The following is a 60,768-nucleotide window of genomic DNA, read 5'->3' on the forward strand; positions in this document are numbered from 1 at the left end:
TAGATAATCAGTAAAATCAAGAATATGCATTCATGGTGTAATGTAGTTTGCCATTGGCAAACCTTAACTTAAAAATAAAACAATTGAGTAAAATCAAATGCAAAGATGGATTGGAATATGACTTGGTAGCAAAAAAAAAAAAAAAAAAAAAACTGACCTTGGGAAAATTAATTAAATTATATTATATGATTTAAGAATTGCCCTTTCAAAAGGAATCTGTTCATTGGCTAAACAATTATGAATTGTAAATTTGTACTGATTTATTATGAGTAGTGTATACTAATCATTACAATGCATGTTATAAAAATAAAAAATAACAATAAAAATTAATATTTTCTGTTGGTTGTATTGCAGATGATATACAAGTAGCTCAAATTTTAAAATAACAAAAGCAACAATAATTAATGAAATATAATATTGGTCCTTCATTTGTTGGTAAATTTTATATGTTGATGAAAAAATTAATATGCATGCAAAAAATATTAGCATTGAAAAAAGAACACCCAGGAAAATCTGAGTGATAGTCGGGCCATTCCAGCATATACTGTTTTTATTTTGCCACTTCTTCCCAGCACCAGACTATAATATATTCAATAATCAAATCTTCATATTTTCATTACATACGTGTTTGTGTGTGCACAGAAAAGGGGAAAACAGTCAAAACGAGACTGGGTTACTTAAGAATATAAGAACTCCAAACGAAGCTGATGTACGGATATTGCGAGAGCAATTTTTTGACGGCACTCGAGTGCGGTTTGAATCGAGACACTTTCAGCTGAACAAATGCCCCTTGACATGCTTACTATGGCAAAAAGCTGAATAAATTCCACACATTTTTTCGTAAATTCTAAAATCCGGAAAGACCTCTATAAGTACAAACATGGGCGTTAAAGTTGGACTTGCGTAATTGCTTTCACACATTTTTAATTTCAAACTCACTTTTTTACACAAAAGCGGCTCTGGATCAACTCAAGGCGCATCTCATCTTATTTGAAATTTATTTTTAAAAATGAAAATATACATAATGGTACATTGGGTACCTTAATAGATATTTCACCCTTTTTGATACCCTGTAAATACTCGAAATTTTGGTCAATTCAAAATACGTAGACTTCCGGTTTCTCTAAAGTCCCCCTAGCGGCAGCTCATTGGCTCCCGGGCTGACCCAGTCTTATACCGTATCATGTACGTGTTCTCGTACTGTGTGCTATCTGGGCTCCGTATCTCGAAAGCATCGCGTAAATTGCGAATAGCGATATAATATAGAGGCTACAATGTATATTATGGAATCGAAACACTTGCGCTCGGTCGCAATGCGCGATGCTTTCTGGTTTTAATTACGCTTATTCGGATTGCCAAATCGCATTTGGGACTGGAAACGTTTTTCTTCCTTAATTATAAGACTCAGTTCTTTATCCCGTTTTTTTACTGTAACATTCCAATGAGAAAGCGTTTTATTCCTTTCATGCTTGTTTGGTTTTCAGAAAATTCCTTGTTCTTGATAAAAAACACACAGTGCAAACTATTTAGCTCTCTCTCTCTTTTTTCTGTTAAAGCTGTGACCGATTTTCCACTTGTAAGCTCTTTAATCGCCAAAATTTGCACATAAATGGGCAAACAAGACAAGATATTACAAAGTTGCTATCGCATTTAGATATGTTTATTACAATGATTTTCAAACTCAACAGATGAGACTGGCCAAAGAAAAAAAAGGTATTTTCAAGAAGTCGACATTAAAACTGAGAATCTGACATACTGAAAAGACATATGGTACGCTACTTTATGATATTGATAAAGAAGTAGTACATACGGTATGCTACCTATTTTAGTTGAATTTTTCTCAATGAAATCCACCTTAACACATGCGAGATATTCATGTCTCGCCTATATATTTGTCAATCAGTATACCTATTCGTATGGTTTGAAATTTCGTATCATTGTCTATAAAACAAGTCACAATATAATAACCTCAAAATTAAATTTGCTAGCATGAAGCACAATAAATGAACTAATGATATTTGTTCTGCCCTTTTCCTTAAATGATCCCTAAAATTTTGTATTTGTATATTTTCTTATTTCAAATTTAAATAAAGCAGCAAATTAAGAATTTGATTATTTTCGTTTCATTTTGGCCAAAAAATTTAATTTTCCTGGGGTAAATTACAATTTTCCCATATTTGCCAATGGTTAATGAATCCATTTCTACATTCAAAGTTAGTCCTGTTTTTTTATTATTATTTTTCATTATTTTTTTTTTTGTAACTGGCGATACTCCGTAATAATAGTAAAGAGATTATGACAGAATATGGCCATCTTTGGAGGTCATGTGGTCCGATGACAAGCACATATTTTAATAGGAATAACTATAACTGCCGTTTTCGTGGTAAGATAGAATAATTTATATGGGTTGTTTATGCACAATGTATTTATTGTGATATTTATTGTGAAATATAGATCTCATGTAAGAAGAGGTGCTATCCCTTTAAGTCTTATCAATGATTGATCAAAACTTAATCCCTGTTGGCTGGCAAGTGAGAAAAATCCTGAAGATCACGCGTCTGAAGATAGAACGGTTCAGTCAGTGTTAAATGAACACGTGGTACCTGCTTCAAGTGCCCTGCGTCGTTTTCCATCAAGGCGTTCACGAGCTGACAGACCACATCAACGCTATGGACTTTCGGCATTTCGCTGACCAGATGTTTGGTGAAACTGCTCAAAGATGTTCGGTCGCCGGCAGAAGAGAGGGTATCGTCCGCGCATGAATACATCTTAACAAACCCATACCCCTGGTGGGATTCATTTAAGCGACGGAAATCTCTCCCATTCTCATCTCTGCTGGGCTCGACGCTCGGAGTTGCGGCGCGATTTTCGTTAGTACTCTCAGTACTGTTTTCTTCCTCGTCGTCACCATCTTCCACTTGTGTACCACGTGCACCGGCCTCGGTTATTGGTATACCAATGGGAGTCTCGTCTGCATCAGCGTTTGGGGGACATGCGTTGGACGGCATTTCCTGTATTGGACTAGTTTCTGGCGCGACTGCAAAGACCTCATCATCATCCAGATTACTGAGCGAAAGACCCTCCACGGCCTTCCTGCAATCTTTTGAAACTTGGTCATGGAACTGACCAGATCCTCTGCAGGCATCGATGATAGAAATCTTCACCCTAGCCCCAGTCTTCATCAACAGCGTTTCTATTTGGCGAATATTTATGTATGAGCTCGTCGTGGTTGCTTCTTCCCAGTGCTGTAAGTCGGGAATTATGAAGTGGAAACCTTTCTCGGCTGTTCCATGCCCAGAGAAGTAGAACAGCACAACTTGGTCTTTCTTTATCGGGATATTTTCTAGGGCTGAAATGATTTCATCTTTGGTGGCGTTCTTCAATTTGTACACCTCGAAGGGAAGACGAAGACTTTTGAGTGTCCGTTCCATGGCATCGGCGTCGTTGGCACAGCACATGAGTCTGTTCCGTGTATCGGGGTCGCTCTCGTAAGTGTTTCCCACAACAATAGCAATCCTGTTACTGACGTGACTATAAGGAAGAGAGCGGAGACCTGGAAACAGAATAAATATGGATACATATCACCAGTACTTTTCACTTTGCCGTTTTCTTTTCATTTTGCCATTTTCCTGTCGACACTGTATCGCCTACATTTTCACAACAAGTTCTATTACCCCAATCGGCATGCAGGCCTCTCTCTCTCTTTCCTAATTTAATTTTCTTCAGGTCGAAATGGGTCCATCAGTGAAATCAATGCAATGGTGCTGTCACTTTCGCTCTCACATATCGGTATATTTCAGTCCACTGACTTACGTATTATCATTGCTTCGATCACATCCGTCATTATATTTGTAATGATTTTTATATTTTTACCTGTAGGAATGGAAAACTGTCCACCAATTTTTTCCCAAAACACAACACCCAACGTGTCGTCGTTGCTGGCCGACTTATAGTCCCTGTGAAGAAAAAAATGTTTTGCTTCGTTTTCACTATAAAATACCCATCTAATAAGAGCAGAAATAAGTATTAACCGTCTTGGTTGTCGATACTGAAAAAAAATGTCACAATTTTTTCACTTTCACTTAATTTTAAAGAATAAATCAAAACATGACTGACATTTACGGACTACAATCAATTTATTATGTTAAAGACAAACGGTACATACCGCCCTATGGTTTTTTTACATACTGTACAACATACTGGACAAAACTCTATATAATCCTCAAACCAGCCGTCCTCTGCCTATTGAGAAAATTCATTTTTATCAGTAAAAATATAATCATTGCTTTCAAAATCTACATCATATTTTATTTATTACCTTCAATGGAACTCAAAATCCTAATGCGTAAATATCGATATTAATATTCCCACTCAGTCCCACCATGCTCGGTGTCAAGGTCACTCCATACCCATCCCAATTACAGAATTGACATTTAATATGGAATATTTTTTTCCAAATCGTTTTTCATCAGTTTTTTCCTCTTTTGCTGACTGATAAATGGAAATAAGGATTAAAATCGTGTTTTAGATTATCTCTTTGATGTCATATTGACATCAGTTCATTGATTGAATTCGAAAGTGAAGCAAACAGAAGTACATTGCCTGTTCTATGTCATACGACATCCATTAAAAGAGATATTTTGGATCTCCATATTTTCCAAATTATCGTCTGTAAAAGAGTTGCACGCTCCACAAAGGACCCTCATATCAGTGTGTAGACATGGTAACGGTCGCTGTTACGCCTGGCCTCTTCTGGCTGTAACCAGCGCTCTCAAGCGGCAAGGCATTCCTTGGGATAGGTTTTTAAAGTTCAATCTGGAAAAACATTCCAAGCAGCGGTCAAAAATTTTCCATCTTGGCCTAGTTTAATTGCAGAACATGTAAGTCGTTGATTCGGCGAGTAATTGCCTACCCACATATTGTCTATGCGGTTCAAATATGGCGATTTTGATGACCAAGGTAGATGCTCATTACCTTGGTTCTGTAAGTTATCTGCTATTAAAAGTGCTCTGTGTGAACTGGCAATCTCACCGTGCAACCTAAAATTGTTCCTACGGTGCCCCCCATAGGCGTAACTAGGCATACGCACGGATGCAACGTGCGTACAATTTTTGGCCAACCATGATATTATTTAATATAAATTTTGTGTATTTTTCACGAAATATAAAAGAAAATCCTCTGCTTATTAAAGTCACCTGTATGCACAAATCCTCTGTATCAATTGTATAGGCACAATTGTTCTGACCCCCCCTCCCCCGTCTTGCATACTTTTATTGAACTGAGGTAAACAATGCCTGTAACCTAAACAAGTCCTATCTTAATCGTCCATCTAACTGGAACTTCCTTTACCTCTTAATTGGAGGGTTCAGTGGCCATCAACTCTCCTGTAGCCTCTTTCTTGAGAATATCGAATGCATTCTAGCTGGCGATATTTATCTCAGGTAAAAATCTGCCTGAGTGTTATTTTCAAAGAGCAGCTCCCGCAACCCTGGGGGCACTAGATAAAATCTGGACACCAGGTTTAATAAGGAGGTAGAGAAACAAAGGAAGAATTTTTCCTGCAAAGCTTCAAAGAATTTTGACACGGACTTGACCCAGCTTACCCCTCCAAACTAACAGGGTGACATGGGCAATTTTTACAAACAAATAATTAAACTTAGATGTATCAGAGCTCTGTCGTGTCGTGCAATTGGTTGTTTTTGGGAGCCATGCATCCACATGTAAGGTGAATGAAACCGTATGTTAGTTCAACTCAGAGGTGGATCTAGGATTATTCGAAGGGGGTTCCACATTTGCGAAACTAGCCTCCGTTTAAATAAATATACCGTTCTGGGTAATAAGAATATTGAAACTTTTAATTGCGAGAATATTTCTGACTAAATGATGATTTTATTATTAATGGAAATTAAAGCTGCGATGTGTGGTACATGTGCTGTGATTACGCTGGCCTTCATCCATTGCGTTAGTCTACATTTTGCTGGGAATTTTTAAAATCTGTGCGTACAATTTTTAAAGGTCTGGTTACGCCCCTTCCCCCTATCAAATGATATTCAAGTGGTTCCCAGATTATTCCTTTATTTGATCTGGTTCAGGTTTGCGTCGATTATTACTATTGGTGTTTTGGTACCAATGTGGTATCCACTCCAAATACTGACGCTGCCAATGCCTCGTGTCACTTAAGACGCAGCACATGCTTCGTCGTAGGTCCCTTCTGGATGTCTGTAAACTCTGTTTTGACTAGTTGGGCGGTACAGGTGAAATCTGACCTCAATAAAGAAAACCACGCGGTTTCATTGTTTTACCCAGAAACGGTCATGGTCCCCAATTCATTAGAGAAACAGAAGACGATGTTTTGCTGTTTACAGTGGGTACTACGGAGGTTGTCTGATATTCTAACCTGCTAAAACCAGTTTGGTGTTTGCTAAGGACCTTGAAAACCGCATTTTTGTGGCAATTTACCCCTCGCTCTGAACGGACTATTTTTTTTTTGTTTAGTTGCAGCAGTGTATCCGGAAAGACAGTGGGTCCTGTACCCTGGAGGTAAGATTTCGGTACAATGGATGAGACCTCTGTGTAGGTACATCAGTCTGGGTATTACTCTATAAAACTGTGCGGACCGTTCCGTTTGGCACTATAATCTGTCTGGTAATGTCTGTCTTTTTCGCGTCATTCTGCAACAGATGAACAGATTTGTAAAGCACTACATAGGTCATTTTACGCACGGCAAAACTGACCGCTTGCATGCAAAACTTTCAAATTCTTCTATGCAGCAGTTGCCGACATATGGATACTTTTTTGAGAGAACCAACCTTTGCTGAAGCCAAGCTTTGACCAACCCTAAGGAACACTACCCAATTAAATCACTGCATATTACATAATGTAGCAGTGCAACAGACAAAGAACTCTTTTAATTGGAAGCGACACACCTGACTTCACACTTTTCCATTCACAAATCCTATATGAGATCGGTGTTTTTTGAAAAAAGAACGCATTTTTACCTAGGCATACCTTCGAAACTAAAATATTCCATATTAAATGTCAAGTCTGTATATCTCTTTTATACGTCAAAATGTTCCAGTGACTAAAGACAAAAAAAATGGTAAAAATGCGCTGTAGTGGCCAAATGCGCATTACACTTTTCTTATTGCAAAATGCAGCTCTACTTTTTTCATGATTTTGCAACCAACTTTCCAGCCTGTCAAGATTTGTCAAGCCCTCGATCTATGGATACGCCATTGTTTGGTTTTGTTGTCTGAATTCATTAGCTTCAATGTAGTTTCGTATAATTACCTTTGAAGGGTCTCCTCTGTTTCCCTTCAACTTATCACCTTTTACGGTTAGAATCTTCCTTGGGGTACCTGGAAATAGACGTTTTATTTGAGGGCCCAACACGGTTTACACCATGTCACACCTTACACAGCGGTCTTTTACGTTCATTCAAAACAAAGCTGGGATTTCATGATTCAACCAACACAATGTTCACCTAATACAGCTAGAGGATCAGAGAGGCGATATCGCCTCCAAATATTGTACCACCAGCTGGAGTAAGCGTATTCGTATGGAAAAAAGTGAAACCGCCTCCATTACTGTGCATGACAAACTCTACGAAATGCAATAAGCAAGACTTCTCAATTAACAAAAACAATAAATAACAAAATCTTGGGGATAAGTAGAAGGTCAAGTCCAAGGTTGCCGTAAGATTGTGAATATAAGACCGCCCATCCAAGTTTAAAAGTAATCATAAGAGCTTGAAAATTTGCGAAGTGCAGTTTATATTGAAAAGTAGGTCAAAGTTCATATCTAAAGTCACAGTAAGATTACCTATATGTCACAAACAAGAACAACATATTCAGACTGAGATTCCCCATATCTACTTAAAAATAGTGCTTTGAGTTCACTAAAAACTATCTGCAGTTGAATCTAACGACTTACAGGTATACCATAAACTGGCATTATTTTGCAGTAAAAACGGTAAATTGATCATTCTCTGCGTCAGAAAAATTTACATAGTTGCAATATTGTTCATATTTGTGTATCTAGTCTCTTGCATGTTCGCCTTTTTTCCCTTTTTCCTGTGAAGGGAATTGGGGTATATATTCACATGTAACCTTATACATAATTAATGTTCTCTAAGGACAAAGCCATTTCAGTACATCACACAATAGCATACATAATTAATGTTCTTTCGTCACAGCACATAGTAGCATACGTAATTAATGTCTATTGAGTTATGGTCAAGATAGTCACTTCATGTGCTGTGGTCATGCACAACTTTGGAACTTCCTTGTATAGAGTTAACACTATCAAAATTATATGCATGATAAGTATATGATTTACTGCTCAATGTCAGTAGTAACTATGGGGATATCTAAATTTGCAAATTTCAGTTCAATGGTAAAAAGAGGGTCAAAGCTAAGATTCAAGGTCATCGTAACACCGCCAATATATGACTTCATATTCAGGGTCAATAGTAAATATAGACATATCTTTGCCAGTTATAGAGATAGAAAGGATGGAAATTTAAGAAGTGCAGTTCATGGCGAAAAAATGTGAAAATGCACTGATTGACCCTAAAATCTCCAAGAAGAAAGGAGCCCCTTATCGTAACTCCTCACTATAATATGCCAGCTTTAAGTCTGTGTAGTTTCTGAAAATTGGCACAAACAAAAAAATTTTTTTTTGCAAAAAATTCCCATTTTAAAGAAAATTTTGGCCCGTTTGACCTTGATATAAAGGTCAAATCCAAAATCCAAGGGCACATTTGGAATCTCTTACTTCTAAAGTAATTTTTCCCATAATTCCTTTAGTTTGAAAGGTATTTTGCATTTAATTTTCAAAAGTTTTGACAAGGTTGCGTTTTGAACAACGTGCGTCTCGCCTTGGTCAATGCACCGACTGAAACAAAAAAAGCAGGGGGTTTAAGTTGAGATTTTATGTGACAAATATCCAAGAGGTTGGGACAGGCTGTCTAGGAGGACAAATGGTCTCAATGATTTGTTTCCGGCGCCAGAACGCGCAGCAGGCGGATCCGACGGATCAGGCGGAGCCGTACGTGACGGATCGGGACTAATACGGTATATATGCTGGCTGTACTAATTATCCTTCTACCAGCTAGAGCTGAGACTCGACTTCCAAATTTTGCCCAGCAATACGTATATTGTGGTAGGGCCTTTCTCAGTCCCCCCTCCCTCTTCACATTTTCACTTTTTCTAAATGGTTTCTCATTTTTAAAAATATTATGTCACATGAGTGAAATCTAACTGGCAATGCCCATGGTCTTCTTTTCGATTTTAATCGTAACATTTAATGCCACATATTACACACTAACCGAGTTCATCCTTCAGGAGTGGAACACGGACTCCAAACACACGCCCAACATTTGTGCTCTCGTTGTAGACTATCTTGGATGACACTGGATCCTTGGGAACGATATCTTCCAGTTGGAATAAATGGTTCCTACAGGACTCACACCACAACCATCCTGTTGTGGAATAAACAAATAAATTAATGAATAATGTGAATTTTGTCATGTTGTTAATAACAATGTACTTCATATTATCAACTTGGTGTTAGCCTATTCTTAAAATACAATGACTATGATTGTCGGCGACGGTTCACCCAACCCCCTCCTTTTTTATGAACTCTTCTGTAACAAAGAGGTCTTTGCCCCCAGCAAATATTTGCAAGCTGGGCAGTTTTTACTGCCCAGTCTGAATATTGCACGGTAGCATCTACCCCTCTGCGTTTTAGCGGCTCAGCAGCTCCTGACAGCGGCAGCACTGATTATCACGGCCCTCGGCTCAGTGGTTCCAGATAGCAATCTCACCAGCAGCAGTTTTCAATTTGTTTCTGTTTATAATCAGATTTTTGTACTATTTTTTCCGTCACAATTTATTATTTATTTTAATTATTTCTTCTTGTTGACTTTTAATCTTCGCTCCATCCTCAATAAGGATTTTAAACATGTTTATACAATAAAGATAATAAGAATAATGGCAAGATAATAGTTATTAATATTGCCACGATGAGAGTAAACAAACGGTGAAGATGTAGATATTAGTAAAAAGGTACATATATGGTAAAAGTAGTTTCCACCTTACCTTCCAGGTGGGGTCCATGTAGTTCCTTGAGAAGCAAGCCGTAGAAATGACGGTCAAAATTTTGGAAACGCCTGCAATTCAAAGTGCTTCTTATCTGGCATAATGTTACAATATTTTGATATCATAAGTAAAGCCTTTTTTACGTTTCTATAAAGGCAAACACCTTAACAATTTCACGACTCGAGCATTATGTTATGTTATGAAAGCTGTTGATGCTTTTTTCGGGGGGGGGGGGGGGGGGGGGGGCTGCGTTTCCCATTTCCACGGAAAAAAGGAGTAGAATCCGGTGTCCCATTATTTGTCTTAATATAGAGTATGTAAAAGAACAAACATACCAACCAATGAGCCGCTGGCACCCCTCCTGGGGGCATCTGCATTCAACTGCCGTAAGACCAACAAACCAATCACTCTTTACCTGTAAAAATACACCTGCTGATGATAATGTGTTTAATATCTTATGCCGATATACTTTTTCCAAAGAGTGGAAGGGTAGCAAATATATCTAATCCATGTAGTACATATTCCATACTTCATACATTATAATGATGCCTGTAGTTAATTAAAAATATAAAACGGTCCTGTAAGGAAATTACCCACACTTACTTCATTATTCTCACCCTGGCACCTAATGTCAGCATCTTCTACAGTTAGGAAAACGTGGAAATCATCTACAGTGAACAAAATGATACATGATACTACTTTAAAAAAGTAGTAATGACGGCGTGTTTTAGCAAAGACGAAAAATCACTTGCCTTCATTTCAGAAAGGTTAATACAATTTAAAAAATAAATTTCGGTACTTCGCAACACTTACCCACATCGTTGATAATAGATCACCCTAAGATACCTCAATCGCTACCAGCAGTTCTACTATAGTTGTTACAACACTGAACAAAGGACATGGTCCTTCTAATCGAATCTAATATCCAATATGAGTTCATAAAAACTTTCCCCTTTTTCCCTTTTGAAACAAAATAGCAAATTTCTTTTTTATCGCATTTCCTTGGTTTTCTTTAAATGTAAAAGAAAATGGCAGTTTTTATCAATATTTCAATATCCGACAAGATTGAAATCACTCCCCTCCCCCATCCCCCAGTTTCATACCACTTACTTGTTTGATCCTTGAAACTGTGAACTTGCGTATGAATTTTTTCATTGAAAAGATGAATGTCTTCCGATCCGTGAAAACCAGATCCAACTGACACATGGTTTCTCAGATTTACTATGCTGTTCCTCCATGACACTCTGTGTTGACATTGGCGGCATTTTAGATAAAACTCTTCGAGAGCATTAAAATAAATAAATAAATAAATGAACGAAATACACAAAGATAATGTTGATAAAATATAAACCATTTTATAATATAATAGTGTCATAATATTGGAGAAAGAAGTGTTATGTATTTTGACAATTCCTTATTCATTTATATTAATGAAAGGGACAAGTCCACTTGTTAATCATCTATATATATATATACACACACACTGGACAATAGAAGTGTCACCCCTACTGAACCAATACTTTGGGGGAGATAAATGACAGCGGAATGATATGCTCCTGGTATCATTTTATTAACATCAAATTTCCCAAAAAACCCAAAATGGGAACAAAATATACATTCTACCAGTTTATGCAGTTTCAAGTCCAAAATTAGTGCTTAGTGGCATAGTCACATGACCTAATAATAGCTGTCAGTTTGCGAGGCAAGGATTCATATAATTGTCTGATGCGTTCAGGGCTTATGCTGGCCCAAGCATGAAACACTGAATATAACAGAGTTTGTCTGCTGGTTGGACGGGCATTTGTAAAAAGTTTTTATTACGTTTGCATCCGGACTCTGGGCAGGTCACATCACCCTGCAAATGTCCAGTTGGTCAAACCAATCATCAGCTGCTCTGGGCCTGTGACAAGGAGCATTGTCATCCTCGTGAACAAATGGATAATTCCTGTTACCAAACATGTTAGTAATAGATGGTAGCAAGCCTGACTTCAAAACATCGATATATTTCCAGTACCTCTGGTTTAAAATATGTGCAAACGGTATCCATGGCAATATGCTCAGTGTTCTCAAGTCTACATGTATGTATGCACAATTGCAAGCTTGTATAAGGCTACCAAACACATCAAGCTGCACGTCAACGTTCTCATGTAGTATTGGTACCAGGCAAAGATGCATGGTCAACCCGTTTTTGTTTTGCTTATTCATAACTGATCTCATTCATCTTTGTGAAGAATTTTCCTGCCAAGGTATTTATTTAAATCAGGAGTTCATGAACATTACCTCGCTTTTATATGCAGATGACTTAGCAAACTGTGCTGATACTGTGCAAAATCTGCAAAGACTCTCATATCACTTAGCGTTGTTCTGTTAACGCTGGAAAATGAATGTGAATCTTGATAAAAACAAAGTAATAGTTTTCAGAAATGGTGGTTACCTTAGACATTACGAGAAGTGGTTTTTAGACAGCGTGGAGTTAGAGACTGTATCGCATTATATAAGTACATGTACTTGGGTATTATGTTTACTCCAAAGCTGTCTTGGTCCAAAGCAAAACAAACTTTAGTAACTCAAGCAAAGAAATCTATGCAAGATGTTTCAGGTTATTTAAAAATGTGGGATCTTTGCCCCACGTCTTATGTTTTAAGATATTTGATTCAATGATAAAACCCATACTTACATATGGAGCAGAAATATGGGGTTATGAAATATCCGAATCAATAGAGAATGTTCAAGTTAAGTTTTGTAAAAGATTATTGATGGTATCGGATAATGCAAGCACACGAGTAGATCTTGGGGAATGTGGTCGTTACCCTCTATTCATAGATTATCATGTAAAATGTATTAAGTATTGGTTCAAGCTTTTGTGGTTGGACGACGGTAGGCTACCGACATCATGCAACAAGTTACTGGTTGACTTAGATAGTAGTGGGAGGCAAACATGGGCGAGTGACATCAAGCATCTTTTATATTCATATGGATTTAGAGTAGTATGGGAAAACCAAGGATGTCGAAATGTGGAACTTTTTACAGAACAGTTTAAACAACGATTAATGATATAAGCAGGTAGAATTGGTACGCGAATCAGGCAAGCTAAGGACCTACAGCTCATTTAAACTAGATTTGGTATTTGAGGAATACTTATATTTTGTGCCCAAAGCAGAGCATAGAAGGGCCCACTGCAAGTTCAGAATATCAAACCAAAATTTACAGGTTGAGAAGGGTCGGTCTGCCATTGTAGATGGGGAAAATAGAGTATGTGCTGCATGCCTTTCTGATGGCATAACAATTACTGAGAATGAGGAACACGTGTTTATGTCATGTAGTTTATAAAACGGTCTGAGGGAACGCTATATTCCCGAGATTACATTATTGTCACTAGCGACTGCTCTGTCATCACATAATGTTGAGAAATTAAGAGATGTTTTTATAGATAAATGATTTATGTCGTTTATGACATATATCTATGTAGTCAGCTCAGTATTATTATAAATAGAACTCAACTGATGTACTCTTGGCCTGTAGGCCTGAAATACAGTGAAATAAACAAGGAATATATTTCTGGTGATTCATGTTTCAATCAACCACTACCAATTCACCCACGTCATGGATGCTGATGCAGCCCCACACCATGATGGATATGCTGCTCCAGGTTCGAAAATTCAGTGCATGTGGTGCAGATGCTTTAACAGCAGTTCGCCTGCATCGGACCCGTCTGTCATCAGAGGTCAGACCAAAGCGACACTCATCAGAAAAACTATATAGGACCAACTGTCATGGACTGTCCAGTTCCAGATCCTGTTGGCCCTAGCTCACTCTACGTTGCCGGTTTTGTAACGATATAAGAGGTTTCAGTTTTGCCATGCTGTACACTCTCTGAGCATGTAACCGACGCCTAGCAGTTTTCACAGACAGATTCTTATGTGTGAAATTGTTCCACTGTGTTTTCAACTGACAAGCAATGTCGAACCTTGACAACCTTGACATCAAAATCAGTCGTCGATCTTCACGATCAGTAGTTTTTCTTGGCCGACCCATCAGAGGCAATTTGTTTCTTGATCCAGTGTTTCTTTACTGAGATCAGACCCTCTGCACGGTTCTGTCTGAACAATTCAACTGTATCGATATTCTGACATTGCTTTTATTCCACCTCTTCAGGTTAATACTTGACGTCTATAATCGTTAGATAATTACCTGTATCTTGCCATATTGGAGGAAGACAGGAATAACATATGCTGTACATGTACAAGACCAACAATACAATTCCATGGTACAGCGGTTTTATACTCATTTGTCACATTAATAGTAGACCAGGGCCCCGTATCTCGCTGTGTTGCGCACGTGCGCAAGCGTCTCGATTCCATAACTCGCCCATACTCGTCCCATATAATACATTGTAGCCTCTATTTGATATAGCGATTCGCAATAAGCGATGCTTTCGAGATACGGGGCCCAGGCATTATAACTACCCAAGATCTGCCTACTTTGATTACTCTGATTTAAGGGGTGACACTTCTATTGTCCAGTGTGTGTGTGTGTGTGTGTGTGTGTGTGTGTGTGTGTGTGTATTGAAGGGGTCCGGTTTATTTAGGGATTGATCCTCACGCCTAGGCGTCAAGACACACTCGAGGGCAATGGAGTTTTGGGGGGCAAATGGCGCCATTTGATACAGTTTAGAACTTGATTAATATTTTTTGATTAAGATTTTTGCGTTTTTTTAATAAGAAATCTGCCATTGTAGTAAATATTCCCTTTTCGGCAAGGCTTTTCTTAGTGAACCTCCCAGCTCTCATTTGAATGGCCGGTGGCATCACCAGGCGGCCTATTATGTTTTCAAAGACGGCTAGTCGCCTAACGTTATTTTTGAAAAATGGGGGTTTGGCTTGCGGGGCGGCGGTGGGCGTCGTACGAAATTCCCTTAGAGTAACGGCACCTGACAAAGCTGATAGACAAGAAGGCAATTTTCATATTTTCATCGAGAGACCGCGCGCAATCCGAAAGAGACGAGAAGGCAATTTTCATATTTGTTCAAGAGACTTCGTCAGCTGAAGATTGGGATCAGAAGATAGTAACTGATTCGAGTGTGACGAGGAGCTAATGTCCATATCATCAGCGGAAGATCGTTCGCGATAGAGCAAAACGAGAAAGCAATTTTAGTATTCGTTGAAGGGACTTCGTTCGCGGAAGATCGTCAGCCAGAGATCATTACCGATCCGAACGAGACGAGGGGGCAATGTTCATATATTCAGCGGTAGATCTAGATCGTTCGCGATCCGAGCGAAACGAGAAAGTAATCTTAATATTTGTTCAATGACTTCTTTCGTGGAAGATCGTAAGCCGGAGATCGTTCGGGATGCGAGCGAGATGAGAAGGCAATTTTCATATTCATTTAAAGTAGTTTGTTCGCGAAAGAGCGTCAGCCGGAGATCGTTGTCGATTATTTATAACCCTCTTTCCCCTTGAAACTTATTATTTTTAAATATTCTTTTATTTAATTTTATCCCCCCACCTCCCAGCTCACTGCACTTGGAAAAGTTGGACGCCTTGAAATTTTGAAGGAAGTTACAGATAGCAATTTTGGACGGCCGGTACCCCAATTCTTGAATGAGCCAACATAGGTAAACTGTGTTTTAATTTACTTCTATGACTGAATAGGGTTTCTTTAGTGGTATTGGGTGTATGTTTTGAACAACTTTAAAATACAAAGGCATTTGTTTGTGAGGATACAGGATTTCTAAAAAATCAGTACATTATGGGAGATTATGGTCAGCGTTGGAAAAAAGGGGTCCAGACCTCCTGGGTCCTCCCGTCCCAGATCCGCTTGGTACATAAAACTACTGGGTCAGGTAAACCAGGCTATGGAAACATAAACAGAAGTATAAGCAAGAATAAAAATGTGTATGCATGTTTTACTGATTTTAAAAAGACCTTCGACACAGTGTTGCATAAAGGGCTCTTCCTCAAACTTCTCAAGCTGGGCATTGGGGGGAATTTCTATAAACTAGTTAAGTGCATGTATAATAACACCAGGCTAGGTGTATCTGTACATGCATAAAACCATCTTTGGCCAATATAGAGAAAAGAGTCGGTGAAACGGGCCAGCCATACACTGGCCCCTGGAAATTTGACTCTGATTGACTCCATGAGAGCCAGGGGGTGATTGACTCTGATAAGATAATCTAAAGACTCTGGTAATGGGGTAATTTGACCCTTATATAGGAGTCAAATTTTAATTAAAACTCCATGAGGATCAAGGGGTGCTGGACCCTGACTAGAGAGTCAAATGACTCCAATATTATTATCAGTGATGCGACCCCACTGAATGTAATTGTTACGAAGGACAGACGGTTTTAAGCGAGCTACCGTGTGAAGGGTGTGCTGCCTGCTTAAAGAAACACGAACAGTGTTCAGAGTTTTTCCAATATTCGGACAACGTGGTACCTATGACGGTAGAAGCTGTAGCGCTGGTAAAGGAAGGCTGCGTATTGAGTGAGGAGAAATTAATGGCAGGCGACAGAAAAGAACCGAGTGACACAGCCGCTCTTTCAGATTTCAAGTCGAAATTGATGAGGGCGTTATTAGGACTTATGTTCGCGGTGTTGATTATTTTACAAATTGCGTGTGAGTTTTACCAAAATGAGAGATACGGTAAAATCGTGCAGAAACAGATTGGTGAGATTTCAATCGTCGAGAGAGCGCCGAAAGCGAATCGTTTGATAGTCAGTGACACTTCTTGTCATCGTGATTCAATAGAAGATTCGAAGGAACGCTCAGATATGGAGGTGTCTGTCGAGGATTCCGATTATCAGAAGAAGGACAGAAATGTGAGGAATAAGTCGGAGGCTGCAATCCACCCCAGAATGGATCTGTGGTTATAGCGCGACTGAAGCTAACTTACAGAGGGAGGACCCTGATCTTGAGGACCGTGATGACTTGGATGGGAAATTCGACTGTTCGTCCTCCGAGGGATCAAGTAGCCGCCGAGAGCCCAGCTGTAAGGAAGATGTGGTTGCATTGGGAACAGTTATTGCTGGTACAAGGTGTGTTAATCCGACGGCGGGAATTTCCGGTTGGGTTTAATTTTCAACTTTTAGTGCCGAAGAATCTCCAGTCCGTAGTCTTAGAAGCTACGCACAATTCCGTAATGTCAGCACATCTTGGTGTCAACAAAACTGTGTCCAAGATAAAGCGGAAATTTTACTGGTACAGAATGAAGGAAACTGTGCGCGAGTGGATAAGGATATACTCAGTGTGCGGAGCACTAAAAAGACCAGCTAGAACGCCCAAGGCGCCGTTAGGACGTTATATCGTCGGTGGCCCAGGTGAGCGTGTCTCAACTGACATTCTTGGGTCCTTACCTGTTAGTGACAGTGGACATCGTTACATCTTGTTGGTTATGGATAATTTTACGATTGGTGTTTTACGCGATTCAGGATCAGACGGCAGAGACTGTAGCTCATAAACTAAAATACGAATATTTCTCCCGTTTTGGACCGAGTTTGGAAATACATTCAGATGAAGGTAGCAACTACGAATCAGCATTATTCCAAGAAACGTGCAAGTTGCTGGGAATTACGAAATCGAGGACCACCGGATTTTGACCGCAGAGTAACGGAATGTCAGAGAAATTTACCGGTTCCCTACTCAGAGGGAAATTATGATAAAGCGGAGGCGGAATATTACGAGAAAAGATCAATGAAATCTATGTCCACGTAAGAGACCAACTGAAAAAGGCATTCGAAAGACAAAAGAAGGACTACGATACCAGGATTTTGACTAAAAATTTCCTAGTGGGACAACTTGTTTACGTTTTTGACTGCACCAGAAAATTAGGATTAAATCCCAAACTTAAAAGTGGAAGGGACCTCTAGGTCTTGTTGGTACCAAGAAACTAAGTAACTTCTTGTTTGAAATAAGAGGCCGCCCAAAAACAAAAATCAAAAATCGTTCATCATGACAGAATGAAACCGTACCTCAATCATGATGTTCCGGAGTGGGCGACAAGTTTACAAGGGGGACTACAGAAATCTGAGACCACCTAGAAACCAGGTGTAATTACCGACGTAAAGGATTTTTATGTCGAAAACAAATCGTAGAAAACACAAGTTGGGAAAGCCAAAACAAATAGATGGACCATGAAATTAACAAGACGATGACGGATGTGAAGCGTAGCAGCAGACAGGTCGGTTTTCATTGTGAAAGGCTATCGCCACGTGCCATTAATACCCTCGTCACACTAGGGGCAGAATGAGCAGGAATGCCATCGGAAAGAGAATTTTTTGTGCGTTCCTGGATATTCGAAGAGCATTCTAAAAATTCCGAGTGCATTTACCCATTCTTGTAGCCGACCCGAATGTTTTGCTCATGTTAAAAACTTTCGAAGTACATTCCAAGTGAAAAATTATCGAATGGAATTTGAATATTATTATAACTGCACTATGACTGCATTTTGAATACTTTCACGACATTCCGACAACATTCGAAATATTGTCGTCCAAATATTGTCAGTTTTTAATCGTCCTGAACTCTGAAAAAAAAACTAGCTTTATGCTTTCCGTCACAGGTCTGGAGCTCTTGGAATAACGTACATTATTAATAGAAGGTAAACTCACAGGTATCTACAATAACATCAGAAAATAACAGCTTCAATAAACTCCAACGAGATAAAATACGCACTATCATGTGAATAAGTAATGTTACTCCACCCCCACCCCCACCCCAGTGCAAATACACGCGTCACTCTCGAAATCATGGTCTAGAATGAAACATCATATCGGCCTTTACGCCTACGTAATATCCACATCCAACCAGGACTGAAACATATTTGGATACAATGTCCCATGAAGTGGTAATATACTATGAAGTCGCCTAAGGGTTCTTATTTTTTTAACCAACGAAGTCGCTTTCTATCATGAAGTAGTCATTTTTATCCGATGAAGTGGTAATATACTATGAAGTATCTTAACATACGACTTTTTTAAAGGTAGCTCGAAAATATTAAATATTTCTAAACAATATAATACCTTCTTGGTGCTTTCCGTCCAGCTTTTCAAGCATGAGACCGTAAAACGTTGGCAGGTTGGACGCCTCGGGTTGTGCAATTGGCTTGTAAAAACTGAAATGATAAAAAGCATAAACATGAAGATTTCCCGTGGAATTATTTCTCATATATTAGACCAACCAAAATTTTTGGTAACAAAATTGAAAACCAACATGATCTTTATTCAATCCCTAATCATCATTTCAATCTTTAGACCAACCAAAATTTTGGTAACAAAAAAGAAAACCAACAAGATCTTTAATCAATCCCTATTCATTCAGAATGAACATCTATTGTTTAGGTTTGTGCGAGATACGGTGACCTAAGTCAGGTGATGTTACAAAATATAGGAAACATATTCTCTTTTCTGGAGGAAACCAACATGTTCATGGCATTGCTATGATTCTTAACAAGAGCCTTGCCAACTCGGTACTTCATTTTGGCCCATAAACGACCGAATAATGCTAGTTTAAAAACCTAAAGCTTGTCCTTTTAACATCCATATTATTGTTGCATATGCTCCAAGGTCAGTGGCTGACAGCTCTGAGATCCATGATTTTGACCAATCTCTCGATAAATTGATGTATTCCTGCAAGGCTGATGATATCAAGGTAGTTATGGGTGATTTCAACGACAAAGTAGGTGAGGGAGGTGACGGAAAGATAGTTCGACAGTTTGGTTTAGGTGAAAGGAATGAACAGGGAGACCGATTTGTAGACTGGTGCAGAGATAAGAACCTAACCATCACCAACACCTGGTTCAAAGTACATTCATGAAGACGCTACACATGGATCAGTCCCGATGGCCGAGCCAGGAATCAGATTGACTTTATTGCAATCAATTCAACATTCCGAAATTCTATTAAGAATTCCCATGTATTCCCAGGAGCAGATGTTTTTTCAGAACACAATCACGGCCATGTAACGTGACCCAGAGATACGCAACAAATTTAAAAGGGAAGTTTCTCAAAAGTTTGCCAATGTCAGCCCAGAATAATATAGAAAAACACTACCACCAAATAACAAAAAACTATTCAAGAGGCAGCTGAGAACAACATCCCCAAATTGAAGCCAACCCAGCGGGCAAATTATGTCGTTTTATCGTTGAAACAACGTTGAACCATAACGTTGAGAAGACATTGGATAAACGTTGGATTTGAAAGTTGTGTCAACCTGAGATAACAACTATGTATCAACGTCAGAAAACAATGTTATATCAACCCCACCCAGCGGGAAATTAGCCTGGATGTGTTTAGCAGTAGGGCATGTTTGATGGCTAAATATATGTAGGGTATAAATGTATGGCCTTTAAGTTAAAATTTCCAAGGTTAAGATTAAGAAGATAACTACATGTACAAGTCACAGTCACCTCAACCTGTCTATCTATAACAGGTTACCAAGAACTGTTAACTCCATCACATTTACAGCAAATTATTCATCCTAGTGTTAGCTAACCTAGCAAGGGATTCAGTTTATTGGAATGTATTTCTGAATAACAAGTTAAATAAATTCACTAGTTAACTAAGACAAAACAACTGTCACTTTTACTTGAAAACCCTGTGTTATTATTTTGATAAATTTAGTTATAGTATTGATAATAAAGTATCACGATTTCAATAATTAATATTTTAAATTACAATCCATAACTGCAAAGTTGTGTCATTGACCAAAATACAACGTTGAGTCAACGCAACTTTGCCTGCTGGGCAAGAAACCATCATCCCACTGGTTCAGTTCTGAACCCAAAGATCTCTTACAGAAAAGAAAAATCTGCAAATCCAACCCTGTGCAGTACAAAAAAATAAACCAAGAATACATCAAGAAATGCCGCGAATCAAAAGAAGCGACTTAAGGGAAAAATGTAAAGAAGTTGAGAAGCTTAGCTTAGAAGCTTAGCGCCAAGAAAATATTTCAAAAGATCAACGAGATTGTAGGTCAACGATCTACCCCTCCTTCTAAATGCATTAAAGCTGCCAATGGTAGTGTCTAAAAGGAATTTAAAGATGTCTCAGCTAACTGGGAAGATTATGTTCAAGATCTCTTCGATGACGACCAAGAACCAGAGGGCATTGTTCTAGAAAGTGCAAAAACCGGTCCACCAATTCTAAAGTCAGAGGTGAAGTGGGCACTGGAAAATATGAAAGTCGGAAAGGCAGCTGGACTAGATGAGGTATACACAGAGATGCTCAAGAAGGTACTGACATGATTTGGAATCTAGTCAATGAAATCTATGAGACTGGAAAGTTTCAGAAGGACATACTCAAATCCATTTTTATCACCCTGCCCAAAGTCCCGGGGATAATTGATTGTTCAAGTCATCGCACAATAAGCCTGATGTCCCACATTCTCAAAATCCTATTGAAAATCATCTTACAAAGAATTAGACGCAAAATTCTGCAAGAAATTCCACCCTCCCAGTTTGGTTTCATGAAAGACAGAGGCACCAGAAATGCCACATTTGTTCTCAGAATGCTTAGCGAGAGAACCTTACAACATCAACGAGACCTGCACATGGTTTTCATCGACTATCAAAAAGCCTTTGACAAGATCTGACATGAGGAACTCTTCAAAACGCTTGAAAAATTGAAATAGATGACAAAGATATGCGGGTTATGAGATCAGTCTACTGCCATCAACTTGCAGCAGTCCGCCTTCCTGAAGGCATGACCAACTGGTTCCCCATCAAAAGAGGAGTGCGTCAGGGCTGTGCCATGTCCCCAGACCTTTTAAACTTATACTCTAAAATGATCTTGAGAGATCTGGAGGATCGTCCGGAAGGAATCACAGTCAATGTTGTCAGGATAAACAATCTCCAATTTACCAATGATACAGTTATTTTAGCTACATCTAGTGAGAATCTCCAAATCTTTTTGATGCTGCCGTTGCCTCCAGCGCAAAGCTTCGACTACATGTCAACAGCAAGAAAACAAAAACCATGGTGGTTTCAAAGTCAGAGGTCACGCCACTTTGCATATTGCTTCACGGGAACACTCCTATCGACCATTCAACTATCTCGGGGCCCTTGTGACATCCAACGCCTGTTGCAAGACAGAAATCCAAAGAAGAATTGGTCAAGCGAAATATGCATTCACTCGTCTCGCCAAATCTTCAAGGATCGTGGGCTGCCCTTTAAGATAAAGATCCGCCTCCTTAAAACCTATGTTTGGTGTACTCTTCGTATGGCTGTGAGTCCTGGACTTTGACAGCAGAAACTAAACGTAACATTGAAGCAGCTGAAATGTGGTTCTACAGGCGAATGCTCCGAATTTCCTACTTTTATCATGTTACAAATGAAGAGGTCCTTAAACAGATTGACCAAAAAAGCTTCTCAACACTGTCAGAGAAAGACAACTGAGGTTCTTGGGACATTGCATCAGAAATGAGGGTTTAGAAGATCTTAGCCTTAGCGGTAGAATGCCTGGCAAAAGTGCCCGAGGCAAACAGCGAAAGTCCTTTCTTGACAATTTTGAATTGCCAACGAGACACCTTTGGTCATGGGCGAGAAATAGAACCCTTTGGCAAAATATTATCGTTCGTCAAACACCGAATCGGTGATGGCACATGAAGAAGAAGATAGCTTCTTTAAAGTTAAACCTGTCTTCATTAACAAGAGATTTTTTGTAAAATACTAGAAAAAGAGCGTTTACATGTATGTCTACTTCCCACCAAGTAAATTTTAATTGCAGGATGTATTAGAACTGTTCCATATACAGTTAGTCAAACGGAATATCTTATTTGAGATGTTCGATGAACAGTATTCCACAATCTTAGATATTTACCTTCCAACTTGCGTTTTGCATGTGCAGCAGTAGCATTTCCACCTGGCGTAATCCCGAAACCACATACGTTCGGTCCGATTCTGTAAAAGATGTTTTCTTTAAAGTGAAAAAATGGACTCTGAGCCCTTAAAAACATGTTTTTATCAGCGGTATTTCCTAAATTTCCAGGGTAAACAGTGGAATTTTTTAGAGGGGGGGAGGTGGAGTTCGTAGGTGTCGTTACTTTCTTGATAACTGATATATATATATATATATATATATATATATATATATATATATATATATATTTTTTTTTTTTTTGTTACCTTTTCCTCTGTGTATAGGCCTACTTTGCAGTTTTCCTTGACGCACACTATATCGCGCTTGCATTCTAAAAAGAAAAATGGGTCAATAAAATGTATAATATAGCCTACCAGTTAAAAGCAAGGCTACGTTTACATAGTGGTCGGTTTTTGAAAAGCAGTATTTGTGATGTTATTGTCGTAAATAATACTCTTGCCAACAGAGAGTTGCAAAGCGAAAGCAGAAAAATACTTCTGGTCTGTCCTGACCATGAACGTTACAAATGTCGTTTAATCTGTTCTCACGTTGACTCTTCTATAAAATGGCATATTTACACCAAAAATGGTACATATGTTTTAAACGATGACATATAAACACGTACATTTTTATGGGCTTGTCTAAAATCTCATATCAAATTTTCCCTTTTGATTAGTTCTCTGTCAGTTTTACTGGCCTCTTATACCCTCCACTAGGGCTTCAGACTGACTTTTCACAGGATATTCACAAATATGTCTTTAGGTAAATAGACCGTCATTTTACTCTCTCTGTTTTTTTTTTTCACTTTTCCCCTGTAACATCTGCCACCCTGGTAGGGGGTAGGCCCCGAATACGTTCACACAATTCCCCACATAATCTCCCCCACTACAAAAACCGTCCCGCGCATCTTGAAAGGAAAAAAAAAAAAAAACAGCGTTTTAAAACATGACTTACTTTCGTCTGGGTCGTAGAAAGTTTTGACGGGCAAACAATACACGTGAACGTCTGTCAAACACATTTCCACATCCCTCCCCTGCTCCTGCTCGTACTCTGGATCCAAAGCCACGCCCTCAGCCTGGAGATCATCCACAGAAGTGACAACACAGGTCTTGGCCAGGGTCGCCTTGCATTTGTGGCAATTTAGGTTGACCTCTGAGACATAGAAAACTCGGTCAATATGGCATGTGTTTTAGCGAATATAAAAGAATTGTGTTTGACATGAAGTTCTGGGCTTACTGGAGACCGAGAGCGAGAGAGAAAAAAGAGAGAGAGAGAGAGAGAGAGAGAGAGACCAAGTACTCACTGATCAGCGAGTGATCCGTCCGCCTGCAGGGGCGTAACCAGACATTTTAAAATTGTACGCACAGATTTTCAGATACAGCTACAGCTAAATGTAGCAACAGATGAAGGCCAGTTTAAATCATAAGTACCAAATATCAAAGCTTAGTTTTCACCAGTAATAAAATCATCACTTTAAGTTAAAATATCCCCACGATATAATTAAATTACAGTATATTATTTCACCAAGAACCAACGCTTTTCCAGTCCAGGATTGGGTACAGGACATCCAAAATTGCCATCTGTAATTTCCTTGAAAATTTCAGGAAATTGAATTTTCCAACTGCCGTGACCGGAGGGGGGGGGGGTAAATTAAATGAAAATATATTTAAAAAATTTCAAGGGGGGGGGGAGGTAAAATAATCGATAACAATCTCCCACCGACGCTCTCTCGCGAAAAAACTCTCATGAATGAATATGGAAATTTCCTTCTCGTCTCTCGCTCGGATCGGGAACAGTCTCCGGCTGACGATCTTCCGCGAACGAAGTCAGTTGTACGAAATATTCTATGGGCCAATGTAGACCCCCTCCTCTCCCCCCTTAGTGATTTTCATTCACTATCTTTCTCTGATACCTTAGGTCCTGAGCTTTTATTTTTTGCTTGTTTGCCATTAAACTGGTGGTGGGTGTGAATGTGCTACAGCCGTTGCAATGGTAACATCTGAGATTAAAAATTGAAATTTCTGAGACCAAACAATTATTAAACATTTCAAATGTATTAAGTAAATGGGATTCAAAATCATTTCGGATGGTATGTTTAAGATACTTCGATGTATATGCTCTATACTTTACAATCCTCAAAATTTTCGAAGATGGCTGTAAATTCACGATGGCGGCCAATTTTAGCTAATTTTTGAGTAATTTTAATTATTTTTAATATTTAGGTTTTAATTCAATTATTAAGGAATAAGAATGTGGGATATGTTTTGATACACCAGAATAGTATACAGTCTTTACTTGCTACCTTCAGTGTTTGTTTTAGTTGCAAACTTTTTAATTTTGTTGTAAAATCCTGAAATCCAAAATGGAGCCAAAATACAAGTCTTTTACATTTTGCCGTCCCAACTGGAAAGATGCCAGATTTATTATCAAAGTTACATTCTTTATTACTTTTAATAAACTGAATTCGAACTTGGGACTTTTCAAAACAATCTGCATTAATTTTGATTACATTAGGACTTTCAAAATTTAAAATGGCCATCAATATTCTAATACACACTAGCTAAAATTGACATAATATATTCTTCCATCGGAATTTTTATTATCTCCAACCAACTTAGTCCCATTAGTTAATTTTGTTTGCTATGATTTTCTGAAACCGAGTTTTTGTTACAATCTAAGATCGCATTCACAACGAGTTGAGCCATGGCTTTGAGAATCCTGGAACTAAATACGGCGGACGTACATAAAAGAAAAACCGCCTAATCTTTTAATAGTCTCTCCGCCTCTCACACGCGTCCCCGCACGTCGTCCCTGCGGGGGTACAGTCATTAAATCTCGACTCCGTTCGCCATGCGGAAGCTACCTGAGAAATATTTAGTGCGCATGCTCATCAATTAAACTCGAGGTGAAGAAAGCATGATGGCTGGAGGCGATCGAAGGAAAACGGCTCTTCTGTTCTATTATCTTTCAAAACAGAGACGAAAAAGAAATGAATTGGCCCGAAAAGTAGCAATGAATTGGCTTCCCACGGAGATATTCACGGAGATTCCCAGCCCCAGTAGACGGAGGAGGAGGAGGAGGGCAGAATTTTTGCGTCAGATAGGGCAGTCCGTTCTGATAGCTGATGTCTTTGTTGTTTCGTTGGGTGCGTTCTTTCAACTGAAGAAGGGGAACTAGCTAATTAGCTGACCCAAGACCAATGAGCATGCGCACTTAATATTTCTCAGGTATATTCCGCATGGCGAACGAAGCCGAGATTTAAAGACTGTACCCCCGCAGGGACGACGTGTGGGGAGGCGTGTGAGAGGCGGAGAGACTATTAAAAGATTAGGCGGTTTTTCTTTCATGTACGTCCGCCATATTTAGTTCCCGGATTTGTAAAGCCATGGCTCAACTCGTTGTGAATGCGATCTAAGATGGTGTTCATCTATATAAATAGATGGAATAAAACATTTAGATGTATATGCCACAACTCAGCTTCAAACTGCTAGAGAAGTAAAATAAGGCAGGTTTCTTTTATTAAGTTTTTTCTCAAACAATTCTTATTGTCAGAGGTCGGAGGGGGGAAGAATAAAAAAATTTTTCAAAATAATGACTTTTTGGTCACTCATTTTCAAAACTACACTAGACAATGGTAAATATTTGTTTCAACACAGTAAAGCAATTTTTGGATAAAAACAGCAATTCCTTTTCAATGGTTTATTTTTCTTAATGAATGTCAATTCTACGAATCATTTTTTTGTAAATTACAGTTTGCCTATCTATGCACTCATGATGGCAGTGCACAAAACAGTTTTTTGTCAATCTTAAAGTCATAATAACTCTTCGTTTTGGCCAAAAATTGGATTTTCCTGGAGTAAACGGCAATTTTCCCGTACTCACCAATGGTCAGCGACCCCATTCCTTCATTCAAAGTTAATCCGGGTTTTTTTTCCTAAACGTACGGTTTTTTTGTTAAAATCTCTTAAGTGATTTTTAACTGACGGAGCCCTCTCTAACATAGCATATCGAGCGGGGTTTTCTGATGACCTACTTAAAACCGCAGGAAAAGCAGACAACAACAACACTTTATTGCAATAAAATAAGATTCATACCATATAATCGTCTTAATTGCTCATATTCACAACGTGTGCAGTTCTGGGCTTTTCGTTATCCGACACACTGTACAAAAACTCGCAACTTACGTCTGAGGATTGTGTCATGCGCCTGTGTTATTTTGGTCTCGACTGCACGCGAGAATCCGCGTGATGCGCCAAAATCCTTGGCAACGAATGCCTTGATGACCGGGAAAAAAGGCATCGAAAGCCCTATTGACAAGCACAGTTTTTAGTTTTTCTACAATAACAGCCGTTTTAGTGGTGAAATGCAATATAATATATTTCCGTGTGTTGTTTAGAATGTATTTCTTGCGGAATTTTGAATCTCAAAGCAGGGAATTATACCTGCTCAAAGGAAGAGTTATTATTGCTTAAATGCAATACTAAGTATGATTTAATGATTAAGTGGAAATCATCACCAAATTTAAATTATGTACTTCATGTAACATGGCCATCGTGAAAGAATATGGCATCATGCCCATGGGAGTTCCAAGTCCCACACATGAAAATACATGTGAAAAATGAACATTTCCTAAAAACAGCATTACTTCCATAAAAAGAATCCAATCAGGCTATATTTCAGACCTTTGAATCTTTCAGTAAGTTTGAGAATCATCTTGTTAAATCGCCTTCCTTAATTGTCACTATGGCAGCTGCACTAAGCTAGCAAGTCTCTCTCTGCATATTGGCTTTTATACCATAGTTCCTCTGTCAGTGTCTCTGCTATGCGTTTTTCAAGATCTTTGGCCTGTGCAGTCGGAAAACCAACATTGAAGCCTTCCACTACTTGCGAAATGGAATTATACATTGTCTGCCTTGCATTACTTGGAGATTCACTGAAAAAAATTATATCAGATAAGTTAACTGTGCCTTCTGTTAGCTGCATAGGAATTGTACAATTCAAAAGACAGAAAACGACTGCTTAGAGTGATTGTTGAAAAAAAAAACAGCAAGGGTAATATGGCCTGTTATGGACCTGTGGTCTAAATTTTTCATTTAATCTAAATGGCAGCAAAAACTTAACTTATTTAATAGAAAAAGTTCTTTAAAAATAATGATAAAACTGAACTGTCAGGTCACAGGTCCATAGCCAAGGAGTTCTGAACGATTTGAACGAACCACCCTTTTTATCAGGAAAAGGTCTGCTCGGGGTCAAAATTGATCTAGGTGCATGAAGGTTTTATGGCAAATGGCCCACTTTTTTTAGAAAAAGACCCCTCTTTTGAAATTGCTGACTACGGGCCTTGTAACCTTAATATCTACATACGCATTAAAAACTTGGTGGAAAACTGAACGATGAATTCATGTTGACAGGCGCATTATCCAAAGCAAATGATAGTTAACAGCTATTACCTGGCTTAAATTAATAAAAAAAATGTCAAAGACACATTGCTTCAGTATAGAAACCTCTGCTGTTGTAAGCGAGCAATTAGCATTTAACATACGTTTTTGTGAAAGTGCAAAATAGGACATTAATTTATCAACATGTCAAATGCTTAAAATATATTCACCTTAAAATACTATGACACTCTAGACTGATAAAACGAAATAAATACTCACATTATTTCTGGAGAATTTCAGGAGTACGCGAGTGCTGCATTAAAACATCCAATGCGCTGTTTTTGGATGCTCTCGGAGACTTAAGTTGAGCCTGCCTCTTTTGGTGTTTACTGCCAACTGTTCTCTGAATGTACTTAATGTCAATATCTACTACGGTAGTGACAGACATTCTTACATTCGGTTAATAACCTATTTTTTCTCCTGGGGCTGCCACCCTGAGCTTCAGAGATAACTTGACACTAACCTCTTCACTATAGCCTATCTTCATCGTGTCAAGTTACCTCTGACGAAAATAGTTTGACCTAGTTTATATAAGCCAATCGAATCCATGTTTCAAAATTTTTCACCAAAGTTTGGTGAAAACGCTGATTGGTTGACCGTCAATCGGCAATCCTCGGCTGATTCCGCAAGCTCCATACTAACAACATAGTTATTGTCGAGTGCGGAGACATCCGAGTGCATAACCGTACACAAAGAAAGCATGGAGTATATCGGAATTGAAACCAGAGCAGTTTGATGCCCTGCATAATTATCTACTGAGGGATGATGTATTTTGCGTGCTGCCCACAGGTTACGGCAAGTCCCTGATATTCAGCCTTATCTTTGATTGGTCCGGATTTGAACAAAGCGCGCTTTGACTCGTTCGCGTTCATTGGCTAGATCGTTCAATGAGTCATTGAGTGCGGGCTTTAAATTTGATTGGCGGGCGGCGGAGGCAATCGAATGTGGTCAGAGGTAACTTGACACGATGAAGATAGGCTAATAGTGAAGAGGTTAGTGTCAAGTTATCTCTGAAGCTCAGGGTGGGGGCTGCTGGCTCCCCGTTGAAATCTTCCACACGTGTCTAGTGTTGCAATTGATATTTTCATTTCAGACAGTAAGCAGACAATAAAATTGCCTAAAACGTCTTTAACACTGGCCGGACAGACTTTTTTGCATAATATCTTTGGTCCTTCCTTCACTATAACACTGAGCCACACGACAGTGGTCAAATTCCTGCTTAAGTAAACTTCTTCTGCCATTGTTGCATTAATTTCATCGAAGCACTGATTGGCTTAAAAACCGGTAGCTGATGGAAATGAAGCAATCGTTTACTTTGGCTTAAATACCCTTCGTTTTGATCTTGTAGGCAGTCATGTAACGCGGGAGTACCGTGAAACTTGTGAGGTTTCGTGTTTCCGATCGAACAGTATGATTAGTCGGACGTCGGTGAAATAATTTGGGCCATTTTGAGGTCGGTGGAGCTTGAGAAACAAGTTATTAAAAAAAAAACTGCCCTTTAATCTCATTTTGGAAAAAATCAATATATCCACAAACTTCAATTGAATATACCATGTACTTTTTTATAATACTTAACTTAAAATATAATTGTATAGAAATGCAAAATCACCATCAATATTTGCAAACTAGTTGCTTTTCACTCAAAACCAGACTATTTTAAGTAAAGACTAAATATCTTATGGATATCAAAATTCTTAACATTTCTCGATCCCAATGTCATTTTGTTAAATTTTCAACATTAGTTACTAACAGTAGAAACAGGTTTAGAAATCACCTTAAATTGGCCGCCATTTTGATATTGCTAACATCTAGAAATAATAACACCATCTTGGATGTTCAAAGAAATTTTTGCCATCATACCACAAATATAAATGTCTTCATATTTTAGATCAGTTTACATTATTGTTGAAGTTAATATATTTGAAATGTATGAAATTTTCTTGGTCTTAGAAATTTCTAACCCCTGTGTTAGTATGGCAATGGCTGGGTCAGTCACCCCCACCACCAGTTTAATAGAAAACAAGCAGAAAATGAGATCTTAGGATGTAAGCTATATATAACAGTTAATATATTCGGGGAGGGGGGTAAGTTTCAGCTCAATAAAATCAATTCCCGCATAGAGAGACCATTCCCACATATATTCGGATCGATCTATCTCCCTGGGGAGTCTCACTAAACTGCTGTCAACTTGACCGGCTTAAACGTCTGTCACTAGTAAAGCTGTCGGGGGGTAATTATCTTTACACCCAGTTGATTCGGTAGGCGTGACAGACATTTAAGCATCCTGAGCTGAGAGCAATTAAGCCTGAACCCCCAGGGAGTTAGGTCGATCCAGATGGATCGATTTAAGTTTGAGAACCCAGTCTAAGTAACATTCTTTTGGAATATGAATTTCTATTAATCTTCTAGCCAGAGTGTATCATATTGTTCAATATTTTATGTGTAACAAACACTATAGTTTCTGTAACAAACACTTTAGGCAGAGAGTAAAGATTTCATGCTACACTGGTACATCAATATATCTCAGATATTGCAATTCTTTGATAATTTAATAAATATTAAAATACAAAAAAAAATTATCAAAATTTCTTTAATAAAAAAAGCAAAATTTTTCTGCCATCTTTAATTTGCCGCCATCTTGGTCGATTTTGTTAATCGTTAAGTATAGTGCACTTCTTAGACTACATGTTGGGATGATTTTGAATTCTATTTAGTAAATGTATTTGAAATGTTTGAGATTTTGTTGGTCTTAGAAATTTCAATATTTAACCCGTGTGTTACCATGGCAACGGCTGTTGCACACACACCCACCACCAGTTTTATGGCAAACAAGCAGAAAATGAAAGCTAAGGACCTAAGCTATCTAAGCTACCTAAACATAGTGAACGAAAATCACTAAGGGGGGGAGGTTTCGGTATTTGGCCCATGGACTAAAAATGAAAATTGCCTCCCGATTTGCTCGGATCGCGATCGAGCTCCTGCTGAACATACGAAAATTGCCCTCTCGTATCGCTGCCTGGGGTCGGTAACTATATCTTGCTCCCGATCTTCGGCTAACGAAGTCACTTGAACAAATGTGAAAATTGCCTTCTCGTCTCTTTCGGATTGAGAACAATATATATCACTGAAGATATTAAAATTGACTTCTTGTCTATCAGGTTAGCCAAGTGCGGTACGTTTGTACGTTCCCTGAGTGTCAGAACAACGTAAAAGCTAGCTTGTTAAATATACCTTGTGATTGAGTCGCTTTTACTAAACTCTGTCGAACACTGACAATCTGAGGACGTTCTTGGCATCCGCCCCCCTTCTAATAATTCTGGATTCGCCACTGCCGTGGTCAGCTTTAGATGAATCTTGTAAAAGTTGTACTTATATCTGGTATCATCCAAAATCAACCAATGCGTCTTGCACACCACGCGTCTCTCTCTCTTGCTATCTCCGTGCGAGGGGAGCAAGTTACGCTTGCGGCCTCGCTGTTCGCAGGCTATTCGTAGAATCTTTTGGACATGTCCAACATCCTCCGTACGTGCTTACGGACTGTCTGCGAACTCGAGATTGCGTAAGAAGGCCTTGCGTGGGACGTGAGATTCTGCGCAAAATTTGGACGCAAACAGCCCGTAAGAGCCCGTACGGCCGATTGTGACCGAGGATTTAGATGCCCTCAAGGCAAAGGCTACCTGAGAGTTGAAGGGCACTTAGATACATAGATAGATAGATATATTTTTATGTTACCATCTCCGAGCAGAATACAATATTTAACAGAACATACAAAACCAAAAATACATCACTTATACAATTAATTATCCGACCTTTCCGTCGTTTGGGGGGGGGGGATATATTTTTTATATCGTTGTTACTGGTATCCTCTATCCATTTAGGTGAGGAGCATGAGACGTTGGGGATATTTAAACTTGCCATTAGGGATGTTCACGTGTCCTTCGGATTTTTGGTGACTTTGGTGACCTAGGGGTGGTTGATTATTATCTTTAAATTGTATTTTCTGCTATATACCCATAGGTCTTTAGGTTGAGGAAACTATAATGTCGGGGTGTGCATAGGCAGTTTTTTTTTTTTTTTTTTTTTTTTTTTTTTGTGACCTGGGGTGTGGCTGTCCCTGGGGATGGTACACATATATATTACCGCAATTTATTTCCCCCTAGACCATTCGAATAAGAAACATGAGTCTTTGGTGCATGGGTGGGCTACATTAGTGTGACTTGGGGTGTGGCCGTCCCTAGGGGGTGGAGTGATTAGTGGTTTGTCAGGCAATGAAGCTGATTCCATAGATTGCACTTAAGATTCCTTGCAGAGTTGGACCGACCCAGCTAGCACTACATTCTATGTGTGAATCTGATGGCGGTCTTCGAGTTAGGAAGGAAGGGGAAATGTAGAGAAAGCAGCAGACAGTACTAAATAACAGACCTTCAGTCGTATTCTTGAATATAGGTCAAGTTAATTAAAACCCATTCAAGACCCCATACTCTCAGGAATCCTACATGTAGGGTCCAAGTCCCATTGTTCTTTAACATAAAACACACATGTTAATTACTGCTCTTGGGAAATAAACATTTTTGTTTTGTGTTAAGACACAACAGCAGTTAAACGCTAGGATTCCTGATCGAGTGTGTGGGGCCTTGAATTAGTTTTTAATTGGATTCCCTGACCTATATTTATGCATATGGCTGGAAGTCCATTTAGTTCTGTATGTGCTTCTGCTGTTCTCTACATTTCTCAAGGACCCATGCACATTCATTAAAATGACTGGTTCATCAATCTCAGTTTCATGTTCCTTATTAAGGGTATAGATGGCAGAAATAAAGTTGTGAAAAATAGAATCAACCACCCCCCGGGATAGCCACACCTGAAATATCATACTAACATTCCCGGAAACCTATGCATATCCTCAATGGTAAGCTTATCAGCCCGGAAGGTTTCATGTTCCCAACTGTAATGGCGTAAGGGTAGAAGCACGAATAACGATGTAAAATTTAAAATCAACCTCCCCAGGGGCGGCCACACCCAATGTCACAAAAATCCAGAAAGACCCATACACATCCCCAAAGACAGATTTTTCAATCCCCATAGCCTTACGTTCCAAGCTTTATTGGTCTAAGGATACAGGGTAGATATAGCAGGAATAACAATGTCAATTAGACTCAACCGCCCCCAGGACCCCCCCCCCCAAAAAAAAAAAAAAAAAAAAAAAAAAATCCGAAGTGCCCTTCCACATTCAAAATAGTATGTAGCCACGTTTCATGTTCCTAGCATAAAATACGATGTAAAAATTAGAATAGACCACCCCCAGGGTCGACCACACCCCAAGTCACAATTGAATTCCGAAGAGCCTTTGCAAATCCCTATAATGATAGGTTTATTAATCCCCAACGTATCAAGTTCCTAACTATGATGGTTTAGGAAGTAACAATGTTAAATAGATTATGCATGTATATAATAAATTGTCCACCACAGGGAAAGCTTGACCAATGTAAGCGTACCTAGCCGAGACAACCCCGTCCCCATTCCAATTCTACCTCTATAGAAATTCATACTAGCTATTTATTGACTAAGAAAAAAATTCTGGTTGCAAAATGCGTTCCGGTTGAAAAATTCGTTTTCACGATTTTCTTTGGTTGCAAAATGCGTTGCAGTTGCAAAATGCGGCTCTACACCAGTTTTATGAATCCCCAGCATTTCATTCTCCCCAACATCTATCTGGACAGTTGACTGTTTCAAATGATTCAGATTTCAGACTTTCCGACCTAAGCGTTTTCATTAAGTATATAAGCCAGGAGGTCAATCTTTTTAAACGACCGAGATATTTTCGAAACATTTATGTTGCATATCAATAGAAAAGCCTATTTTACAGCTTGTTATTGCAAGTCATAACATTTATGTCATAGTTACAAAAGAGATACTTCTATAACACGAATAATGGAATAGACGGTTTGTTAAAGATATTAATGTACACTTAGTGTGGAGCAAAATTAAAACCTCTCTGCCTAATAGAGTTCTCTACCTACAGTGGAAAGACATACATTCTTGCTACTGTGTACTAGCCACATCTATAAACCTGGGCCGTCAATCAAACCACACATGGTCAATTTTATGCCCTAGTTTAAAGGCAGGCAATGCGTTTATTTATACACTTCGTTTGTCTTATACATCTAGTGCCTTAGACCCATCATGATTCAACGTCCAAATATTGTCAGTTTTTAATCGTCCTGAAATCTGAAAAATCTCAAAACTAAATGGGTAAAACAAACAAGGCAGCAAAGCTGTCAAATGTACAGACAAAAACCAGAAAATAAAAACGCAGGAAATAGGATACTGACAATTCTGATGAACTAATGTATTATGCTTACTGTAACTGCATAGCCAACATCAAATTCTTATTTTGCATAACATTGGATTAGGATGAAAGTAAAATGTGTATCAAGCATTAGACTAAGTTCCCATACCTAGATCAATCTAACAGGATCAATCCAACTCCAAGGGGTTTCTCACTAAATTGCTTTCAGTTTGAGAGTCTCAGGATTCTGGCATGCCAGTTTCAGTAGGCGTGACAGACAACTAAGCCACTTACATTGATTGCAATTTAGCGAGAATTCCCATGGAGATAGATCGATCCACAGTTAGCGTGATAGGGTCTGGAAATAGTCCCTAAGGTGTCAGGCTGATAAGAGTTAAACTTTGGAAATGCCAGAATGAGGTACAGTGAAAATTACACACAAAAAAAATTGCTTAAACTCATTAAAAAAAAATATATATATATATATTATTATTATTAATTTTTTTTTTTTTTTTTTTTTTTTTTTTTTTTTTTTTTTTGCTGTATGTTAATCCTAAGAATCATTCTTGTAACTTAACAAAATACAGAAAATGTTACAAAGTAAGAGTACAGGGCTCCTGGCATATGGGAGTGATAAGTCACAACTTGAAAATGCCAGTATAGCACTCTATAAACCTGCATTGCTTCCAAAACAGAAAACAATCACACTGGTTTTCAAACACAAGCTGCACTTCTGTCTTATGAAACTTCCAGTAAGTTTCAGTATCGTAAGTAACATGGTTTTCCCTTAATCGCTATCCTGGCAGCAGTGTCCAAAATAGGGTTTTCTTCAACTTTCATGCAATAAAACTTAATACTTAACAGCATAATGACCATCAAATTTTTTATAAAAAAATAAAAGTATCATGAATATTCAGAAAATGTGATTTGGGAAGGTCTTCAAGGCCATGGAAGTTTAGAGTCACACTTTCAAAATGCCAAAATGTAAACAAGAGGTAACTGTACTGAAATGATTTTCTTTCCATTTCAACGCCTTTTTTAAAACAAAATGATCAATAAACTGTCATTTTTAAATGTTCAACTAGGAAAATTGTTGACATAGGAAAAATATCAATAGAACAATTTTCAATGTCCAATTTGCTCCATTTGCAGATGCTGAACATAGTGAATGATTAAATCTGACAAACTGCAATGATGAGTTCCTTTCCACTTATGATACTTTATTACACAATGCACAATATTATAACAGGTTTACCGTCATTTTTATATAATCAACTAACAATATTGTTAAGAAGCAGAAAATGTCAAAACAACACTTTTACATATCTTATTAGTTCCATAATGAGACTGTTAACATGCCTAAGAATTAAATCTGAAGAAATAACAATTATATACAAAAATACAGAAAATGCACAGCACTTCTGGTGGATGGGAGTAAAAAATCACATCTTGAAGATACTAGTGTTTAAAAAATAATTTAAAAAAAAATTTAAATAAAACGTAAAAAATTCCAATAAAGCTGCTATTCAAACTTTTAATCTAGCTGTATTAACTTGATATTAATAACCCCACCAAGTTTGAGAAAAATAAAGCACTGTTATTCATCTATAGCATGTTGGCATAACACATTCTTTTTGTTGTAAATTTATTTGCAATGTTAAACACTATTTATCTGCACAATTATCACCAAATCCTAATTTTGTGACACAGTTAAGAGAGCTAAACCTATGGGACTTTACAGGGAAATCTCAAGGAGTCTTTTATGTAATCTCATTTAATGGCCAATTGAAAATTAATGAGTAGGCAAGTGACTTTATAGACCTTAATTTAATTAGTGATCACCCAAGGGACAATTTTATAGACTGACATCCATACAGTACCATCATATAGCACAAAGGTGTTGCATACATGCTGAAAAAAGTGAAAAAACAGCATTACTTCCCTAAAAATGACCCAATCATGCTGATTTTCAAACTTGACCTGCGTATTATGAATATTCATTAGTTCTGTAAGTTTCAAACCAAAAGGTAAAATGGTTTTCCACTTATCATGTTATCAGTGTTGCATATATGCTGAAAAAAGTGAAAAACAGCATAACTTCCCTAAAAATGACCCGATCATACTGATTTTCAAACTTGACCTGCGTATTATGAATATTCATCAGTTCTGTAAGTTTGAAACCAAAAGGTAAAATGGTTTTCCACTTATCGTGTTATCGGTGCTGCATATATGCTGAAAAAAGTGAAAAAACAGCATAACTACCCTAAAAATAACCCGATCATGCTGATTTTCGAACTTGACCTGCGTAATATGAATATTCATTAGTTCTGCAAGTTTCAAGCCAAAAGGTAAAATGATTTTTCACTTATCATGTTATCAGTGTTGCATATATGGTGAAAAAAGTGAAAAAACAGCATAAATTCCCTATAAGTGACCCAATCATGCTGATTTTCGAACTTGACCTGCGTATTATGAATATTCATCAGTTTTGTAAGTTTCAAGCCAAAAGGTAAAATGGTTTTCCACTTATCGTGTTATCGGTGCTGCATATATGCTGAAAAAAGTGAAAAAACAGCATAAATTCCCTATTAGTGACCCGATCATGCTGATTTTCGAACTTGACCTGCGTATTACGAATATTCATCAGTTCTGTAAGTTTCAAGCCAAAAGGTAAAATGGTTTTCCATTTATGGTGTTATCAGTGCTGCATATATGCTGAAAAAAGAGAAAAAAATAGCCTAAATTCACTCAAAATGACCCAATCACACTGATTTTCGAACTTGACCTGCGTATTATGAATTTTCATCAGTTCTGTAAGTTTCAAGCTAAAAGGTAAAATTGTTTTCCACTTATCGTGTTATCGGTGCTGCATATATGCTGAAAAAAGTGAAAAAACAGCATAAATTCCCTATTAGTGACCCGATCATGCTGATTTTCGAACTTGACCTGCGTATTACAAATATTCATCAGTTCTGTAAGTTTCAAGCCAAAAGAAAAAACAGTTTTCCACTTATCGTGTTATCGGTAAAAGTGCACGGCGACGGCGACGGCGACGGCGACGACGGCGACGACAGACGCAGATGACGGCTATATGTACAGACACATCTGTGTCTGTACATAAAAAAAAAATACCAAACAGACTGCATTGCCTACTGAAGCTGTATTTTAGTCCCATGTTTCTTTCCTGTAAGTTTGAGAACAGTAAGTGACATGATTTTCCTTAAATGGTCATCATGGAAGCAGTGTCCAAAATAGGGGTTTCTTCAAATTTTGATGCAATATTACATAATGTTTAACAGCTTAATGACCATCAATTTTTAATTATAAAATATTTGTATCACAGATATTCAGAAAATGCGACGAGCAAAGGTCTTCAGGCCCATGGAACTTCAAAGTCACACCTTGAAAATGCCAAAATGTAAACAAGACAGCACTGTTCTGAAATGGGTTTATTTCCATTTTTAACACTTTTTTAACATAAAACAAAATAAACATTTTACTGCCATTTTTATATGACCAACTAAGAAAATTGATGAGATGGGAAAAGTATCAATAGAACAGTGTTAAATATCCAATTTCCTCCATTCTGAGATTCTGAACATAGTGGATGATTGAATCTGACAAACTGCAATGATGTGAGTTTATTTCCATTTTTGACACTTTATTACACAATACATGATAACAAGTTTACCATGTTTTTTACATAATCAACTAACAATGTTGTAAAGATGCAGGAAATATCAAACAAACACTTTTAGGCATCTTATTAGTTAAATAATGAGACTGTTAACATGCCTAATAATTGAATCTGAGGAAATGTGAAAAAACAGTATAACTTCTAAAATAATGGCCTGATTATGCTGATTTTCGAACTCTACCTGCGTTTTAGTAAGATTGACCACTCCTGTGAGTATAATTACAATTGGCCAATCCGTTTTTCTTATATTGTGTTATCAGTGTTGCATTTATATTGAAAATAGTGAAAAAACAGCATAAATTCCCTCAAAATGGCCCAATCATGCTGATTTTCGAACTTGACCTGCGTATTATGAATATTCATCAGTTCTGTAAGTTTCAAGTCAAAAGGTAAAATGGTTTTCCACTTATCGTGTTATCGGTGCTGCATATATGCTGAAAAAAGTGAAAAAACAGCATAAATTCCCTAAAAGTGACCAAATCATGCTGATTTTCGAACTTGACCTGCGTATTATGAATATTCATCAGTTCTGTAAGTTTCAAGTCAAAAGGTAAAATGGTTTTCCACTTATCGTGTTATCGGTGCTGCATATATGCTGAAAAAAGTGAAAAAACAGCATAAATTCCCTAATAGTAACCCGATTGGATCGAGTAACACGATCATGCTGATTTTCGAACTTGACCTGCGTATTATGAATATTCATCAGTTCTGCAAGTTTCAAGTCAAAAGGTAAAATGGTTTTCCACTTATCGTGTTATCGGTAAAAGTGCACGGCGACGGCGACGACGGCGATGACAGCGACGACGGCGACGACAGACGCAGATGATGGCTATATGTACAGACACATCTGTGTCTGTACATAAAAACTAGCTTTATGCTTTCCGTCACTGGACCGGAGCTCTTGAAATAAAGTACATTATTTATAGAAGTTAATCTCACGGGTGTCTACGAGAACATCTGAAAATAACAGCTCCAACGAGATAAAATACGCACTATCATGTGAGTGAGTAATGTTATTCCCCCCCCCCCCCCCCCCCCCACACACACACACACACACACCCCATTTCAAATACACTCGTCACTCTGGAAATCATGGTCTAGAATGAAACATCATATCGACCTTTACGCCTAATTTCCACATCCAACCAGAACTGAAACATGTTTGGATACAATGTACCATGAAGTGGTAATATACTACGAAGTCTCCTAAGGGTCCTTATTTTTTAACCAATGAAGTCGCCTTTTATCATGAAGTAGTAATTCTTATCCTATGAAGTGGTAATATACCATGAAGTATCTTAACAGACGTAATTTCTGAAAAGTCAGTCTATTTGTAGTTTTCTCTAACCTGTTTTGTTTTTGGACAGAAACAAATTACTTGCTCTTTTGTCTACTCTTTTGTCATCAATTCCACATGTACACAGTCTCATATTTCTAGGGCGGCGTGACCATCTCCCCGCTTCAATAGCTAAACTATGAGCTAAACCAAGAACAGGCTAACCTGTCACGTTCACTGAATCTGTATGATGATTACATATCATGTATAATCAAGTTAGGATTCATCTTTAAATATCTTTTATGTAACCGATTAAATTCTGATTGAATTTCTAATTCGATTTTTATTTCGGCTCTATTTGCCTCTATAATGTTATAAGAATTAACCACTTTAGTCAGATATCGGGCTACCCTGGCGCTGTTGTCGTTACAATGCCGCCACACATGCATAAAAGGATCGTCTTCCATACAAGAACGTGATTGTATAGGAACTTAGTCACATAGGATTTTTGTGCAGCACGTGCCCTGGCGCTCAGTTCGGGTATCCCTAGTTCGGTTAGTGCAGTGTACTAATGCATTAGTAGTCTTTTGTCTGTCTTAACCCTCCATTTAAAAGAGATAAACCCAGCGGGCAAAATATGTTGTTTTAACGTTGAAACAGCGTTGAACCATAACGTTGATAATAAGTTTGATTAACATTGGATTTGAAAGTTGACTCAACCTCAGATAACAACGTTGTCTCAACGTCAAATAACAACATTGTATCAACCCCAGTTGTTAGACAACATTCTTGCATGAAAAGACATTAAAATGGCCTACACTGTAAACACATCCAAGTGCCTGCTCTGTCTGATTTTTTCAACGAATTTAGCTCTTAAGCATGTTTTGCACCTAAGCATGGTACACCCTTTTAGCCTGGATATGTTTAGCAGTAGGACATGTTTGATGGCTAAATATATGTAGGATATAAATGTGTGGCCTTTAAGTTAAAATTTCCAGGGCATGTGTATATATATAAGAAAGTCACAGTCACCTCAACCTGTCTATCTATAACAGGGTACCGAGAACTGTCAACTTTATTAACTACATTCCATCACATTTACAGCAACTTATTCATCCTAGTGTTAGCTGACCTTGCAAGGAATTCAGTTTATTGGAATGTATTTCTGAATAACAAGCTAAGAAAATTCACTAGTTCACTATATACACAAAACAACTGTCACTTTTACTTTAAACCTTTTTTTTGCTATTTTGATAAAGTTAGTTACAGTATTGATAAACAAAGTATCACGTTTTCAACAATTAATATTTTTAATTACAATCCATGTCTTCAAGGTTGTGTCAATGACCAAAATACAACGTTGAGTCAACGTCACATTATGACGGTGTTTCGACGTGGCTGGAGCAACGTTGATTTTACGTTGAATTTAGGTAGAACAACGGCAATTGAACGTATCAACCTGTTGTCAACGTTGATCCAACGCGACTATGCCTACTGGGAAGGGTGTTCCAGCTAGATGGACGATTAAGATAGGATTTCTGAAGATAACTAGTATTGTTTACATCAGTTCTGTGAAAGCAAACGAGATGGGGTAGGCCTATCAGAACAATACTGCGTATACAATTTATACAGAGGATTTGCACATTCATGTGACTTTAACTTGCCATCGAAGAGGATTTTCGATTATATTTCGTGATAAATACACTAAATTTAAAGAGATTAATATGATGGTTGACCCAGAAAATTTTACGCACAGTGCATCCGTGCACATGCCTGGATACGCCCCTGGATGGCCCTGTTCCCTCGAACAATACCTTTTCCTTCCGGGTAGTAGCTTGCACGAGAAGACGAACTTGATGACGTAGGACGTCGAATTTCTTCGCTATCTTGATCTTGTCCACTTTCGTCACAAGATGAATTTAACGGTCTTGCTTTCGGTGCGTCCATTTTGACATTCTCCGCGTCGTCAAAACTGACTCTTAATATCTGATCACATGCAATTGATTTCAATAACAATAGGGCCATTTTCGTTTTGATCGATCACGAATGTCTTAAGCGGTCCGCACAAGGTGAGCAATTGGCGCTGCGCCGTTTTCTCATCGTCTGCGGGGGTGTTTTGGTGAGATTAATGCCTCTCATGCAGCTGAGCAATATATCTAGCGTGTTTGATATTTTTGGCCTCTCGAGGCAAATGGCACAGCGTGTGCAGGCTGCAAGCGCCGATTTTTCAAGTCAAGCCAACAATGCGCATGTGTCGGCAGCCGGAAACAAAGAAAAATGGCGGCCCCCAGCGAAGTCGTATCGGAAGCTATTTTATAATCTGCAGAAGCGACTAAAGAATAATTTGCTAGTTTTGATGATTATGCAAAAAAGGTTATGGCGTAAACGGGAGTCATCTTATTCTAGCTGAGGTTTAGATGGTGTGAAAACGCATAATCATTAAAGGTGGGGAAAGTAAAGCGCCGCACCGCGCCGTAAAGCGTCTGAGCGGGATAGCTGTTATATATATCACTTGTAGTTGAGGGGAGGGAGGAGGAAACAAATTTTAAGATTTCTTACCTTAACTTTGTCTATTGTTTTCTACTTCTCTTTTCTTTGTCAACTTCACGTGCAGGCTCCACGGAAACTGGGAATATTCTGCCTAGGGTTCTTCTTCTGTGTTTATGTTACGTGACATGAGCCAACGTTGCCATTGGCCGGAAAGTCAGATTGATTGACATGAACTGGTGCTGGACTTGTACTCACCCGTATTGTGTCATCTTCTCGGTCTCTGGTGCCAGTAGGGCGGCTGTACATCTGCTGCATTTTCTCTTGCGCGCTAGTTAATGGACGACCCCCGCATACGTTGGATTATAAACTAATTTATCCCATGCAAACGATAAATTTGTTTTTATAATCTGCAGAAGCGACTAAAGAATAATTTGCTAGTTTTGATGATTATGCAAAAATGTTATGGCGTAAACGGGAGTCGTCTTATTCTAGCTGAGGTTTAGATGGTGTGAAAACGCATAATCATTAAAGGTGGGGAAAGTACCGTACTTGGATTAAGAATGTGTACATTTATCCCGTGGACCATTTGAAGATTACACTGCGATTAATGCGGTGGAAAATACAATAGAGAGAGTGTATAATGATAGGGTCGCTAAACGATTGTTGACGGCATATAGTAACTAGCCTAATCCCCTGGTCGCCTGGGTATCCACGCCCCCTTAGAGTGCTTATGTAAACAAACGGTCTCCCGTAGCGAACTATCCTTTTGTTCAACAGCTTCGCGCGTGCAGCTGATTATGTATGTAGTGACACTATAGCTAACTGCATATAAATTTGTGCTAGCTGTTATTTGTGTCGGATGTTGTGGATCAGCCCACTGGTTCGTTGACTTATGTTTTTCTGGAGATTTGTGGTGCAGATTTTGAGTGCTTAATTATTTACCGTCCTTCTAACAAGAGAAAGGGGAAGGGAGATAAAAAGAGAGAGTGTCAAATGAAACAGGTAATGAGTAATACATTACAGTAAATAAAGGGACATGATCCATAATATGACTCATTGTTGTATGACTTATATTTGTGCCGACTTACATTTTACTCTCGTTCATTTCTTGAAACTCTTTCCTTGAATAAAGTTTTGCCTGTATAAATTAACTTTGTGACATGAAGTAATTTTAATAAAAATTAAACGCGCCTGTTGAAAAGGGGGCTTTTCGTAACTAATAAAGGTTCATTCACTATTCAGAAAAATATTGTCGCCGTTCGTCGCCGCTACCTTCGGGAAAGCGTACCCTCCGCGTGGATCACCGGCATTTTTGATCATCTGACAAATTAGGGCAATTTACGTTTTAGCTAATAATTCTAAATTTACTAATATTTTGGACTAAATTCGATGTCAGATTCATAGCAATGACGGAGAGCCGCCAGAGTAACTGTTTAATTTTCTAAACTAATCAAACTAGAACGCGTGGCGATAAAATGTGTCGCTAGATCTTTTAAACACTCAGCGAAATGCACCTAGTGACTATATTCAATGTGCCGTCACTTAATTGCTTTCTCGATTTCATTAATTGACGATAGTAATTGCAGATAACAATTAAGGAAGAGGAAATGCTGAAGACAAAACAACGTCGGGTCTTTGTGTGACTTTCACCCTAAACACTTTTTATGTTGCTGTCAAAGAAAAAGGAGTCTAGATAGCGATTATTTAAACCACCACTGCTGCTGCTTTTGCAGGTAGACTTCCTCGTTTATCATTTAAATGTTCCCCTCCCCCAGCAGACCCAACTTGATGCATGTACGTCTTGGTAGCTATAGTACAGATCTTGGTTCAAGTAATGAAAGGTTTAAGCACAAAACGATAATTTGAGGCTATTTTTTCATTCAAGACAAAATTAAGTATCTATGGTGTGTGACAATAGGGACTTTACAAAGCTTAATTTGTCCTTAAATATATATATTCCAGTAGCATAGACGAGCGACGTAATTGTAACCTCAATCTGAGGTATGTCCGATGAAAGCGTAGTACAAAAATTAACTTTTTTAAATATGGATTACAACATGCTGTACAATGATATTGAGACTAAAGGGTTTAATGGACTTCTTTGCCTTAAAAGCAATTCATTTCAAAATTAAAAGAAACAGTTTTTTCGGGGAGCGTGGGTAGACGGTTTACTTCAGGTGATTCGTTAAAGTCGAGGAGTGTTTCACTTTCAAATGTGTAAATCGTATATGTCATAAAACACTATAAGAAAGTTTTTTGTTACGATCTGCAACATTTGTTCATTTATATGGCAGGGCGAAGTTAAAGCCAGTGGTAAATAGAACCTAATACCGTAATCCTCCTCGTCCATTTATTTAAATCGTATCAAAACGTATGATACACAATGTTCATTAATGTCATAATTTTGGCGATTTATTAAAACCATATTGGTACATAAAAGTTTAAGATTAGCATAAGTTAAGCAACAACCAGTATGAAGAACAGCACCCTTTTTAAATGAGGCAAGACACCCTCTCCACACTGATTATAACCTTGAGAAAGACATTATGCAACTTAAGGCAAATGAGTTATGCAAAGTTCTTTCAACTCGTGTGTGAATACAACACATTCTTTGTCACTTTTACAAGACAATGGAGGCGAGCAAGTAGAGTAATTACAATATACAATAAAAAGGACATTAGTATAGAAAGCTTACTTCGGGTCAGCCCTTTGTTTGTTCGAATGAACTAGATAGATATCGCGCCGCGACTCCCTTTAATAAACCTTCGATCGTGTGTTTGTGTAAAAGTGTGAAAGACAGGCAACGGTCTTTAGTCGCTGTTGGTATTGTTCGCAATTAATATTGAAGTATAACTCCTTCGCCTGCATGTAAACGTGTTACTTTTCCTCATGTTCTCTATATTTCTTTCAGGTGGTTGAGACAATGGGATGAGATCGATAAAAGTAAAGGTTTATCTAAACAATTAGATGCGATTTTTGTGAAATGGCAGTGATGTGCATGTACGTAGCATGTTAAAATTCTTGAATTTCTAATTTGTTAAACCTTTCATACACGGCCTCATATTTGTATTACTCTCAGGCCTTCGATATTATTGCGTTACACGGGACTCCTGGAAACCTGAAGCACAGGTCTACGGAGTCTTGTTATCCTTCATGCAGTTTTATGGCTGGGATGTACACTGCGAAGTAGAAACAGGCTTTACTTAACTTTACTTAATGTACATGTACGACAGTTTAAACAAAACCAGTCTGCAAGGCTTGCTTTGATTTGGCGTTAACCTTACACTGGTTTTAAAAGAACAAATATAAATATGTTCGAAGGATTAAATGCCGGCTTCGTTATATTTTAACTAAATGTGTTCACTTGCACAGTTACACTGCTAATATTTTTAAGTTGTCTGTCGTTCAGCACGCATTACAGGCGAGTAGTTAAATAGTGACGGTGATCAATCCAAGCTCAATCTTGGCAAGTATTGTTTACAAAATAGATCATGTTGAATAAACTTAATTACGCTTTAATAAATAATCAACACACGGTTCGGTTATTGTCACTTGAAAGCTTTCAATCAAAGACGTTCAATGAAATCACAAATCATTTGACGATTAAAAAATGGACATGTTCAAGGCGCAGTTTTTGTTTCAGCTAAAGGGACTTCAGGTTCAGGTAGAGGGTTCAGTTACGTGTTTCATCGGATGATAGCATCACGCCCTAGGTCTAAGCGAGTTGAATAGAAGCTTTTTATCCAAACACCCTATTCCTAACTACTGAGTTAGGACAAAGGTCTAGTAACATGCACTGTGCAATTTCTATTAATGGATCAGATGCATACTTGATTGTTTTTCCTCTGGTGTCGCACGTGTGCATCCTTTCTTGAGTGATCTGAAACAAGTTGCTAAAGTACCATGTTTCTCACTGTAGCAAAATATGTTCGACATGGCGTTTCTGAACGGCAGCCGGAGACACAGTAATTGTATAGGCTTGCTTTAAGCTTGTTCGAGAGATAATAACAGTCGGGTTTAACAATAGATAGCAAGCTATAGTAAGACCCCCTCCTCTTTATCTGATGATTTACAGTTTTAATTGACCGTACTTTCGTATATTGTATGATCATACAGCCAGACTTCCCCCTGTTGCACGTTGTAGTTGGATTGTCATTGCGCCTATGTCAATGCACCTCATTTAATTTCGATATTATAATATAAGCATAATATAAGTAATATGTTATTTCCTTATTCCTCTTTCATTATCATTCATGTTTTATAAATACTTGAACGCTTGAATGCAGATATTTCAAATTAAAACGTAAGTACATAAATAAACTATACATTAATAAATTAATGCAATAGGAATTTTTTGAGACAGATTGATGCTGACGCTCATGCATTTCAACCAAACAAACAATAATTAGTTCACTTTTTGACTGCGGAAATTTCATATAGGATGAAATAACTAATAACAAATTGAACTAGCAGTTTTTTAGCAACACTAAAAACCAGCTGCGCGTGCCAAACTAGTAAACAAAAGGACAGTTCGCTTCGCGTGGCACGCCTTAGCATGGGTTTAGCCTCTTCAAGCTATATTCCTATCGCCGCAACAAACAATAGGGACCTTCTGGCTGATGTATCCTGCTGTTAATTACACCTAGTTACAGCGGATTGTCGCGCTCGCGCTGGGCCACAGAAACCGGCGTCATGGGGTTCACTCGTATTAAGTATTGTGTTATTCCACCTAAGCTATTGTGTTTGTGCGTTCGAATTTTGAAGGGATTTATACGGTCCTCCATTGTTTGTCCGCCCCCTTCTATTCACAAGATAGGGATTAAAACATTCCGAACGTTGTTACACCGGTGTACAACGGAAACAAAATTATTCCGACCACTGTAAAGCGCCATGGAAAAGCTAGGCTTTAAAAGCCTGGGTTTTCTTCCCCACCCAAATTATTCTGAAGGAGACATAGTATGTTAAAAAGAAATTTATTGTTTTGCTAACTGCCTGCTATCTAAAAAATGATCGTTGTAATTAATGTAGACCTATGTAAATAAATGTTATATAATAGTGAAGAATGTCTTGACGTCTTGTAGCTTGCTGCTCTTTGGTATGTATATACACAAATGCGTGCTCCTGAACAGTAATTAATTGTTCTTTACTCATATTTCAGGTCCGGTCCGTATACCAGCCCCGTTCTTTTAACTTAACTAGCAGAGCTTGAAGTCCAGTGTTTGTTCTATTTTGACTAGATTGACATTTATTTATGGACGTAGGTAAGTCTTAAAAGCATCTGAGCGCCAACGTCCTAACATTTGTATTTGCTGAGTTGACATGCCTGATTGCGCGGCAAGTGTTGCACCTCCTATGCGGAAACTGTGGCTCTTGATGTCAGATGACGTAATGCCTAAAGCCTTAAGGCTGTTGCGGAGAAGGTATCCAAATTGCGATCTAGTGATGGTAAGTCCTCGTTCATTGACGAAGAGGTGAGGGTTGGTCACCTGAGGCCGGATCAGTAGGTAAGCCTGAAGATGATGTACTGGGCAAATATCCAAGGCTTGTTTGTTCAGTGTTATTCTGTATTGAGAAGACCCTCGGCAATGTTTGAATGACGTCAGAACGATAGTGATGAAGCTTTTCGATAGGTCTACAGTTACATTTTTGAGGTGAATGGTATGGTCCTGACCCTTGTCTCCAAACGTAAATTCGCTGATACGTAATAGGCCGAAAAAGGCTGTGGTATACATGGCTTTAAGCATAATCGCCTGATATTCATTCTCTGTGATGGTGGGTGCGATGGAGTTAGTGGGGTCTGAGTACCCTGCCATCTTGTACTTGTGACTCAAAGCCGATGTGTAAGTTTTTATGGTTGATGGTTTGTATCGGCGGGTTAAGAACTGAATAAACATGGCTGTCACCTGTTGGTCTGCTGGAAAGCTGACGAGACCAGTTTCCGAAGTGAATTCCTGTAGTCGCACTTCCACCTTTTCGTATGTTTTATGAGTGCTGGGAGCTAGTGCTGCATGCAGCGTGTGCTTCAGTTCTGCAGCAAGCTGTGTGGTAGCCATTGTGCGGGTATGGTGGTTGAGTTCTGGTTGGCCGTGGGATGTTGTCTTCGAAAACGCTGTAAATTAAAACGAGAGAGTGAGTCGGCTGCTATGTTGTTGACTCCTGGGATGTGAGATGCTCTAAAATGTATGTTATTCTGTAAACAGTGGAGTATCAAAATTCGCAATAGTTTGAGGATAGTTGTTTCTTTTGATGTGCATTTATTGAGTACTGGTACCAAGGCTTCATTGTCCGAGAATATGGTGACCTTTTTGTTGGCATAGATGGGTGTCCAGACCAGGAAAGCTACGACGATTGGATAGAGTTCCAAAATGGCTATGTTCATGTTCTTGTGTTCTGGTGCCCAGGGGCCAAAGAACCACGAGGAGCCAGAAACTGCTCCATACTCGAAGGAAGAAGATGCGTCTGTGTAAAGGAAGGGGCCGTTCCATTGGTCGTCGTGCATGAAGGCCTTGCCATTAAAACAACGCAGGAAAGATGCCCACATTGTTAGATCCTGGCGGGATTGGATGTTTAAACGTATTTTATGAGTAGGTTTGGCTGTTCCTTTGGTTAAGTCAATTAGTCGCCTTAGGAAGGCACGACCTACGGGAATAATGATGCAGCAGAAGTTTAGGGTACCTATGATTGATTGAAGGTCTTTTAATGTTATTTTCTTCTTAGTCTGGTGTGTCAAAATAGTGTCCAGACATTTGTTCACCTTGTCCATTGGCAAACGTGCCTCTTGCTTTATTGAATCAAGCTCTATGCCGGCAAATGACATTGTTGTGGACGGCACAGTTGTTTTCTCCTTAGATATTGGCAGGCCAATGCTCTCGCACATTTCTAAGAAATGATTAAGATAGTGTTGGCATTCATCAAAGGTCTCAGCAGCGATGAAGAAATCATCTAAAAGGTGGATGATATTTCTAATGTTCAGTTTGTGTTTCGCAATCCACTCCACTGCTGACGAAAATTGTTCAAAGATGGCACAAGAGCAAGATAGGCCCATGGGAAGTGTTTTGTCAAAGTACAACTTATTGTTCAGTGATATACCGAGGAGGAAACGATAATCCAGGTGGATGGGCACCTGGCGAAATGCATTGAGAATGTCTGTCTTGGCCATAAAGCTGCCTGGTTTGAGTTGTTTCAGGATGGAGATGGCATCAGCTACTGAACTGTACTGGACTGTGGAGAATTCTTCCCGAATGCCATCGTTGATTGAGCTGTTGGTTGGGTAAGATAGGTGATGTATAAACCTAAATTTTCCTGGGGTTTTCTTTGGAACTATCCCTATAGGGGCAATTGAATAGAATGGCAGTGGTGAGGACGTACAGGGGCCTGCCATACGTTGTGCTTTGCATTCTGCCTTGATTTTTTCGTCTAGTTCGCGAGGCCAGTCATCCGCAGATTGCAGATTTTTTAGTGTTTGTGGAAGTGATGCGCCCTCAAAAGGTATTATAAAGCCATTGGAAAATCCCTCTACTAGGTATTGTGTTGACGCCGGGTTGAACCCCGTCAGCCATAAAGCCAAGTTATCTGGCCGTATTGGAGTTACTATGCCACCTAAAAATTGCACGTATGGTTTGTTGGCCTGAATATAGTCTTGTAAAAAAGGTCTAAAATTTTCTGGTGGCTTTGAAGGGTCGTTTCCTGTTGGAGTACGACTGATGTGGCGCTGTTTGGGGGCCCGAGTTCCCCCATTGTTGAGTGGAGCGAGGGCAGACTGTTGCAGCATGTGGCCCTTTGCAGGATGAGCATGAGTGTGTGAAGGTGCATGCTGATGTGTCACATTATCGGCCATTGTTCCAGCGAAAGCTTGGCTTTCGCTGAGCGCGAAAGGGCTGTTCCCCTTTGGGACGCTGTATAAAACTAATATCTGCTAAGAGAATAGGGTCTGGTTTGTCCCAGCTGTATGCTAATGAATTGTAGTTGGAGCGGAATCGTTCGTCGTATGTTCGCCAATTTGAGGTATTATTGGCGTACATTTCCAGAATTCTGTTGTTATATTGTGTCAGTGGTACAGCTTGGTGAGGATGCTTTCGTAAATATACAGCTGAGAAGATGGTAAAGGCTGCCTGCCACTGCAGGAAGGTGATGGGGGCACTTTTTTTCTGGACTGGTTCCAAAATCATGTGGATGTTACCCTCCGCATCCTGTTTGCGCTTCTGTACGAGCTGCTCGTCCGTTAAAGCATCCTGGAGACCCAAGGTGTTGGAATTTCTAGGGATGAGGTCCTTGAAGGACACATATTCATTGTCCCAAAATTTTTGGCGGATGGACTGACTCAAATGGCTATCTATGTGAGTAGTCATGGACTCACCTGTTGCGGTAGTTGGCGCCAATCCGGTGGGTTGGCCATAGAAAACCATGACTGGCTGCTGTGGTGTGGTAGATGTGGAGGGACCCGAGTTTCCCACCACATATGTTGGCTGAGGGCCTCTAACAAATGCTTGATTTCCCATGACTGTGGCTTGGATGCCTAAAGTTGTGGGGGGCTGTGTTATACTGGCGCCAGCTGTGGGAGTGCTGTGTGCGCCCATGCTCTCTGGTGTGGCTGCGACGGTAACTTGAGCACCCAGGGTGTCGTGACCTATCCTGGTTGTATGGTCTTCGTTCTGCGCTGTGTACAGTGCGTGATCTAGGGGGAGCCCAAGTACTCCCCCTGTGTTGTTGGAAACCAGTGAAGGAATTCCTGGTGGTGGGTCCATTACCTGGAAATGAAGAATAGTTAGTATGTAAGACTCCCTGAGCAGAGATGAAAGCCCTGCCAGCTTATGTCAGTAAGTATATAAAAATAAGGGAGGGGGGTGTATAGAGCATTAATAACCTTTGAAGTTTGAGTTTAGCTGTACCTACGTTTGTATTCATACAGGATTGCACCCCTAACGGAACGAAAAAATTTGGACATTCCCCACTCATTCAGGTGTGTTCCATCAAAGGTAAGCATGCGCAGTCCATTGGTAGAGGCCCCTATATGTTTCCAGTAACGGGCAGATCCTGAAAGCTTGTGCTTAAGGGTGGCATTGATGACATCAATTTGGCAATTGAATTGTTCTTCTTGTTTCAACGTTGTGATATGCCCGGTCTTGTATCTGCGTCTGTGAAAAAGTTGACCCCACAGAATCCTCAGGCTAGGGTTTATTGCTTGGCATCTGTGGATGAAGCGCAGGATGTCATCAACTATGTGTTGTGGGTCATTCTGGAGATTTACATCGTTTTCCCCGAGTTGGACATACAAGATGTGACATTGGATCAGGTAATAAGAGAGGAAAGATGTGTGTTGGTTGAGTTCCCGGAGGTATCCAGTGACTGTTGCTCCCCCTTTAGAGTGAAAGTGTGTGTCTATGTCCAGGCCTAAGGAGTGGTCTGTTGTAAGGGCCTCCAGTCGCTTAAAGACAGTCTCAGCGCGTTAAACCCTTAAAATAGCACGAAAATGAATTTTCCTGGAAAACTCACCAATTTCCCAATAATGACCAAGGTATATCCTATCCAAAACCGTTCAGAAAATGAAGCTACCTAATACCGTTTTTAAGTTCCATTAAATAATAAAAGACGACTCGTCTTAAATACTCGGCTACCACCTCACAGTACGGCTTCAGAACGCGCAATTTCTCGCTAAGTCTCGCGGTTTACTATGAATGAAGTACTACGGCTGAGACCCGGATGTTACTATTTGGCGCCAAAACAGCAAACATGGCTCAGACGCGCGTCAAGTCTGAACAGGAGAGCGACAAAAGGGGGCGAAAGAAAATAGCCACTCCAGTTCGAAAGATACGAAAGAAAATTAGAGACAGACGAAGAAGCACTCAGACTGTGTATGTTGGGAGGGAGGTGGGGCGGTGGAGGACACTTAAAGCTGAGTTAGGACTCACATACGAGGCAATGGCGAAACTACTCCTCGACACGTGAGTATGCGCTTCACAGGTCTCAAGTGTGTCTGATTATCATATTATCCTGTTCACAATAAATGACAATATTTGTGCTCATACAAAGTTGGTTACGTGTATAAGAGCGTTTTGGGCTTTACGTTTTCTGTTTTTGATCGGTACATGTACCGAAAAGATGGACAGGCGGCACTTACATGTCTGACAAGTTTCGCTGTGTAGTCGTGACGTCTATCGCATTCTGACTGAAGCCTGCTGTGATTGGTCGTAAGCGTGGGAAAATCGAGGTCGTGACCTTGAGCCGGAAGTACTTCTGGCTGTGCTCCGAAATCATGATAAATAGTTTTCGTTTTCTAATTCTTTATTCTAGTTGTCTTAACAGGACTTTTGTGACCCAGACTTATTCATATAATAATAAACAATCTCCCAAAACACAAATCTGATCAAAGTTTTACATAGAACCTGCTTCTATACATTAATCTAACCCACTGAGTTGTCCTTTAATGAAGCTGTGGCCCAGTATGAGGACGCGGTGTTTTTCAGCCTCCATATCCTGTAATATAGTATGTGCATTAAGAGAAAATGTGGTCCCTATACCACAAGTCGAGGCATGGTAATTTTGTATTGTGTACTGTATATATTGCATATTCAAAGTTGTGTTTATAAGTATTGGATTTTTTTTTTTTTTTTTTTTTTTTTTTTTTTTACAGAAAATTTTTGTAGTAGTGTATCCTTGGCTTTTTGTCAACTGGAAAATTATTTTCCAGTTATGATTGTTGTTTAATTATTTATTTCTTAGTAATAATAATTATTCTTATCAATTATTAATATATATATATATATATATATATATTTTTTATTTTATTAATTTTTTTTTTGTGGCTTTTTGTGTGGCTTTGTTAGCCACAAAGGCAAAGGGCCTTCATTTGTCCCTTTTTTAATTGAATAGCATGGCTTTATTTGCCACCAGGGAAAGGGACTTTATTTGCCCCTTTTTTTTTTTTTTTTTTTTTTTTTTTTTTTTGTGGGTTTATTTGCCACAAGGGGAAGAGACTTTATTTGTCCCTTTTTAATTGAATAGCATGGCTTTATTTGCCACCAGGGAAAGGGACTTTATTTGCCTTTTTTTTTTTTTTTATAATATATAAAGGCAAACGGACTTTATTTGTCCCTTTATACTTGAATAGCATGGCTTTATTTGCCACAAGGGAAAGGGACTTTATTTGTTATACACTTATTTATTTATTTTATTTTAATTTTATTAACTTATTTATTTCAATTTATTATTATTATTATTATTATTATTATTATTATTATTATTATTTTATTTTATTTTTTATTTTATTTTTTTTTTAGAGAAGGGGACTTTATTTCTTTTTATTTCTTTTATGTTATTATTATTATTTTATTTTATTTTATTTATTTATATATTTATTTATTTTCTGTAAAAGGGGGGGGGGCTTTTATTGGTCCCTTGTGTGTCAAGAGAGAGTAAAATGGTATGATTTGTTTTGTGTTAGAGTTCCGTGCAAGAGGTTGTGAAGACCCGTCGGGACGGATTAATGCATGGTTGTAAGATGCGGATTGCGTAACACCAGATGTAAGCGAGGAGTTGAATGATGGCGTATGCCTGGGTCTGTCAGCGGGAATTAACTTTAAGCTGTGTATCCCGTTATTCCGTGCAAGAGTTAGCTGTACCATTACGTGAGAAAAGGAACCCTGGTTGGCAACGTTTTTTAGAGTCATAGCTGTTGGTATTTTGTGCTTTCTAGATCGTTGGATTCACTCTGGTTTGTAGCGAGTTAGTGCTAACAGAAGTGGATGGACATTCCTGGGCTTGGTGTGGAAAACGCAGCGTTGAAAAGAGGTGCGTTAATAACTTCACACCAGTCCTAATTTATGATATCCTGATTTTGAACAATAATAAACTTGTTTGTAAACAAATTTTAAGATTTCTTACCTTAACTTTGTCTATTGTTTTCTACTTCTCTTTTCTTTGTGAACTTCACGTGCAGGCTCCACGGAAACTGGGAATATTCTGCCTAGGGTTCTTCTTCTGTGTTTATGTTACGTGACATGAGCCAACGTTGCCATTGGCCGGAAAGTCAGATTGATTGACATGAACTGGTGCTGGACTTGTACTCACCCGTATTGTGTCATCTTCTCGGTCTCTGGTGCCAGTAGGGCGGCTGTACATCTGCTGCATTTTCTCTTGCGCGCTAGTTAATGGACGACCCCCGCATACGTTGGATTATAAACTAATTTATCCCATGCAAACGATAAATTTGTTTTTGGAAGACAAGTTTGTCGACAATAACCTTGCGCGCGTTATACGTCACAGGTCTTGCGTAACTACCCACGTGCTACGATTTTTCCCTTGGGGGGGCAGCAAGCCGACATTTTGTACAGGAGCAATGCAAAGATGGGTGAAAACGATACGTTGTTTTTAACCGAAAACGATGTCCCCGGGGCGAAACTGCCAACACCAAAAGTAAAGAAGCATACCAACGTTGTTTTGAAACGATGTGGTTAGCCTGTCAGTGGCGAGTTGGGGAGAAAAGAGCAGCACTGATAGCAAGGTACTGTGTACACGTGAACCGGCAAAGTTAATGATAATTTCATGTTGCAAAAGCATAATTAAATCAGTTAGTTATTTTCCAAACGATATTATTTGAAAAGCAGATACATAGATCAAACTAACAACAATAAAAAGTTTTGATGACATTGAAAATCAAAACCTGCGGTGCACGATAGGTTGAGGAGGACACTGCCACAGCAAGAAAACCTGCAAATACTTTACTCAGTTAGAAGGCCAGATGTTCATTACGAATCGCCCATTCTGCTATTTTGTTGTGTTTACATTCAAAGATCTGTTTGTGGGGTTGATTCATTCTGACACAGTGACACTGGATATTTTTCTACATGTATTTTGCCGAGGATAACTTTTTTTAATGAAAAACACTATAGGAAGTACGTGTCAGCTAGTTTATAGAAAGTACCCCTGTATGAGATGGTTTTAGCTGCAATCACAATTTTGAAGTGCCATTTAAAAAAAAATGTTTTAACTAAAATGAAATAATTTGGTGGTGCTATATTCTTTACAAAAAGTACTTATGTGTTTATGCTGTTTTTAATAATATTTAACTGTAATGAAAAAAAAAACTATGATGCTATTTTGTAAAGTATTTTTAGTGGGATGAAATAATTTGATAGTTGTATTTACAGCAAATAATTTGGTTTTTCTGCTTTTAAAAGAATTTTCAAAGTGCTGACATAATGTGGTGGTTCTATTCAAGTAAAATAATTCATAAGTACTATTTTGTAAAGAGGAACAAAAAAACTGTTCATTTGTAAAATGTTTGCTTTCTTTAATCTTTATTTCTTAAACTGTTACAAAAAGTTTTCCATACCTACAGTAATCCATTGGCTGAGAAATTGCAGCTATATAATCAGGAAAGTTATAGCACAAATAAATTATTTAAGTATTACATGGTTTCATGGTTTTTACTATGGACTGAATAATTATTTTGTTTAAATAAAACATTTGGTTTTGCTGCTTTTTAATGAATTTTCAGAGCGATGAAATAATATGGTGTTTCTACTCAAGTAAAACAATTCAGAAGTGCTATTTTGTAAAAAAAGAATAAAAACTGTTCATTTATAAAATGTTTTCTTTCTTTAAATTTTATTTCTTAAACTGTTACAAAAAGATTTCCAAACATGCATTATTCCATTGGCTGAGGAATTGCATCTATACATGTACAAATAAATTATCTAACTATACCTAGTTTTATGACTCTTACGATGTACTGAATAATTTTTTTTAATAAAAATAATTATTTAATTAACATTACCGGTCATGCTCAATACATCAATAAAAAAAGGATATTACTTAATAACACAACCTTACATGTATGCGGGTAGTAGGCTACCGGCACTTATGTATATTTACTGACAACTCTTCTGAAATTACGGACATAAGAAAACGCACTTTGATAAATCATACCTCCTAGGGGCACTTTCTTGCTATGGAGCTCTCTTTCCAAAACTTTATAAGTTTTTCCAAGATCAATTAACCTTTCTACATGTACGTGTATTCTTTTTGAGGCAACTCGTCTATCTTTAGGGGCCTAATTACTGTGCCTGGGTCAAGTTGTAACTGTCCTTTTAACATGGAAGGTGTGTTGACATGGGCAACCCTTCACTTCAAACGAAGCCCTGAATCCTCAGGAAAATTATGCCCACCTTGCCGACTTTGACATTCAGATACACAACAATACTGAGGCATGTTTATTAAGGCCAGTGCCACAGTCCAACGTATATGATATCCAACATGGCGACTGTGGAAGGACTGAATTCATACTAGCGACACCTGGCGCCAAGCGGGCTGGTATACCTCATTTTGTTACATAACACCATATGCTTGTGCCGTTGTTAACTCTGTGGTATTATTACTGCTCAAATTAATACCTGATACTATTTCTCAGGCTACCAAGTACAAATCAACTTATTTTGTGGCAATTGACCTCCATGTTCCATCATGTGTGCAGGTTGTTTATTATTATTATTTGTTCAAGCACATTTTGATAAAGTGGCTATGCTTTAACAAGAGAAAGTCAAAATTTATGCTGAAGTTTAAAAGATTAAATCATCAGTAGTATATACAATTCAAGCTATTTGATTATGCATATTTGATTTTCAGTTATCTTGATTATGATACGTGGTTGCTGCCTTTTTCTTTTGCCCTCAAATCAATATATAACAAGTAAATTGATAGTGCTTTATTACAATTTTGGCTTTATACTTTCAGATGTAAAAAATGTGTAGCTGTTGGTAAAGTTGTAGAGATTGATGTGAGCATAGATCAGGGGAAATGGTATTAGAGAAACTAGGAGGACAAGACATAGATAATGTACTAGTAGATCCATCATCACAGCAAGGGTACATGTAGATGGTGTGATTTTGTCCCTGAAGCTGTGCCTCAAGTTTTCAACTGGTTGAGTCCTTACTAAGACAAGCTGCTGCGGTGTGAATTACAATATGTGCATTCAGGTTATACGTGGCAGATTTATGACAAAAGAGACCTTCACAATATACTTCAAAGTTATTCTTGCATCTATGCCTCATCAAAAGTACACGGTTAAAGTGACTAGATCATTGTCTGCAAATAGTGAGGCATTGAAGGCTGCAAGATGCCATTGTTTTTCAGTATTAAGACTGACAGTATCTGTTTTTATTTATTTTTTATTCATTTTTAATGGGAGGGAGATTCACTTTGTTCTTTCTATGCCCATTCAGTTTAGGGTTGGTGGCAATATATGGTAAATCTGTCATGCCTGTGTGTACTGTAGAATTTCTTTTGCTCAAATTTCTACATTTATTAAATGCATTATGAAGTTTCTCGAGTGATTAATGAGGTTACTTGTAGAAATATCTTGCCTACACGCATTTTGTGATATTTTTACTGCTTTATACATATGATTATTCACATTTCAACAGTGGTGTGTGAAAGGTATTTGCATTTTAGAACTGTAGATCTGTGTGCCAGTAGGGTTATATTGCAGTAATATCTGTTAATGTTTCTAAAAATAAGCTTCATGTTTGATAATTAATTGGTTTGAAATAAATAAATAAATAAATAAATAAATAATCCAAATAAAATTAATTTATTTTATATTTCACATAATCTGTTCTTATTATTTCTTCTAAGCATTTAATCATAACATCTCCCACCATTATACTGTTATTGTGTAATAACATTGAAAGTTTCCAAGTTTTTATTAACAGGTTGATGCTAACGTATTACAAATAAATATAAGCATCAAAGCATATTTCCTTACTCAAATGTAGCAAACGTACCACTGGCATAATACCGGTAAAGATACAGGTAAAGATGACAGCATTGATAACTGGGTTTACAGCGCTGTTAGTGAAACATATAGTTAGTGTCAGATTGTTATCTGATAAAGTTTGCTGCTAGTACCTGGGAACAAAAGGTCCGGCACTTGACAATCAAGTTGATAAAATCACAAAACGCCTGTAGAAATTAGAGCATACCTGCCCAACACTGATTTGTTCAGATTCTTGACTATAGGGGTGCGTTACTGATGACAGGGGCCAAGACTTGAACTTAGAGGTTTGGCATGTCACTGGACATTCCTCTCGATTTCTGCCCAAATCTAATAAAGCCTCAGTTGCTTAACTTTTGCCAAATTTCCAATATCTACAGGTCGTGTTGTTTAATGCTTGGGGTCTTTTCTCTGGCGGCGGTTAATTGGGGACACCTGTGCGGCCTGTCAACGCACCAAGACCCACTTTTGTCAGTGCCACATTTTCCATTGCCGTAAATATCAAATTTACGAATAGAATGAAGAATAATGACAGTTATGAAAAATGTTTGGAAGTACCTGTCACCTTCGCCGCTGTAACCATATGGGCTTTGCCGCCCCCCCCCCCCCCCCCCCCACCACAGGCGACACCTTGCGGAGCAAGCGTGCGCAATCCAGGATGCAACTGAAAATAACCTTGTCGCGCGACCTTATTGGCAGGAGCTTGCAGCGGATTATATTTGTAACGACACTATATAGCTAACTGCAGTTGAACCTGTGATTCATTCTGCTGAGTCGGACGTTGTGGACCAGCCCAGTGGTTCATTCACTTATTCTTTTCTGAAGATTGGTGATGCAGATTTTGTGTGCTTAATTATTTAACCTCCTTCTAACAAGAGAAAGGGGAAGGGAAAGAAACAGAGATGTCAAATGAAATGGGTAGAATGAGTACTACAATACATTAAATAAAGGGGCTCGCAGTGAAAAAAGGTGATGGCCCATAACAGGGGGGATTATTCTTTAGATATAGACTCATTGTTGTATGGTTTATATTTGTAGCCTACTGACTTATATTGTAGGCTACTCCCGTTTCTTTCTTGGAACTACATGTAGTTCCTTGAATGAAATTTTGCCTGTATAAATTTACTCTGTGACATGAATTAATTAATAGAACACGCCTGTTGAAAAGGCTTTCCGTAACTAATACAGTTTCACAGGTAAGTTGTTCAGAAAAACACCGGCGCCGTTCGTCGCCGCTACCTTCAGGAAAGCGTATCCTCCGCTTGGATCACAGGCATTTTTTATCTGACTAATTAGGGCAGATGTCAATTTACGTTTTAGCTGTTAATTCTGAATTTACTAATATTTTGGGCTAAAATCGATGTCAGATTCAAAGCCATGACGCAAAGCAACCAGAGTGACTGTTCGAATTTCAAAATATTCTATTCCGTTTTCTTCCTTATGTTTTTATTAGGCCTATCATTTGTTGCGCCACTTGTTGCACACACTGAAGATGTAAGGCAATTATGGTATTATCCATTGTATGATAATCTAAGCTAGCTTCGCATTTAACAGACAAAATTATTCAGACCTTTCAACACTATCTCAACACTATTTCACACTAGAGAATCTCCCCATTTAGTGACATATCTCCTGATTACCCGATTCAGCATAAACGCCCCCTGATTTATCAGACTAGAACGCGTGGCGATAAAATGTGTCGCTAGATCTTGTAAACACTCAGCGAAATGCACCTTATGACTATATTCATTGTGTCGTCACTTAATTGCATTATCGGTTTCATGAACTGACGATAGTAATTGCAGTTAAAAAGGTAGAGGAAATCATATGTGCAACACTGGAAACACATTTCAAGGAAAACCGATAGGCCTGTTGTCATGAAACTCACTGAAGTAATCAATCTTACTAAAACGCAGGTCAAGTTAAAAAATCAGCATGATTGGGCCACTATTTTAGTAGTTATGCTGTTTTTTTTCACTTTTCAGCATATATGCAACACTGTAAACACAGTTTAAGAAAAACAGATAGGCCAATTGACATTAAACTCACAGGAGTGGTCAATCTTGCTAAAACGCAGGTGGAGTTCGAAAATCAGCATAATTGGGCCATTAGAAGTTATGCTGTTTTTTTCACATTTCCTCAGATTCAATTCTTAGGCATGTTAACAGTCTCATTATTGAACTAATAAGAAACGTAAAAGTGTTTGTTTGACATTTCCTGCATCTTTACCACATTGTTAGTTGATTTTGTAAAAATGATAGTAAACTTAAGCTTGTTATCATGTATTGTGTAACAAAGTTTCAAAAATGGAAATAAACTCATATCATTCCAGTTTGTCAGATTCAATCATTCACTATGTTCAGAATCCCAGAATGGAGGAAATTGGACATTTAACACTGTTGTATTGATATTTTTCCCATCTCATCAATTTTCTTAGTTGATCATATAAAAATGGCAGTAAGCTGTTAATTTGGTTTTATGTTAAAAATTGTTAAATATGGGAAAAAACATTTCAGAACAGTGCTGTCTTGTTTACAATTTGGCATTTTCAAGGTGTGACTTTGAAGTTCCATGGGCCTGAAGACCTTTGCTAGTCACATTTTCTGAATACCCATGATACTAATATTTTATTATTAAAAATTGATGTCATTATGCTGTTAAACATTATGTAATATTGCATCAAAATTTGAAGAAACCTCTATTTTGGGCACTGCTCCCATGATGACCATTAAAGGAAAACCATGTCACTTACTGTCCTCAAACTTACGGGAAAGAAACATGAGTCTAAAATACAGCAAATACAGTAAGCAATGCAGTCTGTTTGGTCAATTTTTTCTGGCAGTTTAACAGTTTTC

At 38.4% G+C, this 60,768-nt stretch overlaps 3 protein-coding genes and 1 long non-coding RNA gene across 4 annotated transcripts; 1 reads left to right on the top strand and 3 right to left on the bottom strand.

Annotated features, from left to right (window-relative positions):
- Positions 1-1,546: 1,546 nt before the first annotated feature.
- Positions 1,547-3,991, bottom strand: LOC147763946 (uncharacterized). Its single transcript, XM_087001468.1, has 2 exons — positions 3,874-3,991; positions 1,547-3,553 (listed from the first exon to the last, which is right to left on the bottom strand). Exon 2 carries the CDS (start codon positions 3,456-3,458, stop codon positions 2,511-2,513), a length of 948 nt encoding a protein of 315 aa, XP_086857594.1. The 5' UTR covers positions 3,459-3,553; positions 3,874-3,991; the 3' UTR covers positions 1,547-2,510.
- A 58-nt stretch (positions 3,992-4,049) lies between these two features.
- On the bottom strand, positions 4,050-41,685 carry LOC147763947 (uncharacterized). Its single transcript, XM_087002204.1, has 12 exons — positions 41,469-41,685; positions 23,909-24,106; positions 23,221-23,285; positions 22,916-22,995; positions 19,121-19,212; positions 11,211-11,378; positions 10,704-10,768; positions 10,436-10,515; positions 10,101-10,171; positions 9,329-9,481; positions 7,291-7,358; positions 4,050-4,242 (listed from the first exon to the last, which is right to left on the bottom strand). Exons 1-12 carry the CDS (start codon positions 41,677-41,679, stop codon positions 4,132-4,134), a joined length of 1,362 nt encoding a protein of 453 aa, XP_086858330.1. The 5' UTR covers positions 41,680-41,685; the 3' UTR covers positions 4,050-4,131.
- Positions 41,686-47,101: 5,416 nt separating this feature from the next.
- LOC106173936 (uncharacterized) lies at positions 47,102-51,189 on the bottom strand. The gene is made up of 3 exons (XM_086999709.1): positions 51,037-51,189; positions 50,501-50,891; positions 47,102-48,253 (listed from the first exon to the last, which is right to left on the bottom strand). Exons 1-3 carry the CDS (start codon positions 51,097-51,099, stop codon positions 47,394-47,396), a joined length of 1,314 nt encoding a protein of 437 aa, XP_086855835.1. The 5' UTR covers positions 51,100-51,189; the 3' UTR covers positions 47,102-47,393.
- Positions 51,190-53,484: 2,295 nt separating this feature from the next.
- On the top strand, positions 53,485-57,895 carry LOC147763948 (uncharacterized). Its single transcript, XR_015331773.1, has 2 exons — positions 53,485-54,643; positions 56,875-57,895. It is a non-coding gene; the product is annotated as an uncharacterized LOC147763948 (long non-coding RNA).
- The last annotated feature ends 2,873 nt before the right edge of the window (positions 57,896-60,768 follow it).

The sequence above is a fragment of the Lingula anatina genome, chromosome 1, assembly GCF_051362555.1.
Source record: "Lingula anatina isolate TDL-2025a chromosome 1, LinAna3.0, whole genome shotgun sequence".
Classification (NCBI taxonomy): domain Eukaryota; kingdom Metazoa; phylum Brachiopoda; class Lingulata; order Lingulida; family Lingulidae; genus Lingula; species Lingula anatina.

What these genes read in the sequence shown, in the direction of transcription:
- LOC147763946 (XM_087001468.1), bottom strand. Translation starts at nt 3,458, where the DNA reads ATGTGCTGTGCCAACGACGCCGATGCCATGGAACGGACACTCAAAAGT.
- LOC147763947 (XM_087002204.1), bottom strand. Translation starts at nt 41,679, where the DNA reads ATGGCCCTATTGTTATTGAAATCAATTGCATGTGATCAGATATTAAGA. An exon ending in TGCAAAACGCAAGTTGGAAG is followed by an intron (nt 19,213 to 22,915) that starts GTAAATATCTAA and finishes TTATCATTTCAG; the next exon opens with TTTTTACAAGCCAATTGCAC. An exon ending in GGACGGAAAGCACCAAGAAG is followed by an intron (nt 11,379 to 19,120) that starts GTATTATATTGT and finishes ATGCTCTCGAAG; the next exon opens with AGTTTTATCTAAAATGCCGC.
- LOC106173936 (XM_086999709.1), bottom strand. Translation starts at nt 51,099, where the DNA reads ATGAGTGGGGAATGTCCAAATTTTTTCGTTCCGTTAGGGGTGCAATCC. An exon ending in AATCCTGTATGAATACAAAC is followed by an intron (nt 50,892 to 51,036) that starts GTAGGTACAGCT and finishes CTTCATTTCCAG; the next exon opens with GTAATGGACCCACCACCAGG. An exon ending in GGCGCCAACTACCGCAACAG is followed by an intron (nt 48,254 to 50,500) that starts GTGAGTCCATGA and finishes TTTAATTTACAG; the next exon opens with CGTTTTCGAAGACAACATCC.